The 68,734-nt window shown below is 60.2% G+C and overlaps 2 protein-coding genes across 4 annotated transcripts; one reads left to right on the top strand and one right to left on the bottom strand.

Annotated features, from left to right (window-relative positions):
• Positions 1 to 25,896: 25,896 nt before the first annotated feature.
• On the top strand, positions 25,897 to 32,084 carry LOC136044421 (relaxin receptor 1-like). Its single transcript, XM_065729746.1, has 12 exons — positions 25,897 to 25,901; positions 26,360 to 26,431; positions 27,799 to 27,873; positions 27,980 to 28,051; positions 28,856 to 28,927; positions 29,018 to 29,089; positions 29,219 to 29,290; positions 29,371 to 29,442; positions 30,497 to 30,726; positions 30,810 to 31,220; positions 31,380 to 31,595; positions 31,870 to 32,084. The coding sequence occupies exons 1-12, from the start codon at positions 25,897 to 25,899 to the stop codon at positions 32,037 to 32,039; spliced, it is 1,539 nt and encodes a 512-aa protein (XP_065585818.1). The 3' UTR covers positions 32,040 to 32,084.
• A 1,757-nt stretch (positions 32,085 to 33,841) lies between these two features.
• On the bottom strand, positions 33,842 to 67,213 carry STARD8 (StAR related lipid transfer domain containing 8). 3 transcript variants are annotated; one of them, XM_065729212.1, is made up of 14 exons: positions 67,192 to 67,213; positions 43,152 to 43,223; positions 42,539 to 42,620; positions 40,038 to 40,101; positions 37,650 to 39,004; positions 36,822 to 36,995; positions 36,574 to 36,733; positions 36,160 to 36,358; positions 35,851 to 36,061; positions 35,632 to 35,746; positions 35,148 to 35,363; positions 34,569 to 34,786; positions 34,269 to 34,445; positions 33,842 to 34,081 (listed from the first exon to the last, which is right to left on the bottom strand). In XM_065729212.1, exons 4-14 carry the CDS (start codon positions 40,092 to 40,094, stop codon positions 33,964 to 33,966), a joined length of 3,000 nt encoding a protein of 999 aa, XP_065585284.1. In that variant the 5' UTR covers positions 40,095 to 40,101; positions 42,539 to 42,620; positions 43,152 to 43,223; positions 67,192 to 67,213; the 3' UTR covers positions 33,842 to 33,963. The 3 variants fall into 3 exon arrangements, with proteins under 3 accessions (XP_065585284.1, XP_065585283.1, XP_065585282.1); XM_065729211.1 differs by lacking the exon at positions 67,192 to 67,213 and adding an exon at positions 50,372 to 50,395; XM_065729210.1 differs by lacking the exon at positions 67,192 to 67,213 and adding an exon at positions 45,433 to 45,531.
• Between the last annotated feature and the right edge of the window lie 1,521 nt (positions 67,214 to 68,734).

The raw sequence follows: 68,734 nt of genomic DNA, 5'->3' as shown, positions 1-68,734 counted from the left end.
AGAATCCACCTTTTTTTCTGCAGTCCTTAAGATGCTCCAGTTTGGAGCAGCCAAAGCACATTATGAAACAAAACAGACTGCAATCACAGCCCAGGCAGGGAAGCTGGAAACGAACGGATGCGAGCGTGAAATGTGATGTGCGACGCGATGAGATGAACTCCCCGTCTTATTTTGGCCCATTATGGCAAATTACTCATCAAAACACTTTGTTGAAATCCGCTAGCTCCGCGTTTTGTTAATTTTCTGTTTCAAAATATCAGACTCGGGGGGGAGAAGGAGCCAGAAATAGATGTGGAAGCGGCTGCAGCCGCTCGAGCTCAGCCCCCCACCCCATTGGTGCTCATTGTGTCCCCGCAGCAGTTCGGGGTCGGGGGAGCACAGCACACTGAGCAGCAGCTGGGATGGGTGAGTGGCAGCCCCGGGCCCCCTGCGTGCTGGGGTGCACCCACCCCATGTCCACATGTGGGGGCTGTGCTGGGCACCCTACAGACCCCATTGCTGCGCAGCCGGAGCAGTGAGCGCCGTGCTGGAAGGCGCTGCTGGTTTTCTAGTGTCAGCTGCAGGCTTGTTTTGTGTGACTGAGTTGGGTGCTCTCTCCTGTTCCTTAGCAACCCTCACAGGCTAATGTTTCTCGTTTCTCTGGGAATGCACAAGACAAACTAAGGCCCAGCACTCGTGTCAGCCCATCCTGTGAGCATCTGTCCAGATGGGTGAGGCGCAGCAGCCCCACTCTGAGGGGGCTGGGAACATCTCGAGGGGGCTCAGTGCAGAGCCACGCACCTCCAGCACATCGCCCACCCGCATCCCCCAGCTCTCCAGCTCCATCCCCTCCAGGGCAGGGCGCTGAGCAGGCAGCACTGTGTGCACAGATGGGCTTGGAGTCCCACACTGCAGACACCCCAGGAAGATTCAGAGCCACTGAATCATTCAGGTTGGAAAAGCCCTCTCGGACCTCAACCCCACCCCACCCCCCACCATGCCCATCCCCACGCCCCTCAGCGCCACATCCCTACAGTCCTGGGACACCTCTGTGGACAGTGACCTCGCAGCTCCCCGGGCAGTCTGTGTGTGCATCGCTGCTCTTTGGGAGAAGAAATGTTCCCCAGCTGCTCCTTCCTCACGTGTGCCGGGCTGCGTTCCTGGTGGTCACTGCTCTGAGGTCCCCGTGGAGGCAGTGCCCGGAGCTGGGCCAGAAGTGCTGCTGCCACCACGGAGCTGCGGCCCTGGGCAGCGTGCAGGGCTGCAGGTACCTTTAAATCGCTGCAGCACTGTGACTTCTCAGGGAAAAAACAAGTCTTTAAAGCCGTAAACAGCTGCTTTCCCTCTTTCTATATAAGAGCAATTTTTAAAAACACTAAAAAATTTAACAGCCTTATTTTTTTCTGTAGTTTTTTCGTGGAGCAGGGCCGTTTCAGGGGTCTGTCAAGCATACTCAGTAACAGCATGACATACCCAGTAACTACATCACCAATAAGCATCTTGGCCTTCCTCTCTGCTTGGCTTTATTACAGCCCCTAAACTGCCCCGATAGGGATTTCTGCTCTGTATTTAAATGAACTTGCAGGCAGTAAAGGAGCATGTATGAAGGAAGGGGCGAGTGTTATGTCAGTTCTGTGTATTGTAACCCTTTTACTTACAGTCCCTATATCTTCCAAGTTCTGGCAGGGGCAGAGGCACTAACTTATTCACTCCCACTGTCTCCATCCCGTAAGTGTGCAGTTAATCCTGGAGCCGAGGCTGCAATATCAGCTTTCTGTTCTAACCAGGGCAGAAAAAATCCAGAGCAGGATGGACCAGCTGCGCTTCACGCCCCATCAGCTAAATTTCAATGGAATCATTTTGATGGATTGTTTAGGAAGGGAAAAAAGCCCCATTAACTGTACATTTGCTGTTAATTAATAGTCTGCTTTCTTCCTTCCCTTTGACGCAGCACTTCCGTGCACTCGCACACTCCTCCAACCATTCCCACTGCTCCTTGAGCAGCACCAGTGCTGGGAATGGGGCATCCGTGAGGGCTCCAGCCATGGCAAGGGGAAGGGATGCGGGGTCAGAGCTGGGCAGGATGAAGGCGTGGAGGAGCGGCTGCCGCTGCTGACAGCAGCACGGAGCTGCTCCTGGGCCAGATCCTAATCTTGCTCCTGCTCTCCTGGCTGCCTGCACGGTGTCAGCAGGGCTGCCGAGGCATTCCTCAGCTCCCCGCTTTTATTATTTTTAATAACTTCTCCTTTCTTGTATTTATTTTCTGTGCACATCTTGTAAATACCTCTGGAATGCTGCTCGGAGCGGGCTGGCCGCCATCCCCAGGGAAGGAGGGCCCGGCAGCTCTGCCAAAGCCCAACCTGGGGGCTGCTGGGGGGGCTTGGGTCAGTCACTCCCAATTGGCACAGCAATGTGCCCAGGGCACAGTGCAGACAGAGCCACAGCATCAGTCTGTGCCCTCTGTGCTCCACAAGGAGCGGCCCTGAGATGTGATGTGTGCCCAAGGGAAGGAGCTCACTGAGCAGGGACCTCTGCGGTGTCCACCAATGGAGGCAGTGCATAGACAACATATAAATGGTGCTGCATCCGTGCCCTCGGCCCTGATCTGCCCCAGCAGCACTACTCAGAGCCCCTGCCACAATTCTCTGCCTTCTGTGCATTTGTAGATCAGCACTGGGTAATTAATCCAGAAACATTAATTCAAGTTCAGCTTCACTTTACGGAATGACAGAGGCTGTAAACGTGGGCTTTTCCAACCCGCTCACATCACCTCGATTCTGCCAGGCTGGGAAATGGAGGGAGAACTTCAGCAGTGTGGATCATGGTTGATCTGCTCATCGGAGACCCCAGCGGTGCCCACGCACCCATCGGTTCCTGCATCCCCAGCGTCATTTGTGCTCCCACCAGTAGCTGTCTGCACCCCCAGCAGCCCCTCGCCTCCATCAGTTGGCCCTCAGTGCACTACTGCTCCCTGACCCCACTGAGGGCTCCCCCCAGGCTGGGATGAGGCCGGGGGCTGTGTCTGGGACAGGGACAGGTGCTCTCACAGCCAGCGCTCCACATCTCTCATCCTCCGCTGCACTGGGACCAAAAGGAGGGGGTGCATCAGCAGTGGGGGCTGAAGCAGTTTGCTCACCTTTGGTAGTGCCTTTCCATTCTTTCAAGTGTTTGGGTTTCCTGCAATAAGCTCTGATTTCCTGGGGCTGTTTTATTCTTCTGAAGCAACCGTGGCCTCCAGCTTGTGCTGGCAGATCCCTGCGCCTGCACAAAATACCCCTGATGTCAGCCAGATCTCCGTGCCTGTGCTGGGATCAGTACAGGCGTGGGTCTGAAAGCTTCCCTGGGGGGTTTCTTGCCCTCAATATGTGATGTGCATGCTCCCCAGGTACCCCATCCCAGTGGGGCACCGCCTGTCCTGGGCTCCAACCCCCAGCCCAGGACCGGAGCTGTGTGAGCAGGAGCTCCTCTGCCATGCCACATACTTCATTATCCTGACTAGAAAGAGAAACCCTGGTAACATTTGGTCCAAATTAATGATGGTTTATTTTGAAATGCAAATAGGTTTTAATCAGAGGGGGAAAGGTGGAAATAGGCAGCACTAAGTTTCTACATTCAAATTGTTTTAATGAAGCCGTGCATCTGCGCCCTTTTTTTTCCTTTTTAATATATATTTCTTTTAATATGGAGAATAACGTTTGTGTGGGCTGAATTAGCTCTAAATGAAAGCAAACAAGGCGTAATTAGAAACCGGTCTGCATTTTTTCTTCTGCTTCTTCTCCCCTGTAAGGCAGCATTCTGGTAGATAGGGTGTGCATCTGGGAGGAGGGGGCCATGGGGGAAGCAGCTCACGGCAGCACGGGGCCGGGGGCAATGGGGCTGCAGTTGGGGTGTGCCCTGGGGGCAGGGCATGCTCCCTGTGTGCCCCATCCCACAGCCAATGCTGCGGGACCCGGAGCTGCAAATTGGCCCTGGGAAGGAGAGGGCTTAGCAGAAGTGTGAATCCGGGAAGTTCCCAGTTGGAAACTACAGGAGTTTCTCATTTAATATGGTGCCACGCTGCATTCCTTCTCTATAAAGAGACCTCATTTAACTTGAGGCGTGTTTATTCATCTAATTAAAAATTGGTCATATTTAATTGATCGCATATATCACTGCTGCTGCCGCCCCGCATAAACGAGTGCTGCAGGACGGCTTCAGCCCACAGCGGCTGCCTGGGGCCGAGTGCAGGCTCTGCAGGGCCTCAGCGGCAGGCTCAGCCCTCCCTGCACTGTCCCCCCTCTGCCAGAAGTGGCCATGGGCCGCCCGGTGTCACCTCCTGCCCCAGCCCCCACTGCCTGGTGCAAGTCACTGGTGCTGCCCCGCTCTGCACTGCACTTCGCTCCACGTTGCTTTGGGTATTTGAGCACATCAGCTTTCCCATTCTAAATGCTGCTCTTCCGATCATCTCTTGTCATCCCAGTCCACAGTGGTCCCCTCTCAGCCCACACTGCTGGGAGCACCCGAGCACAGTGGGGAGCTCTGGGTGGGCAGCATCCACGGCTTCCTCCAGCGCAGGATCTCCCGCACATAATTCCACCTTGTGCTGGTGGCTTCCAAATCCCTGGGGCTGAGGAGCTGAGAGCCCACTTCCCCCAGCCCTGCCCCAGTGCAGGGCAACCCCACAGCCATGGGGAGCTGCTCCTCCTCCTCCCCTTCCTCCCTGTCACACCTCTCCTGGGTAATTGAATCAGATTGTCAGCAAAGAAGGGATGATGATTCAGCTCCCGCGAAAGGCCAGACTATTACCTAGCAGCTTAATAATGAAAACTGTCATCATTCCTGCAATAAGGAAAGATAAATAAGTTATTAAATGCAAGAAGCTGCCACCCTCCCCAGGCAGGGCACTGAGCCAGAGGAATATTAACTTCTGGCCCCAGCCTTCCTATTAGGGAACAGAGAGGAGGACCCTGAGTGCTCAGAGTGCTCTTTCTCCTCCAGCCAGCTTTCAGAGGTGTGCAGCTCGCTGCGTGCTGCTGCTGCGTGCTCAGCAAAGAGCAGAGCCTTCCCAGCTCATCCCCAGTGGCGAGAGAGAAATGTGGTCCCAGTGAGTGCAGTAAGCAAAGCTTTGCTGAGCAGCTCCAGCGTGCAGCTCCACCAGCTCCACCAAGCAGGAACGGTGTGGTGTCACCACCCAGGGACCCGCGTGGTGCCAGTGTGGTGTGGAGGGAAAGGCACAGCACGTGTGGAGAGCGAGAGCTGAGAAACAGGAAGGAAAGAAGGAAGGATGAGGCGACCTCTCTTGCCCAGCTGCGTTTTGCTGGGAGGAAATCCGTGAGCTGTTACACAGCCCTCCAGGAATGAGTCGGAGCGGGCCCTGGTACTGCTTCGGCAGCAGCTGTGCGCCGTGGAGACCCATAGGTGCGATTATGAACCGCCAGCCATAACAAATGACCTTCATAACACCTTCCCTCTAAAACTCCCCAGCTTTCCCACTAATAAGCAATGTGGTTGTCGAGGCAGTCCTATCGTTTCATCTAAAATTGCTCCTTCCTTCCCTGCGGAGCAGCGCGGTGCCTTCCCAACGCCCACAGCCACGAGCTCCGCTCCCAGCCCTCCCCCAGGGTCACTTCTGCCCCCATCTTCTCCCACCTCCCAGGCTCTGCCCCCTTCCCATAGCTGTTAGCTCCTCGGGGATTAGAATGAGTATCATTTGCAGGCGTGGAACCTCACCTCCCTCTCTCTGAACCATCTCAGTGCCATTTCTGGGCTCGGCACAGCCCCCGGGACCACCTTTGTTAATCACTGTGTTTACATGCACCTTGTGGAGGCTGCAGAAGTGCCCCGGCAAGTCTGAAATCAAAGGCTCGGAGCTGCCCCAGGACAGGGACCGAAGCGGAGCCGTTACCCGCAGCACGGCCGAGCTGCAGGAACACGCTCTGGGGCCGTGCCCATCCCCCGGCACCGCGCAGCCCCCACCGCCCCTCCCCACCACCCACGGGGCCGCAGGTCCCTGCACGCCGCGCTCCATCACCCGCAGCCCCGAGACGCCGTCAGAGACCACAGGCAAGTTTCCATGCGTGGCCATAAAAGAATCCATAAAGTTAGCGAGCATCTTAAAATTAAGCATCTAATGAGCCCCACGCGGAAGCCAAGGGCTCGGCTCCAGCTTGGCACCAGCTCTGCCCCGTGCCCTTCCCATTACGGTAGGTGTGTCTGCTCAGCTCGCCGCAGCGGGGCTGGGAGCACCGAGCACAGGAACGTGGGGACAGCGAGAGGGGGCTGAGGCCTTGTGATGGGTACCTCTGCTCAGTGGATCCCTGCGTACCCATCCCAGACCCCGTGCAGAGCCGTGGCTGTGTGCTCCTGCCCGCAGCACCTGCGGGAGTTCACCTCCAGGTGAGTTCACCCCGCGCAGAGTGCTCTGTGCTGCACTGCCCCGTGCCACGGATCATTGCTGCTGCTGAGCCCCCCCAGAGCGGTGGTGGTGAGACCTGCAGGCAGCAGGGAGGGGACCCAGGGCCGCACGAGAGCATCGGGTTGCAACACACGGTGTACCCCCACTTCTCTCACTATTCATAATGCAGCATTCAGCGAGCACAGATGGACCTCTGCAGTGCTGGGTGCCACACACGGCCCCAGGAACCCACCCGTGCTGCCCCGCTGCAGGTCCCTGCCCCCAGCCCCATTCCTGCTGGCCAGCCTCCTCTGCTCGCTGCCCTCCGCTGCTCTCCTGCCTGCCATGAAAGTATATAGAATATAGAACATTGTTTTATGGCATACTATTAAAAAAAAAAAGACCCTGGAACTACAAGACATGTGCCAAACCTCAGCAGCACACGCAGGAATGCCTTTGTTCCAGTTGTTGCTGGATTGCCTGAGCTCTTCCCAGCACAATTTGAAGGCTCTTAGGGAACCTAAGGAATAGGAACCCTGTTTTCTTTATTTTGCTTCGGGCATGGGGCAGCAGCGTTGTGCCCGTACACAGCGGGTAATGCTGTCTGTGCTTTACATGCAGACCATCCATCTTCGATGTGGGACTGCCCACATCAGATTACAGGCACAGCATGCACGGTGTACATACTCAGTACATACACTGAGCTTGAAAGTGTGAGCAGGGATGTGCAAAATGGGCAGAGGCCTCCACTTTCTCACAGAGGATGCTCTCCACACGCATTACTCCCGTGTCCCTCCTCTAGCAGCCCCCTCCTTCCTTGCCCAGCATCCAGAGCAGGCAGCACAGGGCAGTGCCGTGCATCCTCCCGGCACCACAATGCAATCTCCTGGCAGTGCAGTGCAGCGCAAACTCTTCCTTGGGTGTCACTGCAGCTCTGGCTCCTGTTTGGCTGCTCTGCAGGATCCGGTGCACAGAACACTGTCTGCATTTTTGATCAGGGCTGAAGGCTGCAGGGACAGGACTGCCACCCCATAGGGCTGCAGGGCTCACTGCCCCACTCAGACCCAGGTTGACCTGGGGAAAGCAGAGAGGAAAACCTTAAGATGAATGGCACAGATCCTTCCTGGCTGTTTGGCAGAGCTTTTCTGGCCCTTAGGGCACTGCACCTCCTCTTTCTTTCTTCTTCTCCCATGAGCTCCTCAAAACAGACGAAGGTTTCATTTCCACTGTATGGGATACTTTGAACTGAAATGAAAGGCCTCTGGTTCCCACCACCACCCATGGCACAGCCCTTCCACCCCACAGCAGGACTCCCTGCCCCAGTCCCAGCCCCTGGTGCCAGCCCCTGCTCCTCCCTCCCTTTCCCTCCTGGGCTGGTGAAACTTTCATATAAAACCTGCACACCGAGCTCCATAAAACCCTCGATTCATTCTGCAGATATTTCCTGCACTGGGGCTTTCAGCAGCATCTGCTGGTTTGAAGTACACATTTTATTCGTCCTGGGGGCACCATTACTTTCAGCTTTAGCAGTTTTGCCTGCTCTGTAGTCCCTGCCAGGCTCCATCCACGGAAGAGAAAATTGGTGAAAGAATAATAATTATGATTGTTATAAGTATATATTTCATAGCGGTGGCCCTTTGTGCATGTGTTCATTGCTGATGAGGAGGGCGGAGGTGGGGGTGCCGTGCCCCCGCCTTCCTCGCCACCCTCCTCCTCCTCCTGGGCACTGCCATGGGGCGCACAGCCGTCCTGCGGGGACCCGCCGGGTCCTGGGCCAGCAGAGGAGGGAGCTGCTGAGCTCGGGAAGCACAGTGCGCAGCGCAGGCTCTCTTAGAGTCGAGGAAATGCGTTCCTCTCCTCCCCCAGCTGAGCACGAGCACCCCCTCTCCCCGCTGAGCTGCGCAGCCCTGCGGGCTGGGGATGCTCCCAGGGACCTCGCAGCCACTCAGCCCTCTCCGCTTTCATTTCCTGCCGCAGAAATTCACGGAGTGTTTTCCTGGATCCGCTTCAAATGCCCGCGAGGGCATTCCTTGTCACTCCCCCCATGGGACAGCCTGGGAGCAGGGCAGTGGGAGCCGGGCAGGATGGGTTCATGGGAACACTTGGCACTGCTCAGCCCACCCGGAGCCCACCCCTCCTCGCAGCTCAGACCATTATATGTGGTTCCTCCTGGCCCTGAAGGTCCACGTGTGCAATTCCATCCACGAGTGAGTGATGTCACTGCCCTCAGCTCCCCACGCCCACCCACAGTTCCCACCACGTTACACGGTGATGTCACCTCAGCGCAGGGAGGGAACAGTCCCACGGGGGCTCCCAGGAGAGGAAACCCCCCCGAGCTGCCTGCTCTGCTGCAAACCCTTTGGCCACAGCTCCTGCAGAGGACTCAGAGCAGGTCCCCAGGGTTTGTCTGCCACAAAAGCAGAGAAGAGGTGGGAGAAAAATCCCCCTACGTACTTTACCCCAACACTGCCCCTGCCCCACTGGAGTGCAGCAGCCCAGGCAGCCACGAACACACAGAGCAAGAGATGGGGGAGCACCCAGGGAGTCACAGAACAGAGCTCCGGGGACATTTTCTGTTGGAAACCAGTGTGAGCCAGAAACGTTGGTGCACACAAAGGCAGAGACCCAGCGCTGGGCCCCTTGCTGACACTGCTGCTCAGTGCTGTGCTCCTCCAGCACCTCCACCCAGCGCTTTGCTGGGTCACTCCTTGCCCCGTGTGCCCGGGGCCATCAGCTCCCTGCTGCCTGCTGCAGCCTCAGCTCTGCGCCTGGCCTAGCAGCCCTCCTGAGCACCCTGATACCCATCTCCCAAAGCACACGTGCATTTCCACAGACAGCCCACAGCTTGGCTCGAGCAGCAGTGAGGGATGTTTGCTAACGCCCCGTGTCTGCACCCAGGGAGGACTGGCACAGCCCAAAGGGGCTCCGTTTCGTGTTTGCACACAAGGAAGCTGTTTCTTGTGTTAATCTGTGCATCAATAAATGTGAAACAAAGTTCATTCTGCCCTCTCCCAGCTGGCATCCCCACCGTTTCCTTCTGTTTAGCACATCCCAACCATCACCTCGGCAACCGTGGCACATCCCAGGCGGGATGCATGCTGCAAGCAGGAGCCACACAAAGGTCCCAGTGTCACCAACTGTCTGTAGTGGTGCAGCTGGGAGAGAGGGACCTGGACAGACACACGTGGGCTGGGACGCAGCACTTCTGGAGGGGGATGCTCCGAAGGGGCTGCTCTGCTGGGGCCTCACCCTGGTGGCCCCAGAGCTCCCAGCTGAAGCCCCATCCCTCGAAGGTGTCTCCCCACAACCTGCAGACAGGGACAGCCCCACCGCCTGGCTGCAGACAGGGAGGGATCCAGACAGAAACCCCACCCGGAGCAATGCACCATGTGTGCCCCTCGAAGTGCTGCTGCTCCTCTCCGCGCATCCCTGCAGCCCTCTGCCCCGCGAGGTGCCCGGCTCAGCCGCGTGAAACCGCAGCCAGCCCTTCATCTTCACTTGTCGGTTTGTTTTCTGTTTCTTTTTCCCTTTTTAGCCTCGTATCGATTTGATTTCAGAACTCACTTTGCAATGAGGTCACCGCTCTGCTCTGAGCCCCAGACGCTCCCGCTCGGCGGAGCAGCGCAGCGCACAGCCCCGGGCGGACCCCGCGTCTCAGCCGACCCACGGTCCGTGTGTGCCCCCGCGTGGCAGCGCCCGGCCCCGCACCGACACCCCCCCCCCCCCACGGCCCCGCAGCGGTGGGGACCTGGCGACCACCGCAGCAGCGTGGAGCAGAGACCAGCCCCTTCGCCACTGGGGCCTCTTTACCCTTTCCCTATCCGTAACGCATCAGTCCACGGGTGTCCCCGGCAGGATCCCGGCTCCCCTGGAGGTGAGGGGTTAAGGGGTTCGGGATGCAGGAACTGCCCCCCAAGTGGGGCTGCACGAGGCAGCTCGGCTCGCAGGGCTGGGAAGTACCCCCAACTAATTGTAAAAGCAGCTTGCTGTGAGCAGTGGGGTGATAAGAAGGCAATCACAACCAGCACACATCTCTCAAGAGCAGATCATGTCAGAGCAACCGGCATTTCTCTGTGACAGAGCAGCAGCCCCATGGATAGAGAGAAGCAGGAGCTGTCCTATATTTTGTCTTTAGTGCCTTTTGATGCCGTCTCTCCTGACACACTCGTAAGCAGAAGTGAAGTGCTGCTGAGCAGGGTGCTCCCCGCCTGCATGCTGCGTGGGGACGGCTGTGGGCTGCAGACTGAGCACATGGAGCTGTGTTTGAGGGCTGGATCTGTGTGTGGGCCTCCATCAATGCCTCGGATGGTCGGCAGCACGAGAGCCTGCCTGTTTGCTTCGCATGTAATACCGAGCAAGGAGGACACGGATGTAGGATTAGAATTTGAAATGATCCTGAGGAATTGGAGGAATGATGTCAGGAGGAAAGCAAAGCACAGCCCGGCAGGAATGGATGCCATGTTCTGCCCTTCGGAACAGTCACGTGAGGAAGAGCAGGAGGGGAAGGACACGGTGGTGGGGTGGGAATCGCAGTGACCTCGGGCTGGACAAGTCAAACATTGCCTGGAGGGCCTGGCAGCAGCAGCAGCAGTCCTGGGGCAGGCAGGGGACAGGCTGCAAAGCCCCGAGGGCATGGCAGGGGGAGCAGTTTGGGGCACAGTAATTCAAGGAAGGTACGGGAAAAGGCCAGAGAAGAACGGTGAGGCTGGAGAGGGAACGCGGCTCATACAGGCTGGTTTTCAGATGACACAGCCATCTTCAGAGGCATAACCCCAGGGCCCATACCAACCTGGTTTCAGATCAGCTCCATCAACTGCAGCTCCTCGTGGCTCTATGGGTGACATGGGACTGGTCTGTGCTGGGAGCTGGACCTTCAGGAGCCCTCCGCCCATCCCTCACTCTCAAAGCTCCTCAGCCCCCACCCCATCCCCAGCACGATGCACACCCCTGCCCCGTGCCTGAGGTGAGGTCTGCGTGCCGGGGTGCCCAGGGGACCCCTGTGCAAGGCTCTAGGCTGGCACAGCTCACGGATGAAGATTAAATAGCAGTGTGAAACTGCTTTGCCTCTTATCAAAGAGCTGCTGCTCTCCCCTCCGCAGTGACTCATGCTCTACTCACTTTCCCTGGCCTCATCTGGGATGTATTACCACTTGGACCCCACTCCGTCTCCATACAGATGTGGAGGCTCCTGGAATGTCTGCCTCCTCCTCCTCTTCCTCCTCCTCCTCCTCTCCCAGTGTTTCTGCTTCCCAGGTGTCCCCTCCCCATTGAACACAGTGCAGTGTCCACCCCGCCCCCCACATTCCCATCTCCCCAGAACTGCCCACTGCCCAAAGGTCGGACCGTGGGCCCCCATCCCCTCCCTACCCGCTGTCTCCCACCAGTCCCACCTGGGATTCCCCCATTTTTGAATCCACCACCCTCCCCTGGGCCAGTTTGATTCTGACCCACAAAAGGGAGGGAGGGGGACATTCAAACTCAGAGTAGTGAGCAAAATTTGTTGGGTCTTCGTTACGGGCTGGCAGCTGGCATGGGGGAAGGGGTGCACACCTCTCTGCTCAGTGCTGTTTGACTTCACTGTCTCCAAAGCCCACACATCCCTGGGACAGCAGCGACTCGAGGAGGCAGCACAGCTAAATCAGATGCCAAATACTGATTCCTCTGCACATCCCCAGGGACTGACAAGCACAGTTACTCTCACCATCTGTCTTCCCACATGCGGCCCCCGGAGGAGACGCGCGCTCCTTCGGCCAACCGTGAAGACAGCGGAAGGACAAACGCATTCATTTCCAAAGCCATGGATTTTCTGCTCAGGTATTTCTGGAATGTGCTTCGTTAAGAGATGTGTTTTGTTGTCTCTGTAATGAGGCAGATGTGCCGTGCCTTGCTGCTGTAACAGCTGCCCGTGGCATCTCCAAAGGATGTTTGTGCCTTGAGATCCTCGGAGGAAAAATGTGCAGAAGATCGTATTTATTGCTCCCCGTGCTCCTGCACTTCTGGTGGGCAGGCGTGGGGATGGATGGGCCGCTCAGAAACCTGGGATGTGTGATTAAAGCATTTTATTTCTGGGTCGGACACATCTTCGTGGGAATGAGTTCGGTATAAACCCATCGACCACAGGCAAGTCTGTGGAGTCCGCTCCAAAGCCACGAGGCCGTGAATCACTGCGGGTCTGTGGCTCGGGGGTAGAAACCAGCCTGCAAAAACACTGGGTACGGCCAAAACCTGGAAATGAACCCTTCTTTCATTCATTATGGTTGAAAATGTGTACCAGTTTATATTCCTCGCATTCTCTTTTCGCTTCACACTTCCCAGCACGCAGGAGGGGAAACCCCGACACCGTGGAGCACATCGGGGCAGCAGAAATCTCGTGGCTGTGGGGTGGGCTGATGGGACCCCCACGCAGGGCTGGGGCTGTAGGGCTCGGGGCTGCCCCAGCCCCACCAGTGCCACCATCCATCCGCTCAGTGCCGGTGAAGAAAAGTTCCCACGGGCAGAGCGAGCTGCGGTGGGAAAGCTGTTCTCTCCCACTTTGCATATTCATTTATGATGATGAAGCAGCTAATCCAGTGCCCCTCCCTCCACCTCAACACCTCAGTTCCCATCTGCACTGTGCGTGGCCTTTCCCCCTCAGTCTGGCTGGCGGACCACCCACAGCATCACCCACCCCACCCTCCCATCCCATCCCATCCCATCCCATCCCATCCCATCCCATCCCCTCCCACCTCCCCACTCCCCCCCTCAATGTCCGGGTCCCGGGGGCAGAACCTCAGCCCCAGGACTCGTTGCTGTGGGAGCTCAGGCCTCGATCCCCCTGAGCCGCTCCCTGCCTCGTCCCTGCGTGCTTCTCCCCCTGCCCACCCTGCAGCTGCTCTCCCCAGGCTCCATCACCCCCCCTTATCCTCCTCCCAGTCCGTGAGACGCGCGGCGAACCCACTGAGTCCAGCTTTTAAGCGTCCCATTCTGACAGTGTTTATTCAGTGCTAATTTGCAGCTCTCTGCGTTCAAGAGGATATTGAAGCGACTTCAATTTCCAGCAGCAGTAAAGCCAGGGTTTGTCCAGACCTGGAAGGAGCTCATCTGCTTCCTGCCAGCTTGGCTCCCACGGCATTTTGCAAAGAGCAGAGGACAATTGCACAAGGATGAGCTGCGAAGAGGGCTATTCCTTCCTTTGTTTTCACTTCCATGGGTTGAAATCTCCCTCTTCCCCCATTCCTGCGGGGCTGCCATCATAATTCACTTTGCAGGGATGGGCACCGGGGCTCCTGGGGGCACAGGGGACTGGTGGTGGCTGGGCACGGCATGCCCTGCTCCCCTGTACTGCAGGTGCTGCTCATCGGGGACGCTTCGTGTTGGGCTTTGTTCAATTAAACCTATGATCCCCTATTAGCTGACCCACACTCCGGAGCCTCCCGGGCACCGCTGCTGTCTCAGCTTTTCATTTACATGTTTATTTACTGCCGTTCAGATCACCCGGTCTGCACTGTGCGGCCTCTGATGAATAAATAACCAGTGCCCTTGTAGGCCAGATTGATTAAATGTATTTAATTAATGAGCTCGGCTCCCCCTGAGGACTCTCCCAACTAAAATACCGAAACCAGCCCTTTGTATATGACGCCGCCAGGACCCATTGATTTGAAACAATCTGAAAGAGGACTAATTTAGGAAGTTCATTGACAATGGAACAAGGACAGCGGGGAGGATGGGGATGGGCTCCGCCTGCCCGCGGTGGCTCAGCCCTGCACAGCTCCTGCACGCAGCAGGGAGTGGGGAGCACCCCCAGGGGCAGAAACAATCTGATGGAGGTCCAGAGCTCTTTGCTCAGGCCACAGGTAGATAAATAGTGGGAAGAGGCAACGTGGGATTCTTCATGAAAGAAGTGCAGAGAAAGGCAGGGGTCGTTTGGGGCAGGGTGCACCATCCTCTGGGCACTGTGACTGGGGAGGGGGACTCCCACCGGGTAAAGCCCATCCCGCTGTGGCTGGCACTGCTCCCTGCGCTCTCCCCAAAGCTCAGAGCCGTGTTGCTGTTGATGGATGCTGGGCTGACGGGCTGTCCATCGGCAGGCGCCGAGATGGGCAGATCCCAGGAGCTCCCCGGGGCCACTGCTCACCACACAGGTCACTGAGACACCACAGACCAGGGCTCTGAGCCGCCCTGAGCACGGACCCAGGGGATTTGCTCCTGGCTCAACACGTAGAGCTCACCCCCAGAGCCCCCACAGAGCAGGGACAGCCCAAGCATCTCAGTGCTGAGGGCGAGAGAGCCAGAGGGGACATTCCACCACCACCACACCACGCAGCATCCGAGAGAAGCTGCTGCATGGCTTTGTTCATTAATCCATTGCATTATTGCCTGAGCTAATTGAGACCCATGCCGTTCCCCCAGCTCCCTCCCCACGCCAGCAGCCCGCTGTGGGGGGCTCAGCTGTGCAGTGCCCCAGGAGCAGCCGTCACATGGCCACGTGCCCCACGCGAGCCCCACGCGAGCCCCACGCTGGCTGCCAGGCTTTTAATTAGGCTCCGACACCATTCCCGTCACAAACACTCTGCTGGGGGTTGTTTGTTTTAATCAGGGCCAGGCAAAGATTGGGGGAAGAAGGAAGGTAATTAAATGTGAAGTCTCGACGCGCCATCAAAGCAAATGTCCCTGTGTGCACAGCCCAGCTCTCAGTGCCAGGAGCAGAGGACAGCCCCACGGACCCGAGGGGACGGAGCATGGCCAGGAGCACTCGGAGCCGTGGGGCACCAGGGTGGGATCGGGGAGGGGGCAGCAATGGATCCCATTGCTGCTCCTCAGGAGCTGTGCTGCAGGGATGGGACTCTGCCTGGAGGAGGGGGGCTCTGGTGATGCCTCAGAGCAGCATCACTCAAAAAGGGTGAAACCCCACTGGTTTGGAGCAGGCTGGGGCCAGGTGAGGGGGATGAAGGATCACTGTGTGGGTCGACTTCTCCTCTTCCTCCCCTACCCGTGGCTTGCAGAGAGCTGCTGCAGTGCCTCTACTGGGGCCAGTGTGGATGTGGAGTCCCAGCTGAGAGCTGAGCACATGTGGAGCAGCTCATGGGGCAGCGGGAGCAGCGGGGCCACGAGGTGCTCTGCTGCAGCTGGCTGTGAATCCACATCCTCAGCCTCAGGGAAGGCTGAGTCCCCTGGAACTGGGATCTCAACCCCCTGCACAAGGAGCAGCAGCTTGGCACGGGGTCCAGCATCATGTCAGCCCTCCCTCTGAGGGCCCCCGATGAGCCCCTTTGTCTCCGGGTGCTCCTGTTTCCCTGCGTGTGTTTCCCTGCTTAGCATGGAGAATACACCATTCCTAATTTCCCTGCTTGGTTGTCCATAAAGCAATTATCTGATAATTATTTCTGTTCACCGGCAAGTTAGTTCTAATGATGTTTGCTGAGCGTTTGATTATTACTGCAAACACCGCTTTCGGGTGCGGAGTTGGGGCTGCGATGGCTGCAGGCAGTTTCTGGAAGAGGTAATTCTTACAGGCAAGTTTTTATAGAGATATCACCCTGAGAGCTGGAATCTGTGATGCTCCCGGCTCTTTTGGTTCTGAAGATAACGTAATGAAGGCGATAAGCTTGCACACAGTGATAAGCAGTGGTTTGGGGTCTGATAGCATTAGACAGCAAAACTCCGGGATGGTTTGGGAAGGAGCTCTGGGAAGGAGAGGGGCAGCAGTGCCAGCAGGACCAGTGGGAACCAACTGAGTCCCCTCCCAACACAGAGATCCTTTTAAGCCCTGGTTTTGCCTGGAGACCTTTGGCAGCTCTTGAGGAATTCTATTGCAGCTCCTTCTGGCTGATGCTCTGTGCTCAGCACCTCACACCAGGAGTCACGGGCAGCACGGAGGGCTCATCCCTGTGCAGGGCTTCCCGTGGGGCTGGCTGCTGCCAGCAGCTCTCAGAAGGAACGGGAGCTTTTCTCACGTTGCTCCCTCCTAGGGCAGCAAAAGAGCCCTGGAGGAACTGCTCAATGGTTGGGGTGTGAAACTACAGAGAAACATGGCAGAGCTGTCTGTGCTGGGGGAGCCGGGGTGGCAGAGCCCGCTCCTGCAGCACACACAGGGCAGGACAGGAGGGGGGCGGGCAGGGCGAGAGCTGGGGCTGTTCCTGGGGCAGTGGAGGGAAAGAAAGTGGTGTCAGTGACATGCAGGAGGATTTTATCCACGGAGGAGGGTGTGAATGGAGGGGCAGTGCCAAAGGGCGCTCTGTGAGCACCTACAGCACCGGGCAGTGGCAAGGGGAGATAGCCTCCAAAAAGCCAGGAGCGTTACCTGGTAATGCCCAGGCTGCCTAACTCTCATCCAGTCCTGTGGTGTCAAGGAGAAAATTCTTCTCCTGGAACTGAAAGTCTGCATTTCTACTGCAGTGGCTCCCAGACTCCGTCCTGCAAAGCTCTGGCGAGCTGCGTCCCTCAGAAGTGTGAAGAAATAAAGGCTGTGAACCCTAAAAAGCAGCGCTGCTCAGTATTTGTGTCTACAATCCACCACAACACGGTGCTCTGATCAAACCTGGCTGCTTTAAGGCTGGCAATTTCACACCATTTCAGCATGACAGCTACAAAGCAAAGACCTCCATGGCCCAAATATTTTCCTGAGCTTTATTCTTCAGGGCTCTGCAGAAGGGGGAGCGGCTGTGCCAGCTGCAGCAGCTTTAGCGATTTGTTCCCCCCCCATCCCCAGGTGCCCGGTTCTCTTTCTGCTGACCCACTCCCCGCAGGTGAGACAGGAGGGCCCTTCTTTCCCTAAAGGCAGATCTGTGCGGGGCTGAGATGCTGCTCTCCGGGCTGTGAAGCACACAAGGCTGAATGCTCGAGGCAAAGCCCCCAGGGCAGAGTGCCGGGCTGGGGCTGCGGGGGGAACCAGGTGGGCAGGGCAGGCTGCAGATCCCTACGGATTTCAGCTCCTCACTCCTCTGGAGCTGAGCACTGCCCGTGTCTGGCCCTGGACGGGGAGGAGTCGGTGGGAGAGGGGTGGAGAGATGCTGCACCCACAGCGACGGCTGTGACGCCCATCACTCCCATTCGCAGCAGCACGGTGAGGCCGCAGGAGCTGCCCGGCTGCGGGGGCTGGTGTCCCAGTGGGGTTCTGGCACTGCTGAGAGAGCAGCGGTGATGGAAAACGGTGCAGCCTCTCCTGCAGAGCTGTGAGCTGGCTCACGTGGGTGAGAGGCAGGCTTGGGCCAGGGGTGTTTCAGAGGGCCTGAGTTCAGTTCTGAAGATGCAGAGCTGGCTCAGCACGTGCTGAGGCTGGGGGGAGGGGACATCTTCTCATCAGCAGGGGATGAGGAAGGGCAGATGGGTGGGGGGGAGGCTTTCTGACTTACAGCAAGGCAGATCAGCTCAGCCACTGCCTCCCCTGCCCTGCAGCTGATGAGCACATTTCCATATAACAGTGCTGAACTGTGGCTGCTCTGCTGAGATCAGCATGCAGCTCCCCAGGCTGGGAGCGTGGCAGCAGGCTGTGCCATCGTTAGATGGATGGAGGAACGCAGTGATGGTCCCAGACCAACAATTACCTGTGATCAATCAGACCCTGCTGCAGCCAAACCAGGTACCCTGCACAAAGACAGGCACTGCCCGGTGAAGGAGGGAGAGCACCCTTAGGAGAAGCAGCAGCTGCTGCCCCACACCTCACGTGTGTCAGCCTCACATAGAGCAGCACTGCGGCACTGGAGGTTTCAGTTGGGGCTCAGTGCTGTGCTGCATGTCCTCTTCATTACATAGCAATAAATGGTGGCAAGAACCAAGCACCATAGCAGCACAGGTATAAATAACACACACTGCAATACGACCGAGCCTTGTCCAGAGCCCCTGGCCTGGGTGCTGGTGAGCTGCAGAGCCCATCTGCAGGCTGTGTGCTCCTGAGGGGTGCTGGGGGAGGTGGGGGTGGAGGGGACCTGAAAGAGGATGAGGACAACGGAGGACCTCTGCCTGCTCAGTGCCACTGTGCTGCCCCAAAGAGCCTGCCGTGCACCCAGCCACGACCAGCTTTGCTGTCCAGCTGTCTCTGAGCAGTCAGGAAGGCCCCAGAGCTCACAGCTCTGCTGCAGCTGAAGTGTTACCTCCCGTCCCAGCCCTGTAATAAAGGTATTATACCCCATTTTATCTTTGTTTTTCACTCGTAAGACTCAGGACGCATCATTTCTTTCCCCAGCTGTTCTGACGAGCTGTTGGGCTCTGGACGTCCCTTCAAAATGAAGTAGATGAAATTTGGGAACCCACATCCCCAGCTGTGTCCCCTCAAGCTCTCATGACCTTTAGGGTCTGTGGGATTCTCCCTTGGCCCTCAGCTGCTCCAGTCCCACCTCTGACACGGGGTCCATGTTTGTGCTGCCACTGTCCATCCCTTGGCACCCGACCACACAGTGACTCAGTTCCTCAGCAATTTCAAACACTGAAACATCTGCTCCAGCACAGAGTAATTAATGACTTTCTGGTTTATCTGCCAAGCAGAAACACTTGGGCTTGCAGCTCCGGTGTAGACTTATTTAAAAGGCTTCCCATCAAGAGTGCTTGGGTTCCCCTGATTGCTGTGTGCCTGACAGTGAGCTCAGGGCACACTGCAGCCCTGGGAGCGCCGTGCAGGAGCTGCAGGCAATGTGCTCCAGGAAATTCGAGGCACAGCATCACCTCCCACGAGTGCTCATCACACACGGAGGGGTTGGGGCAGCACATCCCCAGCGCAGTGCAGGGCTGCAGACCCAGCAGGGCAGAGCCCTGGCCCATCTCCTGCAGCATCGGCTGTGGCTGCCACAGCCCCCGATCTCTGCCTCCACCACAAGGACTGGAGTGCAGACACCCTTTGCTCACCCCCCAGTAGCGCTTTGCAGTTTGAGATCATTGCTGCACAGAGCCATATTCTCTTTAGGAGAGGGGGAACTCCGCATGGGATGAGTTTGGCATCTCCTTTGCTGTGCCTCCTTTTGGCACTTCTGCCAGCAGTGCCTTTCTGGGTACCCAGGATGCAGCATCCCCAGTTCCCTGCTGGTTATGGGGCAGCAGTGGGGCACCAGTGCTGCTGCCACTGTGGCTGCGGGCACAGCAGAGGTGCATCTCCAGCAAATCAAGGAAAGAGGTGCAAATCAAGGAATTCTGGCCGGAGCAAGAGGCAAGGGATTTGGCCTGAGAGTCATCTCAGTGGAAAACAAAGTGAAAGGAAAGATTGGCTCGCTTTGCTCAGAAGTAACATTATCTGGGGAGATGACCGAGCTGCTGTCGGGCCGGGCTCGCTGCGGGGCTGGGCTGGAGCAGGCGCAGCACTGCGGGGTCACGCTTCTAACCCCCGCTGTAAATCCACGCCGTGCCATTGCACAAGTCCCCTCTGGGCCGCCTGGGACTCTGCTGTAATGTATTTCTGGGCTTTACAGAGATTCAACGCATGCACCAAAGCCTCCAGCGCCCATACATCACTCGGTGGTTAGTGGGAGGCACAGGCAAGAGCCGGACAAAGACTGCTGCCAAAGGGTGTGAGGAGAAATGCTTTGGCCCATTAACAAAGCTCCTGCAAAGGAATGCAGACATGGTGTGAGGATGCTGACAGCCCAGAGAGCCGCAGGAGAAGCAAGCTGGGGGCTGGGGGGAGCAGAGGGACTGCAGGAACAGCCGGCAGGAGCGGCGAGAGGAGGCACCACTCCTTGGCTGGGAAGAGGGAATTGGCCGCCTCAGTTTGCAGATGCCTTTCTGCCTTTGCTCAGCTTCTCCAGTTGTTTGCTCTCAGGGTTTCTGTCCTGCACCGCCCATGGGGACGGCCCCCTGTGCTGCTGGGCAGCCCGTGCTGTCACTACAGCCAAGTTAAAGCACAGGGGAATTTTGCCAGACCCCAAAACACGCCTCTCTCCATCCAACTGCCGGCTTCAATGTGCCCTTCGCTCCGAAATAACTCCGACTTAGAACCACAAATGCTCCGTGTCATCTCCGTTCACAGGCTGCTCCCCCCATCCTGGCACAGCGGCCACGGTCCCCCGGGCCCCTCCTGGGATGTGGTGCCAGCGAGAGGGAGCGGGCAGGTGTGGGGTCAGGTGTGGGGCCAGGCAGCCCCAGTGCAGCAGCTCAGTACGTGGGGCCGTGGGGCTCTGGAGGTGGAGGTGATGTGTTTCACTCTGCTCACTGCTGATTGGAACGGTTGTTGGGCTGTTTTAAAAGCACCAGCGAGGATTTTGACGTTTATTGATAAGTTTTAAAGGTGTTAATAAGCATACTCAAATAAAGGGGGGGATATATTCATTGTTTAATTTCACACACCTATGTCACGCGGCCGAGGAGAGGAGGGAGGGCTGCTCCAGCATCCTGAGCAGATTTGCCTTCCAGCAGCAAGGGTTGTGTTTGTTTTTCCAGATTGTCTGGGCTCATAAGGAGCACTTGGAAGTGCCGGGAATGGAGATTGCAGGGAGAGCAGCGTGCACCATGCTGATGGCAGAGGAGCAGCCGCGGTGAGGCCGCCCGGCCCCCTCCCGGTGGCCCAACTGTGTCACCTCAGGGCCCATCCTTCCTCCCGGGGGTGAACCCGGCAGGTGGAGCAGCTCAGCCTTGCTGCTTCCTGGGAGCTGTGACCTGACGGGTGTGGGTCCGAGCAGACTCCCCCAGCCCCATCACGTGCAGGGATGGGGGCTGCCCTGCCCCACACTGGGGCATCCATCGTGTGAGCAGGAGCTGCAATGCCAACTCCCTGCGGGGAGAAAGCAACCCTCTGCCTCCTCCTCTTCCTTCTCCTCCTCCTCCTCCTCTCCTTCCTCCTCCTCCCCAGCTCCCAGCCTCCCGGGCCGGGCGATGCACAGTGCGGCACATGGCTCTCGGAGCGCGCTGTCAGCACCGCGGTGCCGGTGGCAGGAGGGGACCGGCAGCATCCCCGCGCTCCGTTCCTCGCCCCCCTCCTCTGCCTCCCACGGCTGCACATTCTCGGCCCCGGATCCCCACGATGCGGCTGCTCCTGCTCGCGCTGCCCTCGCTGCTCTGCGCTGCCGCAGGTACGTGGGTGCGGCGCGGCCACTGCTGGCAGTGGGGAGGGCCACGGACCGTCTGCTGGGGGGGACGAGGGGGGCCCACGGACAGCTGTGTGCCAGGGTTTGGGCGCAGAGCCCGGCACACGCCCGGCGATGCCTGCAAACAGCCGCGCCGCGTGGGGTCGAGGAGCGCTTTCTGTGCGACCGCTCCTCCCCCGACGGCCGTGTACCCCACAGATGGGTAGCCCCACAGACGGGTAGCCCCACAGACGGGTAGCCCCACAGATGGGAAACCCCACAGACAAATGCAGGTTGTGCCTCCGCCCCTCGGTCGGGAGAGAAAGCGAGAGCGGAGCGGAGCCGGGGAGGGGAGAGCAGCGCTACCGCTGCGGTGCGACGGAGGGGACGGAGCGGTGGACAAACCCACCCGAAAACCGCGAGCTTTTGTCGGGAGAAGGGACGGGGTACAGCGCGATCCCATGTGCCCTGTGCTATTTCCGCTGGGGCTGATTTGTTGTGCTTTGCTTTTGATGGTAACGCAAACCGCTCCTTCCCCGACGGCCCTTGGGAGGGGGTGGGGGGGCCGGGTCGGCTGGGTCTCAGCCCCCTCGGGATGCTCAGCGTGGGACGGCCACGTCCTGTGCAGAGCCGGCAGCACCGTGCTGGCTGCAGCCGTGGGCTTTCCTTGCAGGTAGAGGTGATGCAGGAGTACGTCACACTGCTTTGCTGCCTGGGTTGGCTCCTAGAGTATTTACTTTCTGGAAATGAATGTACTGAAGTGACCTGGGAAACTGTTTCGAGTGCAGGGGATGCAGAGCAGGGCTCTGCTCTGCTTTGGAAACCATTCTGCCAATCCCACTGCCCTTGCCCCGTCCCTTTGGCACCCACACTGTGGCCCCACAGAGCTGTGTGAGGACTGCAGGGTGCAGCTGCACGATGAGGACGAATGTGGTTTGTGTGGACTGGGGCTGAGCAATTGGCCCCAGCTGTGGGGCTGCCCCCCCCCCCCAGCAGCACTGTTTGACTCTGTGCTCTATTTTGGTTGCAGCCGTTTTATGGGGCTGCGTGGGCTGCGTTTATAGGTCTGGGTGGCCCTACAGGGATGCAGCAAATGCCACGGTCAGCCCCGAACGGCTTCGGCCGCTGCCTCTCATGGCTGGCTTTTCCCTGAGCTGGGCAGGGGGTGCACGAGCAGTGCCCGCTGTTCTTTGTCCGTTTGTTTCACTGCTTCCCCCTCTCACCCCGATTTCTCCCTCACACCGTAACTGGATCCTGCAGCCCTGGGTTGGGCCGGGGAGCACTGGTTCCTTCAGAAGCAGCATCTGCCTCTGTTTATGTGCGTATATATGTACGTGGGTAAACCCTCCTCTCTCGGTATTTACATAGCTCCATATGCAGACACTCTGCAATGGGGACCATGAGGCCCTGGAAAGGTTCCCATCACCTTTTGTGGGTCCCAATTGAGAAACGTACAGACCAAGGAAACAGATGGTGACTGAGATGGGGCAGCGGGCAGCACAGAGCCCCTGGGTGTCCAGAGGTGGAATCGGGATGGGAAATGTCCCCGCAGAGCGGTGCCCACAGCTCTGAGCACCTCCTTCACAGCCGCAGCTCACGCGCTCTGTGCACTGCAGAGGGTTGTGGTGCACGTCTGTGTGCAGCAGCACAGAGAGAGGTGCTCTGGGAAGAGGTGCTGTGCTGATGGTGAGCGTGTCGCCGCGGGGGGACAGGCGGCCCTGCCCCAGCCGTGCCCGTGTGAGCACTGCTTGTGGCAGGGGGAGGCACGGTGCTGTGAGCCGGGTAGCACAGGAGCAGCTCCTGCAGCTCACAACCAACCCTGGGACGCTGCTGTCCCTCTCTTGCTTAGGGCTGGCAGTAAAGGCAGTGCTTGCTGATGAGTGTGTGCGCGTGCAAGTGACACAAAGCGCTTTTAATTACAGCACGCCCCATTAGGCATTAATAGGCTGACAGCTGAAGGAAATGCTGAGCGACAGGCTGGGCCCTGCGCACAGCCCTGCTCCCTCCTGGTGCCTTCCTGCTGCCACTTCCCAGCGCCTGATCAAAGCAGGTGTGGAAACGTTTAGCTGGAGCTGAGGCATGCCTCTGCCAGGGACAATTGCAGGGTGCCATTGAACGGGGCCCTGGAGCTGGGTACCTAAACGGCTCTGACAGAAAAGACTCAGAAGGGGATCCCGAGGCAGCCAGGCATCGTGGTGGGACAGGGCAGGCTAGAGTTGTGTCTGTGGGAGAGCTGCCCACCCTGGGCATCAGGGAGACCCACAGGGAGCAGAGCCCTTTGCTGAAGGTTGGTGGGTGGCGTGGGGACAGGTGGGCACACAGCAGGACGCAGCCCCCAGAGCACTCAGCACCTCCTCTTCCTCCTGCAGAGCCTCTTCCAACTCTCTCCAGGGACGGGTACGTGTGTCCCCTGGGGCAGTTTCCCTGCGGTAACCTCTCGGTCTGCCTGCCCCAGGCCCTGCACTGCAACGGGGTGCACAACTGCGACAACGGCGCTGACGAGGAGGACTGCGGTAATTGGCAAGACCCTGGGGAGGAGGGGTGTCCTTGGGCCAGAAACACCAGGAGCTGGGACCGTGAGGGCGTTAGGGCAGAGCTGGAGCCTCCCCTAGGAGCAGCAGCAGCAGAAGGATTCGTGGATCCACCACGGTGTCCTGGTTCTGGCAGTGTAATGCGTGCCCACGCAGCAGATCCCATCTGTGAGCCCTCGGGGTTGTGTGGGCTGCGTGCGGAGGGATGGGGGGCTTTGTTCTGTTTGTTGGGGCACACGGCTGCAGCAGATGTAAGGAAACCGAGCTAACTCCCTTCTTTGCACAATGTGCTGTGCTGCTGGAAGGCTCAGGGTTCCTGGAAAGCAAAGAGTAAAAGAGATAGAGACCGAGCAAATGCTGCTGGAAGCATTTTCAGGGCAGGCTTGGTGGGATGGGAGGAAGAGCGGAAGGACAGATTTATTGGGGCTGCATTTGGACGCACACAACACATTCGGATGGAGCTCGCTCTGCCCCACACAGCCATGGGGCTGGAGCTGCCCCACTGCCTCCTTCCTCCCCCACACCTGCCCGAGGCTGCTCCCAGCAGCAGGCAGCACACAGAGCTGTGGGACAGAGCCACGCGTGACACTGCTCCTACCCACAGTGGACACCACGGGCTGGCTGGGGGTGCTGGGCGACATGCTGGCTGGGAACAGCGGCACGGCGGCCGAGGATGAGGAGGACAGCTGCTGTAAGACACCCGCGGGGCTGTCAGCCCCCTCCCCCCCACGCGGGGTCCCCACTGCCCCCTCAGCGCACCCCCTCCGGTCCCGCAGCGCTGGAGCTGTTCCCGGAGCGGTGCCGCTGCTGGGGAAGGGCCGTGGACTGCACCGCGCGGGACCTGAGCGCTGTGCCACGCGTGTCCCCCAACGTGACACAGCTGTGAGTGCCGCGGGGATCCCCCACCCCAGCACCAACCACAGCCCTGGAGCTGCTGGTATCCATGACGTGAGAGCGGGGGAGGGAGGAGAACGTGAAAATCCTCACCTGGAGAGCAATTAGCAGGGTCGTGTTAATGAGCAGCAGCTGCCTTGCAGCTCATTTCAGGGGAAAGGGAGGGAGGGGCCGGGCTCTCTTGTCCTCCTGTGACTGAGGTCTCTCTGGCTGTGAATTGGATTTATTTGGTGTTAGGGACCTAAAGATGAACGCGATCCGCTCCCTGCTGGACAAGCAGCTCTCCGGGTACCGCAGCCTGCAGAAGCTGTGAGTGCTCCTCGCCCGCACCGCCCCTCCCCTCCCCATGCTGTGGGTCACTGTCACACGTGGGGCACATCCCCGTTTCCCGGGGACCCCCAGACCCTGAGGATCCCTTGGAAAGCAGTTCTCTTTCAGTCTGCTTTCTGCTCCGTTTTGCTTTGTGTTTGTTTTTAATAGATTCTTGCAAAACAACAAGATCCGTGTCATCTCAGCCAAGGCGTTTGCTGGGCTTTCTCAGCTTCGGATGCTGTAAGTAAGAGCTGCCCCGGGCAGTGGGGCCGTGGGATGCAGTGCTCCCCACGCACAGCACAGCTGCTCTTCATTTTGATTGGCCCCTCAGCCTCCCCCAGCTCCGGCTGTGCCCTCCCCAGCACGTTTCCCTCTGACCCTGTGCTGGTGATGACCAGGGGGTGTCCCAGGCGTTGGCAGTGGGGGCCCACGAGCACCTCAGGGGGAGCGTCCCCACAAAGGTGGGAGAAGCAGCAGCTCCTGCTCTGTCCGCAGGTTCCTCAGCCACAACAGGATCACCCAGCTGCTGCCCTGCACGTTTGAGGACCTGCACCGCCTCGAGTGGCTGTGAGCTCCCCTGCTCCTGGCTTCCTTGCACGCATCGTGGCCTCGTTTCCATGGGGGCGGCACTGACCAGAGCAGGGGATGCCCAAACCCCAGCAGGGATCTGGGGTGGAACGGGGATGCTGAGCTCGTGGCTCTGTGGTGGGAGCCAGGCAATTCTCTCATGTGGGGAACAAGCTGCAGAGGGTGGTGGGCACCCTCAGCACCACAGCTCTGTGTGGCACCTTCCCTGTTTGCAGCTCCATCCCCTCAAAAACGTGCCTAAACAAAAAGGACAGCCATGCCGTTCCTTCCTGTTTGTCCTCTAAGGCTGCATTAGGTCAGAGCCGGGGTCCCCAGCCCCCCTGGCTGCTCCCGGCTTCCCCCCTGATGTGCCGCAGGACCAGCTCAGCCATCCCCTAGGTCAGAGGGAAGCAGAACCACGAGCAGCTCGTGCAGGGTGGTCTGAGGAGCACACAAACCAGAGGACTTCAGAGGAGTCAGGCACAGCCCTGAATTCCCCAAACGGTGTTTAATTTATCATTGTTTCACAGCAGAGGAGAGGAAAAATCCAGCAGAGCCTGACTGTGAGGGAATCCAGGCTCTGCAGCTGGATCTAACACTTCAGCTGGGCCGGGAGCTAAGGGGAGGGGGTGGGACGTGGGGCAGCCCTCAGCCTGGGGATGGGGCCATGGGGCAGAGTGCTGCCAGAGCCCCCGCTGCCATCCTCTCCCCACTTTCACTCCTCTTTCCCCACCCCCCAGGATATTGGACAACAACAGGATTGCCCGGATCGCCCCCGCCACGTTCTCAGGGCTGAGGTCGCTGTATTTCCTGTGAGTTCTGGGGTCCCCCTATGGGTCACCTCGGTACCACCCGCACCCCTCGGCCGTGCTCCGGCTCTGGGATGCTGTGCCCCTCTCCTCCCCCAGGGATGCCCATCCTCAGCAGCTGTTGGGGCGGTGCAGTGTGGGAAGGGACCCCGGCCCTGCCCGGCCGCTGCCTCCTGTGCCACGTTTATAGAGCAGGCAGCCTCGAGCCGAGCATTGCTTATAAGGCCCATTTCCAAGAGGGAGAAGCAGGATAACTCTCGTGTTGTGGCTGCCATAAAAGTAATCTTGCAGTCACTTATATATGACTGTAACGCCTTCTCCACCTCCACAGTCCGCTGTGCAGATCAGGAACTCTGGCAGCAGCCTGGAGTCAGTGCTGGGGGGGAGTTTTGGCTGTCAGAGTGGGAAAGAAATGTGTGCGTGAGCACGTATGTATGCTCACATAGAGCTGGCTGCTCTAAGCTGTAATCCCTGAGCACACAGCTGCAAGGGAAGAGCCTCAGCTACGGCTGCTGCTGTGGGTTTGCACCATCTCTGCTGGAGATGGATGGGAATGGAAGGGCTGGAGGTGGCTGTAGAAGACCCAAAATGGGGCATGGGTGTGGAGTTACCGGGGTCCTGGGGGTCCGGTGCAGGACGGCTGGGGCAGGGAGCACCAAAGAGCCGGGGATGGTCGGGGTGATGGGGAAGGGGCTGGTGCAGAGCCCTGGGCAGGAGGTGCTGTGCCCCCAGTGCTCTGCAGAGCCCGGCTGGCAGCCAGCATCCCAGACCTGTCCCAGCTCTGTTCCCAAGGCCGTGTGTTCCCACACCGTGGGCAGTGGAGCAGCTCCGTGACGCAGCGTGTTTATCCTTCTGCCTTTTTTTAACAAATGAAACAAACTAATAAACCGCGGTCACAAAAAGTGCACTCAGAAACACTGCACGCAGGCATGTGCAAAGGGGCTGAGAAAAATGCCAGAGGGATTCCAGGCTATAAATCTGCTTTTACTGCCCGTCGCCCTGGGGCTGCTCACTGCTGGCTTCCCGCACCCTTCCCCTGGGCTGCACCCATTCGCTCACTGACTGTGACCTGTACCCTTATATCCCAAGGAAGGTGAGCAAAGCTCTGCACCACGTTGTGCTGCACGCACCAGGTGTTTGCCTGAGCTGCTTCATGCTTTGACGTGGGAACTGGGGTGCGAGGATCCATCAGTCAGGGAGGTGCCACCAGCCCTGAGCTCATCTGGGTACCGCTGTGAGCCGCCCTGCAGTGAGGCAGGTACCGGCAGGAAGCCTTCATGAAGAGCCACGTGGTCCAGTGTTAGCAGCAGGCGGCATCCCATGTGGGTCAGCTGCACCAGGACCCCACTTGTCCCTTCTGCCTCCCCCAGGTACATGCTGAACAACTCCCTGGCGAAGATACCCGATGGTTCCCTCTGTGAGGATGCACCAAAGCTGAGCTGGCTGTGAGTAGCTGACTGGGGACAGCCAGGGTCTGGGTACTGCTCCTGAGGGCATTAGGGTGTGGGGCATTGGGATGGGGAAGTAGCAGTGCGATTGCCTTCCCTGCAGGGAGCTGGAAGGAAACAGGATCCGGGTGGTGCGTGGGGCCATCTTCCAGCAGTGCCGTGAGCTCACTGTGCTGTGAGTACTGTAGGGAGACCCCTTCCCACTGTGGGGGATGGGCAGCGCTCAGCTGGGACCCCCTCCGCTCTGGGCTGTGAATGCTTCCACTCTGTTTTTGTCATCTGCATCAGCAGTGCTGTCAGCTTTGTGGGCATGGCCAGCAGTGCTCCCCAGAGCTGTCTGCAGGGCTGGGTACCCAGCAGGGCAGGGCGCTGCAGGCAGGGGATGCCGGGATCCGTGGGGTCAGAGGCAGGGCACTGCATGGAAAATGTTGCTTGTGGTGCATGAGCAGCAGGGCCCGCAGCCAGCCCCGAGCCTGCTGCTGGCATCCAGAGCCCCTAAAAATATCCCCGAGGAGCACATAAAGCTCACACGCTGGCTCCGGATGTCAGACAGAGACGAGCTCTGTTTAGTCCCCTCCTGCCCAGGGCTGAGCAGTGCTCCAGGCTCTCACGCAGGTGCCACCCTGCAGCTGATGAAGGCAAAGAATTCACCTTCCTCCCTCCTCTGCCCACCCCCTCCTCACAGGCAGAGCTTTGCAGAGCACTCTCTGTTCCCTCTGGGCTCCTTCATGCTGCTCGCTTTCTGGTCCTATCGCCACCGTCCTCAAAAGAGGGGAAGAGCAGCTGTGCCACGGGCAGGAGGAGATGTGGGTGCGATGGAAACCCCGGTGTGTTTTGCTCAGTCCTCGGGGGCACGCCTGGGTGCCCCCTGAGCACCACTCCCACGTCCGTGTGGGAGGTGATGGTGATAGGATGAGGGGCAGGGGGATGCTCACAGAGCTCCCTGCTGCATCCATGCTGTCCCTCCCTCCCGGCCCAGGGTCCTGCGCAGGAACAGGCTGCGGTGGATCCAGAGCGGGGCGTTCTCGGGGCTGAGCAGACTGGTGGAGCTGTGAGTGTGTGGCCGCTGTCCCCCTGGGCTGGGGCTCTCGGTCGTGTCAGTGCCCCTCTGCGTCCCTAAGCACGGCTCTGCTCCACGCAGTGACCTGTCCCTCAACGGGTTGGACGAGCTCCCGCCATCGCTGTTCCATGGCCTGGCCGCCCTGCAGCAGCTGTGAGTATGGCACACGGCTCGTCTGCATCAGGGCTGCGTGCTGCCCTGGGATGGGCAGCTCCGAGGAGGAGCCAGGGCCACTGCCCCTTGCCCTCGCTGCCAGCTCCTGAGCGCTTTGTTTCTTTCCAGGAACATCTCCTACAACCCCCTGAAAGAGATCTGCCCCAGCCTGTTTGAGAGCCTGCCCCAGCTGCTGTCCCTGTGAGTCCCAGGATGCCCTGACCCCATTGCAGCCCCGCACCCAGCGGCAGCCCCCAGCCCTGCCCACCTTCATCCTGCAGGAGCCTGGAGGGGCTGGAGATCCCCAACATCCACAACGTGACCTTCCGCGGGCTGCCCAACCTCTCGCACATGTGAGTGTGGAGGGAGGGGGTGCTCAGCACCAAGGAGCCCCCCCGGAGGAAATGGGGGGGCACGCAGAGCTGTGGCTGTCCCGCAGAGTGCACGCAGTGTGGGGGTGACGTGCAGCCCTGGGCCCGGGGGGGTGTGAAGGGCGGGCTCTGCAAGCTGGGGTTAAGCAATCCCATTGCAGTCCCTTTGCTTGGGCCTGAGCTGATGGTGTGAGAGCAGCAGGGACGTGAGGGCAGGGTGGGCATGGGGAGGAGCCAGCTGTGAGCTCTGTGCTGGGAGAGAACATCGTTAATTTTCTGCAGATGCACATTTTAGAGTACCTGTAATGAAAGACAACTGTATGTCTTCCTTTCTGTAATTGGGCTGTTTGGACTGCACGTATGGTACATTTTCTACCTGACTTGCTAATAAGCAATCATTTTCTTCCCTTTTATCTATAATTAAGCAGAAATGAGCCTTGCATGGCTGTTTTGTAGTCATTTTCTAATGTAGAGTTTTGCTAAGCTTAGCTGGAATTGCTTTTGTACGGCTTGAAAAGATTAATCTGAAATAACATGCAGGGGAAACATTTGAATCCCTGCTAATGGAAGCTGAGAGACTCAAATAAGGGGTTGGTTTTTGGATTGTTTGCACGAGTGATGGACCAAAGGCAAGCACTCCTTATTTATTAGCTGGTGGTGCAGCACAGGCACACACTGTGTGGTTGTGAGCAGCACTTGATCCAGGAAAGCACTGGGGTGCCCCCAGGCTGCGTGGTGAAGGACTCAGGCTGGTGCTTCGTTAGTGTCCAAAGCAAATTGCGATCACTGTCCAAAGCAAATCACTGTGCAAAGCACACACCCTCTTGTCCTCTGCAAAGTGCTCTCCTGCACCGTCTGCAGCTGCAGAAAAACGTTCCCAGGTGCTCCTGTCCTCCAGTGGAGGCTCTGAGGCTTTTGGCTGCGGTGTGAGGGTCTGGCTGGTTCTTCTCCACCCGCATGGGGAAGAGCATCCCTGGGGGATGGGCAGGGCCGGGAGCAGCAGGGCTGTGCAGCAGCCAGCACCCTCCCCCTGCAGCTACTTCAAGAAGTTCCAGTACTGCAGCTCCGCGCCCCACGTGCGCAGCTGCAAACCCAACACCGACGGCATCTCCTCCTTCGAGCACCTCCTGGCCAACGTCGTCCTGCGCGTCTTCGTCTGGGTCATGGCCTGCGTCACCTGCCTGGGCAACCTCTGCGTCATCGGCATGCGGTCCTGCGTGGTCACGGAGAGCAGCGCGCACACCATGGCCATCAAATCGCTGTGCTGTGAGCCGGGGGGGGCACGGGGGGCAGCCGTGCGATGGGTGATGCTGAGCACAGTGCTCCTCCTCACGGCGCTCCTCCCCCAGGTGCAGATGGGCTGATGGGCGTTTATCTGTTCGTCATCGGCGCCTTTGACCTGAAGTACTCGGGGGAATACAACAGGCACGCGCAGGGCTGGATGGCCAGTGTGCCGTGCCAGCTGGTGGGCAGCCTGGCCATGCTGTCCTCCGAGGTGTCCGTGCTGCTGCTCACCTACATGACCCTGGAGAAATACTTCTCCATCGTGTTCCCCTTCAGCCACCGCAGAGCTGGCAGGAGGCAGACCGCCTCGGTGCTGGCCGCCATCTGGCTGCTGGGCCTCTCGCTCAGCGTCGTGCCGCTGTGCTGCAAGGAGTCCTTTGGCAACTACTACGGGAGGAACGGGGTGTGCTTCCCGCTGCAGTCCGAGCTGGGCGAGCGGCCCAGCGCCAGGGGCTTCTCCACCACCATCTACCTGGGTGAGGCCCTGGGCAGGGCTGGGGATGGTGGAGCACCACGGGGTCGGGGCAAGATGTGGCCGCAGCAGCGTCTCTGCCCTTTGCACGGCTGGAGGTGCACAGCCCTGCTCTGCCTCTGCTCCATCACTTGTGCTCAGAGCAGTCTCTCCCTCTCTCCAGGCTTGAACCTTGCAGCTTTCATCACCATTGTCTTTGCCTACACCGGCATGTTCTACTCTATCCGCATCACCGCCTGCAGAACAGCGCAGAGCAGCGTCTGTCCCCGGGACGTGGCCATCGCCAAGCGCTTCTTCTTCATCGTCTTCACCGACGCTCTCTGCTGGATCCCCATCTTCCTGCTCAAGCTGCTCTCCCTGCTGCAGGTGGAAATCCCAGGTGAGGTGTTGGAGCGAGCCCGCTGCTGCCCCCCCATCCCTGCTATGGGCCCTCTGGGGTGGGTGCTGCCAAGTCCACGTGTCCCCCCACCCACCCATGGGCTGTGAGGGGAAGGGTAGAGCGTCACTCCTCCCTGGGTGGGCCCTGGCAGAGGGCAGCAGTCATGACCCCCCCATGGCTGTGCCCCTGCAGATGGCATCGCCCCACTGTGCTGCACGGGGCGGTCCCCCCTGGGGGAGGCTGGCTCCCTGATGGCATTTCCTGGTTGGAGCAGGCACCGTCGCCTCCTGGGTGGTCATCTTCATCCTGCCCATCAACAGCGCGCTCAACCCCATCCTCTACACCATCACCACGGCTCCCTTCCAGGAGAAGGTGAAGGGCCGGCTGCACGCCCGGCGCTCGGAGCTGAGCTCACGGCAGAGCTTCATGCTGGTGCTGCCGTAGGCACTGCCACGGGGCCCCAGCACAGCGGGCACTCCCACGGGCACCTCCGGGGCTGCTCTCAGGTTTGGCCGCACTCCGTGACCCAGAGATGTGACCCAGATGGCTCCGGTCACCGCTCACACCGCACTGCTCAGCGCTGGGCCATCAGCCCCCGCTCCCCCCCAGGGCTCCCGCATCAGCCAGCAGCTATCGTTAGTACTTTATTAATTACACGGATAGGAAGAGCAGCCCCAATCCACGTCACGCGCTCTGTTGCACTGCATATGCTACAAAACAAGAAACAGCCCCTTAAATACAAAATACACATTGCTGAAGTGAGCACTGCCCGGCGCTGAGCTCCACCGCCGCACTTATATATTAATATTCCAACTGTACAAGTATTTATATAGAAAAAGAGAAACGTTTAAAAAAATAGTAAAAGCAAAATCACTCCCTCAGAAGTTATATTTTATATATATATGTATAAAATATATATATAAAACCAGAATACAGGCTGGGTCATTTTGACTTTTTTGAACCAAATGAGGGACAGACGTGATCAGTTGCAGAACCGGTGCTGGGAATTGCTCCCAGCCGTGGGTCACATTGCCTTCCAGTTGGAACGATGTCAAGTAACTTGGGTCCCTGCCTGAAGGAGAGACCAGGTCAGCTCGGGGTGCTGCTGGCAGAGGGAGAGGGAGCCAAGCAGCTCTGCACGCCAGTGGGGCACAGCTCTGCTGCCTGGAGGGGCTGAATCCCACCTCCACCATCCCTCCTCGCTGCAGCACACAGAAGGTGCAATAAGCCTGGCCCAAGCGGTTGGGTTATCACCGCTTGCTTTAGTAGCAGCAGATGCTGTATGGTCAGCCTAGATGAGCACAGTCCTGCTGTGAATTCGCACTGGTGGGGATGCTGTGCCCCTCGCCCCTCTCTGGTGGTGCATGGAGACCCTCCAGCAAGGAGCTATGGGCTGCAGCTCATCCCTCTTCCCTGCTTCCACCCTCCTTGCACCCCTACCCCAGTCCCCCTTGTATCGCTGCTCCCTTCGTTAGTTTCTCTGCGGCTGCTCTGGGTTTCCAGCCTTGTCCTGCCCCCCTCCAACTGTCTGACACTGGTTTGGAAGGATGGACCCTCGTTTGGAAGCACATCTATCCAGCCCCCACTGAAATGCAGTGCACAGGAGTGCCTTTCAGCTGGGTAAGACTGAGGCAGTGGATCAGACAGATTTTTCCTTGGTCTCCTATGAAATTTAGCACCAAAGGTAATAGCAATAGATTCCTTCTGCCACTTGACCATGGCTGTCAGTAAATGGGTTTATAGATACCTGTTAGTCTCTCCTCCAATAAGAGCATCCTTCAGCGAACAGTTCCCAGCCCAACTCCCTGCCTGGGTGACGCTGCACACACACGCTCCTCCCTTCACCACCCAGTCCTCACCTCCTGACACAGCACTGCGACCTATGGCCTCAGCCCCACACTGCCCCCTCAGCTCCCACACCTCTGCTGCCTCCTGCTTCGCTCTGCACACCCTCACCTGGAGCTGCTCCTGGTCCAGCTCACCCTGGACCACTGGGTGTCACCCCCAAAGCCCTCTCTCCTTCCCACAGGCCAGGTAAGGTGCTGCTCATCCATGTGTCCTGCAGAGCCCCTGGAGGCACAGCTCCCCTGCCCACCCTGCATGGGTGGGACAGGACAGCGGAGCAGCAGCAGGTATGGGGGGGCCTGGCTGCCCCTGCCCCCGCAAGGGCTGGTGGTAAGTGGCTCTGCAGTGGGAGCAGAGAGGGGCCATGTGCAGCTGGGGCAGCCCACGGCTCTCTGGGTTAAAAGGAAGCATATAAATATGTGCCCGTCCTAGCGGCGTGCCGGCTTCTCACTTCCCTCTGAGTGTCCCAGCCCCACTGGCTGCAAGTCCGCGGTCCGGCAGGATGCAGCATCTTCCCAGCTCCTCAGATCTTGGTCTCAGGGCCATTTGGACTCAGTGCTGGGAAGGAATCTCGGATCCTCACCAGCTCCATGGCACAGAGGTGCCCGAAGACTTTGTTGTACCACTCTGGCGATCGGCCCCTGGGGAAGGGAGCAAGGCAGGGCAACGTGTAAGCAGGCAGGGCAGGCCCCGAGCAGCACCTTGTTTCCTGCCTATGCTGAACAAGGACCACACGGCAGCAAAAGGAGCGCGTCCTCCCCCCTCCTCACACACGGCAAAACGCAGGAGCGGCTCCCACACCTCCACGAGCCCGAGGGATTCTCGTACCTGAGGTCAGCCCTGCAGATGTGCGTCACTTTGGAGCGCCCCATGCCGCTGGGCTCGATGAGGTACTGCGAGCTCAGCACCACGGCCTTCACTCCTCCCTCCACCTGCAGCTTGTCGTGCTCCACCGAGATGGAGATGAGCAGGCAGGCTCCGCGGGGCAGGTCCGTGCGCCAGCACCTGCACACACAGCAGCACTCAGCACCCGCACACGGGGACGGCCCCACGGGGCTGGGAGAGCCCACCCAGCAGCCACACCGAGCCCGACAAAAGCCCTCCGGCTCAGGTCCCGGCTGCCCTCACCTGAGCACCACGCAGTCCCTGCGCGGGTGGGGTGCCATGCTGTCTGTCACGTAGTGATACACCTCCATGTCCTTGTCCACAGCCTCCACCACTCTGCTCTGAAGCAGGTCCTCGTCCCAGAGGTGACGCTCCCGCAGCACCCGCTGCAGCACAGTGGAGGGAGGGGCCTCGACCTCCGTGGAGACCTTCCACAAGCGCAGGGGGTGCCCGTCCCCAACCTGCTGGGGCCGGGGGAAGGGTCAGGCAGGATGTCCTGGGAGCCCTCCCACCAGCCCCCAGCAGCTTCACTGCCACCAAGCAGCACCATCACGTCTGATGATGGGGTGGGGTGGGGTGGGGTGGGAGAGCTGCTGGGGGCGATGGAGATGGGTTAGTGGTGATGTGGTGTGCTCTGAGCACACAGAACCCTCCACCTCAGAGCTGTCCCCCTCAGCCAGGGCAGGGACCACTGATTCCCTCCCTGCAGAAGGGAATGGGCACCAAGAGCAGCTCAGTGCCCGCAGGACCCGTAGCTCACAGCGGTCTCTCCGCAACCGTTCACCTTGTAACCCCAAAGATCCCATCTGCAGTAGCATTCACCTTTTTGCAGGAGAGCTCTGTGTTGAGGGGCCCCGGGGTGTTCAGCCATCCCTTGAATTTCTCTGATGACTCTTTGAGCAGATTCTGGATACTCTGCTCAAAGTAGGAGTGTAAATCCTTGCCTTCCCCTTGACACACAAACTCAGTCAGAGGATGGGGGTAAGCATCTGCTGCCATATAAGAGCTGCTCAGCTGGAGCAAGATGTCGTGGGAGACCTACAAAGCAAGAGAGCACAGCTCGTCAGGCTGGGAGTGATCCCAGGCAGCCAGAAAACTGCAGCTCCTCGTTGAAGGAGGAGGGAAGGACAGATTTCAGCCTCCCCAGGCACACTTGCTGCAGCCTGTGACTGGCTCCATCATGAACAAGGCCCTGCTGGCCCCGTGATGCCCCAGGCTGACCCAGTGGGTGCCCTCCCCTCACCCCGTGCTGATCCCACAGACCCCAGGAGGGCAGCACCAAGCTGAGCACACCGCAGCCACCCACCTGGAAGAGCTTCTTGCAGTCAGCGATCATGTGGGAGAGCCCCTGTGTCGCAGCCATGTTCTCATTCAGGTCTTTCTGGTCAGGCTTCCCCATGGTGCCCCTCCTGTGCATGACCCTGCGGGACGGCACGAGCTGAGAGCAGGCACCAAACCCTGCCCCTAACTCGCACTGCCCCCAGCCCCGTGACGCAAAGCAGATGAGCAGGAGCACAGCCCTCACCTCGGCGAGGTGCTCTCCTTCTTGGACACGTTGAGGTGGAACAGGGAGGGGGCCAGGCACACGGCCAGGTTTCCAGCAGTCATCTGGTTCTCCTCGGCAGAGGCGATGTCACTCAGGAAGTAGAGCAGGGTCTGCAGCACCTCGCGGTTCTCATCCGGCATCAGGATGACGGCGGCCTGCACTGCCTGCAGCTGCTGCTCCTTCGGCACAACTGAGGGCAGCGTCTGCAGTCACCTTCACGGACCACCCCCCTCCCCAGCCCCGGGAGCAGAGAGCTGTGCCCCCGGGACCCCCCGCTCCCCGCCTTACACTGATAGATCTGCAGGAAGGTGTCGGTCAGCTTGCTGGTGAAGATGGGCTCCGGCAGGTCGCGGAAATATTGCTTCAGCAGATCAGCCACGTCGTACGCCGACTGCCCCTTGTAGTTAACGTTGTCGGGGCTGCTTTCGTTCATGTGCCGGAGCGCCTGGATCCGAGACTTCACCCCTGATTTACGGAAGATGCCAACCTGCAGGAAGGAGCGGGGCCATGCTGGGACACCAGGGCACCCCCACCCAGCAGCAGCCCCCACGCAGCGCAGGTATGGGGACGGCTGCGATGACCCCACGGACACAAATATCCCACAGAGAACCCCTTCCCTACATCCAAGTGCTGCAGGAGGTGAACTGCAGTTCGCTTAGTTTCCCCAGCCCCACACCGCAGCTCAGAGCCCCCAGGACCCACCTGGTCCAAGCACTGGCTGCGGATGTATCGCATCGCCTGCTGGATGCTCTGCGGCAGCGGCTGCCCCGTCCTCTGCACGTTGATGATGGGTGGCACCCCAAAGACCGCCTTGTCCCTGTAGTCGGGGACTTTGCTCCGTTTCATGAACTTGGGCACAGTCCTGCAGGGTGGGAGGGATGGATCGTCAGCACAACCACAGCTGCCTCGGCAGCACTGCCCCAGCGCTGCATCCCCTCCCCCCAGCTCACCACGTCCAGGCTTGCTTGTGGGGCACAGAGTACTTCTCCATGACGGCCGTGAGCCGCAGCAGGGAGCACTTCTGGAGCAGGTTGAGCTGGGCAGAGGACTGGCGGTTGATCTCCAGAGAGGCGGAGTTCAGGCTGGGCCGGTGGGAGTTCTGGAAGCTGTGCCAGCGCAGCTTTCTGCGGGGAAACGTGGCTGTTCACAGCCTTCCCTCCAGCACCTGGCGTTGGTGCGGGCACAGCAGCAGCCAGGCTGAGCCAAGCCAGCCCAGCATCAGCTCCAGTGCCACTAGGGTTGCTTCCTAAGTCCCACAGAATAAGCAGGGACAGTGCCAGAGCACAGAGGCACAAAGAGAGGCATTTTATCTTTCCTTAAAGGATCGCTCCCACCCTGACAGCCTTGCCAAGCAGCATTCTCCCACCTGCACCCTGGCAGAGCTGCAGGGAGTGCTGGGCAGAGGGCTCTGGGAAGTGCACCAGCAGGAACAACTGCTTGCTCGGGGATAAAAGATGCTCCAACAAGCCGGTGCTCTGCCGGGAGCACACCGACCCCCTTCTGTCTGTGCCACTCCAGAAAGACTCCTGCCCAGTTCCTAAGCACAAGGGACATTCCCAACTCACCAGAAAAGCCACCTCCATCTGGAGACCCCTCCGGGAAAGCACGAACCGCACCGCCGGCAGCAGCGCAGTGCGGCCGCCAGGGGGCAGCCGCGAGCCGCGTCCGGACCCCGCCGGGACCCCGCCGGGACCCCGCCCGGACCCCGCCGGGACCCCGCCCGGACCCCGCCCGGACCCCGCCGGGACCCCGCCGGGACCCCGCCCGGACCCCGCTACCTGCAGGGCCGGGTGAGGGACGCTCCCACGCCCGAGTCGCGGCGCTCCCGCATCTCCAGCTCTTCGGCCTCGTTCAGGGAGTTTCCCGTGCTGTCGAAGTCACTGGCAGAGGTGCCGACGTCTGACATGGAGCGCTCCTCGAGGTGCAGGTTGGAGGAGAAGGTGGGCTCCCCTCCCGAGTCTGTCTCCTCTTCCTCCTCCTCCTCCTCCTCCTCACCGCCTTCCTCCCCCACCAGCTCGGGGGAGATGGCTTTGTACCAGAGCTCCACTTTCTGCTGCAGCCCCCACATGTGCTGCAGGATATCGTCCAGGTTCTCGTAGGTCACCTCCTCATCTCCCTTGCACAGATCCTCAGTGCTGCTGAACTCGGGCACGTTGTCGTACACGCTCACCCGGCTGCCCAGGGAGCTGCAGGAGCCGTGGCGGCGGCAGGCGAAGCCCTCCCCACTGCTGCTGCTGCCGCAGCCCCCCAGCAGCCCCCCAGGCTTGGCCCCTGGCTTCCAGCCGGTCAAGGAGCTGCTGCCCAGGGGGCACAAACTCTCGATGGAGAGGGATTTGGGGAAGGTGCCCGGCTTGTGGTCCCTGGGCACATACACCAGGCAGTCCCTGTCCCTGTGGCACGCCTGCTGGTGCTGGCACTGCCCTGCAGCCCAATCACCACTGGGTTCTGGGGCTGCCTGATGGGACCCCACAAACAGCTCGCTGCGTTTTGGGTCAGAGCCCACCTTGCCCCTGCCTGAGCCCACCGTGTGGTTAGTCCTGTACGACACTGAGAAGAAGTGTTTTTTGCCATGGAAAGAGGCAGATACTCCTCTTTTAGGGGAGCTGGCCTTGGCGGCTGCGAGGTCCCCATTATTCTTTGTGCAGTCCCAACCCGGATTGGCCACGACACCGCTTTGTGGGACGTCCTTCTCTTCTGGGCCAGCTTTCTCTTTGTCCTTCCTTCGGAGCGACTCAATCCTCTTGAGGAAGCTGCGAGACCTCCGCTTCTTCGGCTTCTCCTTGGGACCGTCGCTGCGGTTCAAGGGCTGCTGGGCCAAGGAGCAGCTGCTGGGGCTGCAGGCGGGCGGGGGGACGGCAGCGCGGTGGCACGGGGACAGGTCGGGCGGCGTGCTCGTGACCCCGAGCGTGCTGCCCATGCTGGCACTGCTGTGCAGGGACACGGCCTCAGGGTTGGTGCTGAGGTCGGTGAGGACGCTCTCGTGGCTGGACGCCTGCCGCATGCTGGAGGTGGGGACCTCGGAGGTCTGGGAGAGGACGTCGGCGGAGCCCACGCGGGACCACCTCTTGCTGTCCCGCTGGAAAGCCCACCGGTCACTGATGGCACACAGGTCCTCCTCTTCAGAGTCTTCATTCTGTGGGTGGAAGAGCAGAGGGGACAGTCAGACCAGGGCCACTCAGAGCATCCTTCACCCCCACCCTGCAGAGCCGAGCACCCGAACTGAGGGCACAGCGTGCCCCCCACAACACACACAGCGAGCCCACTCCACCCCTTCTGCAACAGCGCTCATGGAGCACAGGGAATCGTTGTGCTCAAGCTCCAGAGCCATGCTACACAGAAGAGGTAACATTCATGGGCCACCTCAGAACAGCTCCCGGGCAGTAACCATGCCTATAACAGCAGGACACCAGCCCACGGCGGCTGGGTGGGCACAACACGGCCCAGCAGCTGTCCATTTCCCTGCTCCTCTTCCATGCTGAGCCCCACCACCCCACTGCTGCTGCAACAGCTGCACTGCAGCCAGCTCCAGCACAGCCCCTTCCCCTTCTGCTTCTTTGTGCTCCAGAGAAGGGGATCCGGACATGGGAACAATGTCCCCGTGTGGTGGCCTTCCTGCCATTCTGTGGGGCAGCTGGGGGTCCTGGGCGCGGGGCCATGGTGTCCCAGCTGCACGGAGCCCACTGGGGATGTGTGGTGGAGATAGGGACAGGAGCTGTCTGGGGGGGACAGCCCCTCTGCAGCAAGGTCCCCTCACTAAACAAGAGAAACAAAAGTGACAGAAGGCGTACCCCAGCCCACAGAGCTGGCAGGAGGGAAATGATGGTGAAGGACATGTGAGAGGGGCCAAGAAGCAATGTGACCCCGGGGATGCACTGCAGGAGTGCTGGCTCCACGCAGCCCCGAGGCTGCTGCCACCACCACAGTCATCCTGCTCAATGAACCCCTTCACCAGGAGCATCAGGAGCTATGGGGCAGAGGCAGCACGGCACACACGAGGGCAATCCCAGGCCACGTCCTTCCTTGCAGCGTGGGCACGGGGAGCGAGCACTGTGTGTGGCTGTGTGCACCTACCCAGGGCAGCACCAGTGCGCACCATTGTTACCAACAAAAGCAGTCTTGCTGCTCCCCCAGCTTGAGCACATTCCCCTTGAGAGTCCTACGCTCACCTGTTTACGCTGAAAGTGGACTTCCAGCTTCATGGAGGCACATGTGTTCAGGGTCATCAGCCTCCTGCAAGAAAACAAGAGACGCTGTACCCCGGCTGCGGCTTCCTGCTCTGCTAGCAGTGCTTTCTTTCTTTTTCCTTTTTCTTCTATTTTTTGTCTCAGAGCCGTTGTTGTGCCCTGTCAGCTGTCACCCCGCAGCTGTGGCTCCAGGGATCAGGAGGACGTGTGGAGCTGGAGCAGCTCCAAGCACAGCACACAGCCACAGGCACGCTCCTGAGCTGCACCCCGCCTGCACACAGATCCGGGGCCCTCTGCTCCTCCTTCGCCCCAGCACAAGAGCCATCATGTGAGCCCTTGGCACGAGAGCAGAGGCATTTAAACCGCTCTGGCACGCTGGTGGCACAGGCACTTGGTCGTGGGCCAGCAGGGGCTCTGCAAGCACGGACATCAGAGCAGCACGCACCGCTCGGCGCAGGCACCAGGACGCCCTGGCTGTGCCTCGGCCCCAGCCCCCCCAGCACTGTGTTTACTCTCACACAGCAGCAGTCCCAGCATCAAAGGGCGCCGGGCTCCCCCGGATCACTGAGCCCTGGGTGCACCGGGGCGAGAAAGGACAAGTGCAGGGACAGGGAGGTCACCGAGATGAAGGCAGCAGAGCAGCCCCAGCCTGAGCCCACCATCCCTGCCCCTCCAGGAATCTCTCAACCATGGACTGAAGTCCTAATTCTTTCCTTTACACAAGTGAACAGGTCTGCAGTGAATTAATTTCATTTAGCACCTTGTAAACTCTCCTGCAAGTGCAGCACAACTTCTGTTCCAGAGTGAAAACTGCACGCGTTGTGCACCATGTCCCTGCACATCCAACAGACAAAATCTCACGTGTGCTTTGCCAAAAAAGTGATTAATGCCCCTCCCGTAATTCTGCTGAGTGCTCCCGAACGCGCTCTGGGACGGGGGCAGCGTCACCATCTCAAGGCTGCTCGTCACATCTGCCTGCCTCCAGGACAGAGCTGCTGGGAGTGAGCCCTCACTCGGGGAACAAAGTAACTCAGCAAAGCAGCGACCACCACGAGAGCTCAGCCTGTGCTCAGCTCGGGGTGAAGGTGACCCTGTGTGCCCGACGGCCACCTGAGGCCTGCTGTGGACATGAGCACCATGGCTTGGAGATAACATTCATTCAGCAGCAGCCTGAGCTGGCAGCAGAGCACTGGCCCTGCCCTGCCCGTGCAGTGTCCTGGAGCCATCCATGCAGGACAGGGACAACCTGCTCCCGGCCCCCAGAGCAAAACGCACTGCGAATGCCTGCAGCCTGCAAGAAGGACAAAGGGACACCAAAGCCCTGGTGGGAATGGCTGCTCAGCCCAGCACTTCACGGCCTCCCCAGCTCACACTGTGCACGGCACCGTCAGTGGAAGATGAGCACTGCAGGCAGTGCTGGCCAGCTAGCAGCCGTCCCACCCTGCACCTTGCTGCTCCCCAGAGCATGTGTGGAAGGCAGCAGCTGTGCCAAGCACTGCTCAGCTCCTCAGTGTGGGGGCACAGATGCGGTGATGTGGCCCCGAAGCAAAGGCAGCACTGAGTCACCCCCCCACCCACATGACGCATGGCCCTACAGACACAGGGACGGGGGTCCCTCCTGTCGGGGTTTGCTCTTGGTCATTCAGAGCTCTTCTCTGAAATGCCACACTGCTTCCTGTGCCAGAAAAAGCCCCGGCAGCATCTCTCAGAGCTATTTTCAGCCCTGCACTGTGAGAGCAGAGCGTCCTTGTGGGAAATGTCCCAGCTCCAGCTGCCAGGCCGGGCTGACTGACACCATGCTCCCTTCCTCGGGGCCACCAGAGCAGTGTTTATTCCAGGAACGAGCAGGAGTCCACAAGCACGAAGCAAACCAGTGGTGCACAACTGACAGCTCCCAAACCTGTGCTGCTGGACACTGCTCACAGCACCTCCATCCCACACGGTGCTCCCACGGCACAGCAGAGCCCTCACCGTGAGCTCACTGTCACAGGTGGCACGTGCCCAGCAACCGAGTGCAAATCTGCCCGCAGACAGAATTTCATCCACGGGCACTTTGACCTGGATCCGCCTCACACCACCAACCACACATAAACCGACATGGAGTTCATGGTTTCCAAATGCCATCCTTGCAAAATCAAGCAACGAGATGTGCCTGCCCCACAGCTCTGCCCCACGGGAGCACGTGAGGCACAGCCCGGAGCAGCCAGGAGGAAGAGGAGGAGCACACGCAGCTGGAGCTGCACGGCCAGGACTCCCTGCACGCTGTTACAGCTCACATCCCACCGCCCCGTGGAGCTCCACAGCCTGGAGTTACCCACATGTAAAATCACAACAAGGACTGAAAGCTGAACAAATTTCTCCCGGCCACCGTCTGCTCTCCTGCAGCTCTGCATGTTCACGGCAGAAAACTGCAGTTTCCCCGGCAGCACTGCGGGGCTCAGCCCGGCGTCCTGCAGGCACAGCTGGCTCTGGGGGAACTTTACCTGCAGAGAGATTTGAGGGAATCCTTGTCCAGGAAACTGTGGTCCTTCTTCACAGCGCCGATGTCAACGGGGAACAACGAGTCTGGGGAGAAAGGCAAGAGGACGGTCAGCCCAGCAAGAAGGGCTCAGCCCCGTCCCCAGCACCACAGCAGGATCCCAGAGAGCCCAGGAGGCAGCAAGAGCAGAGAAAGGCAAGCAGAGGGATGGAGGGGAGAGGGCGATGCTTTGTGCTGTGGCAAGAAAAGCAAAAGGAACATGGAGCGTGGCAGAGAGCGTTGGGAATGGCCCACGGAGCAAAGACCTGCGAGGAGAGCAGCCAGCAGCACTGCTCTGCTCCCATCAGCATGCCAGGACCTCACCACACTGCACACAGCAGCAGGAACGAAATCTGCACCCCACACCCAGGTCCACAAAGTGAGAGAAGAGGGACCTGAGTGGAGATGTTACCGCTGCGTGGAGGAGACCTCAGCCACGGCGGGTTTGGGAGGAAGGCCACCTCCAAACACTGCTCCCTCCCATTGCACCCTCACCCGGAGCCCTGGGGCGCTCCAGGCGGGATGCTGCGTTCCCTCTCACAGTGACTGAGCCCCAGACCACAGCGGGCAGCTCTCACCTTCGTAAAGCTGGGCATACTGCGGGAATCCTGCTGCTCGCAGCCAGTCACAAGCCTTCTTGGCTTCGATTTCTGAAACAAAGCAAAGGGACAGGCTGAGCATCCCAGCATCGGGAGCATCGCTCCCCGCGCCGGGAGCACCACAGCCATGCCACCTGGGCACAGTTTCCTATGCTCACACCAGAAGGAGCATCACAAACACAGCTGGGAAGCACGTGCAGCACAGGATAGAAGCAGCACAGCTCTGCGTGCCCTGCTAACACGGGACAAAGGGAACAGCATGGGAGGGACAGACCCACGGACACCATTTTCATTTTAACCTCCCGATGAAACGCTCCTCTTCTAAACCCACCAAACCAAACACAGCACTGTGCCAGGACAGGGAGAGGAACACCTCTATTTTTAATAACTAATGCAGAGCCCATCAAAGCTGAGGGCTGGTCACTTTGTGGGACTTCTGCAAACATCCTCCAGAGAACTCTGCCAAAGGAACCTTTTCTTTTCCCTCCCACTTCCCCCATCTCTGACCACCCCCTCTTTTCTTTGCAGCTCGCTTTCATCCTGGCACGCAGCACAGCCTGCCCTAAGCACAGGCTCTCCACAACAGAGGGGAATTGTAGCCGGATCGGACCTCAGGATGCAGAGATGCTCTCCCAGCCCCCAGAGCCCCCGTGTTCCTACAGCCCCTGCTTCCTCATCCACGGCTCAGCTGTTCCTGGGGTGCCCCATCCAAAGGCCACTGCTGAGTTCAGGGAAATTTCTCACATTTACAGAACTCGAGGGATCACAGCTCGAAGCCAACGCTGCCTGGAGTCCACGGTGCATCTGACTGCTGACTGTTACCTTCTCACAACAAACAGTTGACTTCAATTGTAGAAAATGTGACTGCAGCTCCAGATTTCTGCCCATCCCTCCCACAGAGGCTCAACCCAGAACACAGTGGGGCTGAGCCTGATCCACCCAGAGTGCACGGCAGTGAAACTCTCCCATTTCATCGCCATCTACTGACAGCCACAGCTGAGAGCCCCACTCACGTTTACAATCAGAGATACAGCACTAAAGAAAAATTAAAAAGGACAATCCACAAGCAGTTCAATTAAGGACAGAACCAAGGCAGAACCCCTGACCCGAATGCCTGAGGCGCTCTGGGGAGGAGGTTTGGAACAAGCACCCAAATGTGGACCCAAACAGCGCAGCTGCCTTAGCTGAGTGCTGAGTGCCAGCAGGGCTCAGAGCCAGGGGTCTCAGCCCCCATCCAATGCCATGGGGCGGGTAACATTGTGCCCCCACAGTGGGGAGTGCTCCTCCTGTAAGCAGGAGCGCTCTCAGACCATTTTCATAACCTATGTCCCTCCTTCATCCCACACAGCTCCCCAGCACAGCAGGCTCAGCTCAACCCGCTTCCCCCCCACCCCTCCTTCCCCCGGAGCTGAGCCATTGCCCATAGCACACAAAGGTTCAGGTGTCCCTGGTCAAGGTGAGGAGCACAACCCTCCCAACCTGCTACTGCCCCACAGGAACCCCCCTGCCCACAGGAGGGGTTGGGTCTGGCACTTCCAGCCCCTGAACGAGGCAGCAGAGGGAAGGGAAGGCAGCAGCAGACCGCCCAGCACGCCGCAGTGCCCAGCTTACCCATGGCAGCAGCAGCACCGAGCTGGCAGAAGAGCATGGCACAGGGGGGTCTGCTCGGTCACGCAGGCGGTGCAGGGACACCACAGCCCCACGCACCAACCCCGAGTGTCAGCAGGCACAGCCACAAATGCTGGGGGCTCCGCACCTGCCCCTCCACAGCCACGTCCCAGCTTCGCCCGCCGCCTTCCCAATGCCTGCAGAGCCCAGAGCCCGTCCCGCAGGCTGACACAGAGGTTTCCAAGTGTCCCCGTCCCGGACAGAGCTGCCGCCAGCTTCCTCCCCCCGCCGCCCTTTCCACAGAAGTACTTTCCCAAGGAAGTGCAGGAAAGGATTTTTCCGAGCCTTGATAAGAATGGGCAGAAAACCGCTTATATGAATGTCACGGGCGGCTTGTGAATGTCCCGCAGGGGATGTGGCAGCAGCAGGACCGTAACCAGACCCCGCGACACGGTCACCCACCACAAACCACGTCCCCAGCCTTCCCCACCACCTTCATCCCGGGCACAGCAGGCTGCGAGCCCCGAGCCAGCGGCGGCTGACCGCCTTCCTGCAGCCCCACAGAAACCCCAGCCCCGACCCCCGGGACGCACGCCTGCCTGGGCAGGAACGCGCTGCTGGACGGGAGCAGCGATGGGGACAGCTTCCCTACCGAGCTGCGTGCCCGCGAGGGCTCTCTGGTGTCTGATACAGATCATCCCCACCGCAGTCCGTGCAGAGGGTCTTCTCCTTCCCTCCTCTTCCCTGCAAAGGGCTCCCACCAGCTTGTAGCAGCTTAATATCTTTGAGATCTGTCTTTCAAACGTGACGGAAATGATCGCATTTGAATTGTATTACGGGAGGAGCAGGCACACAGACAGCAAACAGCACACAAACACCGCGCTCACTTCCTTCGGGGCAAGGTAAGGAGCTGCGCGGAGCCACGTCCCCACCAGCAGCAAACCCGGCTGGGAGGGGGCACACGGCACGAGCAGGGATCCTGCACGGAAAGGGCACGACACACCGCAGAGCAGAGAAAGACAGCAGCACTTCCATCTTGGATGCCACAGATATCTGGGGAGGGGGAAAAGGGTTGCCTTGTTCCTGTTATTTTTAGATGGGTTTCCTAACAAGACTTGTGCAACCTTCCCCTCTCGCGGGGCTTGCTGTCAGTACCAGCAGAGCTCCATCCCGCTGCCCATCTTCATGCAGATTTCACAGGGAAAGACACACACAGAGCTGCTGGTGAGCTCCACCAGGCAAACAGCCCCATCATGGCTCCCACCCCAGGGACAGCAATCTGTGCGAGAGGAGCACTCAGCAAAACCCGGACACCTCCACCGGGCACAGCTTCTGCCCTTCTCCAGCAGCCACTGGGGAGTACTTCCCAAGGAAACGGCCCGCAGCCACGACCATCCCCACCCCACTGACCTCATCCTCAGTAATGGGGCCACAGTGTGTCCCTGGGGACCGGGCTCCGGTGGCACAGGGGCTGTGCTCACTGCTGTGCTGTGGCACAGGGGACAGAGGGCACCGCGTGGCAGAACCGGGAGCAAGTTGGCAACTGGGACCTGGCTGCACTCCCCAGTACCCTGCAGGGAGGATGGGGAAGCAGAAATGAGGAGAGGCTCTCACTTTGTTGGTGGAAAAACCTCTCACATTCCCAGCTCCTGCCATTGTGCTGACTGTGGGGATGGTTTGGGAGCAGAAAGGGGTGTTTGGAGCTGGCCCCTCTGCCTCGAGTGCCCCGAGGACACAGGGCCCTGCTGCGGACGTGGATGGGAGGGAAGAAGACCAAAGAAGCAACAAAGGGACAGAAGGCCTAAAACAAGGAAGCTGGAACACTGGAGGAGAACATAACGACTGATAAGGAAACCACTTCCCAGGACCCTGGCTCAGCACTTTCGATTTAACATAATGATAAAAAAGAAGAAGTAATGCCTCGGGATCTGAATTCCCCATAAAAAGCCCCACACAGCCAATTAGTGTGTGAAAAGAAAACCACAACATAACATCGCCCATACGACATAACAGAGAGCCATGAAATCTGCTGCCAGGCGGATGGGAGTGCAGCACTGCGTGGGGAACCCCTTCTGGCTGTGTTTGCATGTTTTCCTTGCACCCGAGTTTAAAACAAACTGTTGCCTTCAACACTGAGTACACAGAAGCTCAGCTCTGTTCCCAGCCCCTACGCTGAAGTCCCTGCTGAATTTTAAAGGAATATCAGAAAATTCCAGCACTGCACCTAAGCTGTGGTCATGTACTGACCGCTTACACGCAAGGATCTGAAATAACCATTTCACATGGGGAAACTCACACCCCGCACCACAGAAGGTGTTGTGACCAAGGGCAGCACAGTGTCTCTGAAGTCAGAGGTGTCCACCCATCCATCCACCCATCCTGCCCACCATGCCCAGCTCAGCCCTGCAGGACCCAGCCTGGCACTGCCCACACCATTCTGTGTGCATGGAGCTGGGGAGGGCTGCAGAGCTGTGGGCATCCCCCATCCCACACAGCTCAGCACACTGTGCCAATGCATACAATCAGCTGCTCCCCATCGAGCCCAGCAAACCACAGAGATTTCAAAGCTGTGAGCATGGAGAGGGCACAGAGGAATGAGAAACCTGGCTGGACACTCTCCCAGAGGCAGTGGGTTTCCACAACTGGCCTTCGCTCTGTGAAGAGGTCTCAAGTTTTGGGAGCTGCTCCTCCAGTGAGGGACTGTTCGGATGCCTCCACTGGGTGCCAAAATACCCTGTGTGCTCCAAGAGGCACCCAGCACTGCGGGGCTGCAGGGAGGGCACAGCACGGTGCCCCACTGGCCTCACAGCCCATCACTGCCCCAGTATGCCATGGACAAACAGTGCGGGGTACCAGATGAGCAGGGGGGATCCTGGGGAAAAAGTGCAGAGGGAGGCAATATAGAAATCATTGTCCAGTCTGCTGCACCCACATAGTGCTGTGCCCTAAGCCTTGTCCGTGCACCAGGACAAGAGGAGAGCTGCAGGAGGGAAGAACACAGCTGGTGTGCAGGCTGCAGTACAGCACATGGGCACAGACACAGGACAGGGCTGCCCAGCAGCTGGGGGCTTCTCACTGCTCTTTGGGGCTACAGACCCACAGTAGGCTGGGCAAAGATAGATGTGTGTGAGCTGAAGCGGTCGCTGTGGGAGCGACACGTTAGTGCACCCACTTTCCCTCCACGGGTAACCAAAGCTGTGCTCCCCACGAGCATTTCCACCCCTCGCTGTGCTCCAACCCCAGCCTTGGACCTGCTCCGAACACCAAACTGCTCCAGCACAACTCCAAACAGAGTGCTGGGGGAAGGCACGGCACCGAGCTGGGCAGAGCGGAACGCAGAGCTCTGCATGCTGCCTCCGTGCCCCTCTCTCACATACCACCCAGCCCCTGCACCCGCGGATCACACCCACCCCGGGGCCAACAGACACCTGCAAGTGTGCAAACACAACTGCTGCGCTCACGAGGACCCGGCACGGCTTCAGCAGCTCCACCAGAGGATGACGGTTGAATCACACACTGTGGTTTCTGCTCAGAAATAGATAAGAGCACACAACCATTCTCTGCAGCCTGTGCTCGGTGCTGGGAAGGCAGCAGAGCTGCGCCTCCATCCCGAGGACATCCCGGCCACGGACTCTCTGAGCGTGCACTGTCACACACCTCGGTCCCATCTGAGCGCCGGTGGCTGCTGGGTGCTCTCATACCCAGCACTGGAACTGCAGAGCAGAGGCAAGAAGCAAACAGCGACGGAGATGCTCAGCAGCCTCCTGGCCCATCCTGCACCCCACCCTCTCTAAGAGTGCACCGTGCCTTCCTGCCCGCGCTCTCACGCGCTGTTTGGACAGACAGGCGCCGTCCCGAAGCGGAGCCCACGCAGCGTGTGCCTTCACCTTGACAAAAACAGGATTCTGCTTTTCCATTGCTCAGAACCACTTGAGGCTCAGCCCAGCACAGAGATGCGCTGGCAGCCTCCCCCCACCCCCAGCACGCTGTGCAGCTGCACTGCAGCCACCACGAAGGCCAGCAGCAAGGGCGGCTGCTAAAGGTCCAGCTCGGGCAGCTCTCAGCTCTGCAGGCAGACCACAGCTCCGTACCACTGCATCTCCAGCCACTGCAACCTGCTGCAACTCCTCTCCGCACTGCACGCTTTGGAGCCACCCTCAGCTCCTTCTGCTTTTAAATCCCCGATGAATAAAGCCTTTACTTGCCTAAGACAGGAGGGAGCTCCCTCCTATTTTTGTGCGTTAGTGGAGGAGAAGCACCTGGATCTGCTACAAACTGCATGAGGAAGCTTTCCTTCCCTTGTGAGCTTTCTGCTCCTGTTTTGTGCAGCACAGAACAGGAACACAGCACCTCATGACCAGGGCACCCAAGGACCCTGTGTGTGCACTGAGGATCCCGCATCCCTGGGGACACCCCCTGGAGCACGGTGGGTGCTGCAGTGGCTGTGTCCCACTGCCACCCTCCTGTCCCAGACCAGAGGTCTCCCTGCAGCTCTTCAGGAAAAAGACTGCAAATCGTGGCATAAAACCCCGATATAAAATCCCAGCCTCAAAAAGCAGCCAAACAATGCTTCTCACGCAAACATAGGGCTGCATGAAGCAGGGCAGGGCTTTCCCCATGCCCAAAGGGTTCCTCTCACTGGGAGCACGAGGGGATTGACCCGAAATCGTGGATCCCTTTTGCTGCCCAGAGCACGCAGGGCTCTCTGCTGGGAACCCCAGCATTGCTGAGGCGTTGGTCACTGGCACAGCTGCACAGCAGTTCCCAGGGAGGAATTTCCATTTGCTGCAAACACGCATCCGCCCCCTGCCCCGCAGCTCACCCTGCTCAGCAGCACAGCCCTTTCCCCCTCCCACCCCCCCCCACACTTCCTGCCCTCCTTTCCTCCATCTGAACATGACATTTCCACGGCAGGCGGTGTGGGGTGGGCTGTGGCAGTATGGCATGGGTGCACCAGTGCTCCTGGGACTCCCGGCCAAAGCACACCCTCATCCCCACTGCCGGGCAGCACCCACAGGGCACTCTGCCACAGGCTCAGGAAACAGGCAGAGGTCCCGAGGAGCCGGCACCAGCCTGGCCAGCTCACTGAGAAATGACCCCGAATGTTAAAGGAGCCGCAGCTCTCCTATGTCTGCAGCATCTTAAGCAGAGTGCACTGGGGCTGAGGGAAAGCCATGCACTGCACCCACGCTGAAGCCAACCCGTGCTCGGTCACATCACTTCCCCTCCGCTCCCACGTGCACAGCCACACCCTGAGCCCCATGCCCCGCTCATGGTGGGGCCCGTGGGAGCAACCCCACGGGAGCCACGGATCCATTCAGGGGGAAAGAAGAAGGTAAAGGCAAACCTGCTCTTCTTTTCAAGAAGAGAAAGCAGAACAACAAAATAAACCGCACCTCCTAACCCTTCCTTCAGCCCACAGCACAAAAGCCAAAGCAAATTGTCTGGCTGCAAAGGAAACGTGGCCTTCAAGAAATCTCCGACGAGGAGGAAGGTCACCTCGCAGACTTTTCCATCTCCCCCCAGACGTGTATTTCTTGGCTGCAGCCTGCGCCAGGATGGAAAGGCAGAGCCGGGGCACGGGTACTCACCACGGCAGCAGCTGTCAGTCCTGGCTTTGTCCATCGGGAGCAGCGGCCGAGGCGCAGCGAGGAGCAGCAGCAGCAGCATGGCCGGCAGCCCCGGGCGCCGTCAGGGGGCAGCGAGGGGGCTCCGGGCCACAGCCCCCCGCACGCAGCCAGCCGCAGCTCTCACCCCATCCATGCAGAGCCGCTGAAACCGAGCCCTGGCACATCCAGCCCAGAGAGCCATCCCAGCTCTCCTTGGGAACAAACGGGGCACCGACAGCGGAGCCAAGGGCGCAGCTCCAGCAACAGCGGTGGGAGCTGGAGGGGGACAGCCAAGGAGGGGCAAAAGCAATAGTGCACACGCACACACACACACACACGCACACACGGATGCTGCTGCACTGCGTGGAGCCCGGCACAGCCCTCCCTCGCTGTGACTCACCGGCAGCGGCTCAGGGGCGGTTCTGTCCCCGCGCAGTGTGAGATGCTGACAGCAGTGCCGCCGCTCCTGGCACAGCGCACAGCGGCTGCGGAGTGCCACTGCATCGCGCTCAGTGCTCTGGGTCGAGCAGGGGGCTCGTGTGCGCTGCCCCTGCACGCAGCGGGCGGGAGAGGGGTGGTGGAGGCAGTGCCACCACGTTCCCACCCGGCACTGCTCAGACACATCACTCCTGGAGCTGCTGTAGATCTCCTCGGCCTCGCGTGTGCACACAGCCCGGCATGAGAGTGGGGGGTTCAGCCCTCTCCTGTGAGAGCCACGTGCCACTGCAGAGCCGGTAGAACTGTTAGCAAGGGCTGATGCCATCGAGACATCAAAGAGGACCAAAAGCTTTGGATAAAGGCTGGTTCAGGGTCAAGAAGAGGCGTGCCAGACGCAGTTAGGTACACAGACCTAACTGCTGAATATGTTCCAAAGCCCTGGCTGTGCTCACCCAGCCCACAGTGCTCAGCTTTGTCCCATGTCCCCCTCCATCCCTGCACACAGCACTCACACAGCCACAGCCCAGGGCACAGCACGCTCAGGGTAAGCAGCTTTGGCTGACATGGCATCAGGCTCTGCAATGACAAACACACTGTCACTGTGCTCTCCTCATTCAGTGCCTCTGGCACAAATGGGGAACGAGCTGTGAGACCCCTTCACCTGAGCAGCACCAAAGCACGGCTGAGATCCACATGGAGCACAGCTCTGGGAGCAGGACACAGGCACCCACACACATCACAGCCTGGCACAGGCACCCACACACATCACAGCGGGGACACGAGGCTGCCACTGGCAAGAGGCCCCACGGACACAGAGGCATCTCCGTGGCCATCCGAGTTACCAGCGACCACGTGCAAATCTTCCACCGACACGGGAGGAGTCCAAAACCACTTCCAAATGTGATCTCACATCCAAACGATGCAAGGAAGCACCAGGCCCCACAGGCAGCAATGCCTCTGCCCCTCCGTGCTCTAAAGGAAGGGACCGGGGCTGCCCAGGGCCGGCTCACAGCGTGCTGCACCAGCGCTGCTCAAGGCTCAAAAGAAAGCTGCCACGAAGCTGCACCGATGCAGGAGGTCAGTGAAATCCCTGAACTGAGAAGTCGTGGGCTAAAAGCAGAGAGTGCCACTAAAAGCAAGGCAGCAGCACGCAGCAATAAGCAACGGCCCTGTTCACAGTGTCGGGGGCCATCTGGGCACACCCAGCAGGAGCACGCTGTAGGTGAGGTGGGCTGTGAGTGCTCTGTGCTCAGCACGGGGACTTTGCTCCAGTTCTCCTCAGGAAAAGCCTCTGTGCCCGTCCCTGCCGGACCTTCCTGACACTGCGGCGCCGTGGAAGGAAACCAGACAGCAATTTCCAGGCACGGGCAGGAGCTGCCCCCCAGCTCTGCAGCCAGGCAGCGACTGGAGGTGGGAGAGGGAACGCTGGGCCCAGGGAGAGGCAGGCAGCCGGTCCTGGGGGTGTCTGTGGGGTCGTGCCCCCCAGCCTGGTGCTCTCCTGGTCCACGTGAGGTGCAGCCGTACTGTCATGGCTGTTTCATCGTGCCCAGCCCAGCTCGGCTGGTAACCAGCACTGCTGGTTCAGGACAAACCACCCACCCACTGCCTCTCACTGCAGCTCAGTTACTCCCCACCTCGCTCCTGGTATACGCAGAGGAGCACAACAGCTCTCATCCCCACTGCATATAGCACTGCAAAGCCTCCCCCCAGTGCCCCCCAGCACCGCTGGCAGGGCAGAGCCCAGTGCTGGGCAGGGCACCTATGGACCTTTGCAGTGATTGCACTCTGCAGACAAAATTGTCCCAAAGCAGAACCCCCACATCATGGTGCTGAGATGAGCACTGCAAGCACGGAGTCACCACAAACACGTGGAGGTCAGAATTAAACCCCACAGCAAAGGTGGAACCGGGCAGCACAGAGCTGAGCTTCGAGGAGCTGCACTGAGCCCCACGGAGCATCACCTCCCCCCATCACAACGAGACAGCCCAAGCTCAACTCCATCTCCTTGGGAAGCGAACAGAGAGCAGCCAACAGAACTGCTGAGGAGCAGTATTAAAAGATGTCACAGTTCTGCAAACAGACAAAGGAATATATTTTTTTTAAATACAGATGCCTTGCCAGGAATGTGGGGAATGTCAGGGAACATAAAACAGGATGCAAAGGCTGGCCTGAAGCGACGCTGCGGGCTCGTGCTGGCCTGACAGCCAAGGGGTTGGATCCCAGTGGAAGATGAACCTTGTGCCTGCAGTGGGAATCGCAGACCCGCTCACCCAGCTGCTCCTGTCCTCCCCCATCGGGGCAGCTCTGCCGGGCCGGCCCCGCTCCCCTTGCACGCACATCCCACAAGGTGCAGTCCCACCCCTTCATGCACAGCGTGCCATTTCCCGAGGAGCTGAAGCAGGCTGTGGGGCACGGCCAACGAGGCAGTTCACATTATGGCCATTCCTGCGGGAACTGGTGCTACTGGGAGCCACAGGACCAGGCCTGAACCCCACACCTGCTGTAAGCAATGGGAAACAATTCCCAGTGATAGCAAAAGTGACCCTCTCCTGCAGGCAAGCTCGCGTTCCTGCCCAGTGATCCCAGTGGTGCTCTGCCTGCAGCAGCTGTGGGATCAGGAGCAGGAAAACCTCCCCGGAGGCAGCAGGAACACCCAAACTCAACACGCCGACCGTTTGCAGCAGCAGCATTAGGAAACAGAGGCCACTTACTTCTGGCAGGAACAGACACGTTTTTTCCAGCTTCCCAGCCCTGCAAAAGCCCCCACTGAAGGAGCTCCGTCACAGCAGGAGCTGCTCGGGGCTCTGGTGCCTGGCTGAGGGCTGACCCACAGCCAATGCCCGCGTGCTCGAGGTGAGAGGGCACAAGGGGAGCAGGGAGCAGCCTGCAGAGCACGGGGATGAGCTGTGCTCCTCATGGAAGGCATCCATCCCCACAGCCTGAATACACTGATATCTCCTGACCCCGGCAGCACTGAGACCCAGCAGCGTGCTGCTGCTCCCCTGCACACTTCTAAGGAACCCTCGGCCTCAGAAAACATCACCCCAGCACTGCAGGACGACGGCACTCGTGGTAAACCACGCAGCTCTCACCTTCCTAGAAATCAGCTGCATCTATTTTTATGAGCCGTTGATTTCTGAGTGGTGCACGTCCACCAAAGGGACTCAGAGCCCAATGCACAGGAGGGCACAGACCCACGTGCACGTGCCCACACACCCCTCGTGCTGCCAGGAGCCTGCACAGCTCCTGCATGGCCGGGAAGGGACACGTGGGGCAGGTGTGGGGCAGCTGCTGCAGCCAGAGAGCGGCCTGGGGATGGTGCAGCTCAGCACCATCAGCCCAACGCGGGGCTGGGACTGCAGCCTCCCCTCTCCCTGTGCCGGGAGGGCTCTCTGATGAGGAAGACTTTCTCAGTTCCCCGTGTTTCCCCCTCTCCACAGACACGGGATGAATTACCCACAAACCTTACCAAACACCAACCATTCCACCTCCTGACCCCGCTGCCCTCCACCCTCTGACGCACTGCAACCAAAGCACAGAGATGCGGATGAGGGCTCCTCTGCAGCCCCACTGTACACCTCAGCACACCCAGAGCAAGCGGGGCCCCCCAGCACAGCTCGGGGCAGTGGGAGGGGGCCGGCGCGGGGCAGAGCAGGAAGGAAAAGCATCGACGTGCAGATCCCTGCCAGCGATTGGCGCTGCATCCGGCAGCAGCCTCGCAGGGCGTAGTTAATGAGCAAACATCTGTGGCTTCACATCCCGTAAAGGACATTCACAAAAACCCCCTCCATTCATGCGGAGAAAAGGAACAGTTTTTAAAAGGACAACGGAGCGCTCCCGCGGATGGGACTGAGAGCAGAGAGGGGCAGCAGTGGCACGGCCCCACCAGCGCTCAGCACTCAGACGCAGCCCGGCTGCTTTGCTGGGGGGAGGGGGCTGCTCCCGTCACCAACGTGGGATTTCCAGTCCTTGCCAGCTCAGCACACATCACCCGGCGCTCGGCCTTGCAGGCAGTGTGGGCAGGCTGCCCCCCCACCCCACTGAGACACACGTGTCATCTCTGTGGCAGCTGTTGGAGGAGCATATCGCTCCTCTCCTTATTTCCTCCTGGACAACCAGTCGGTCCTCTTCAGTCAGACAACGGTCGGACGGCGGTTTGGCAGTTACCCATCGGGGCACCCACAAAGCACAGAGAGCTCTGCGGTTTTTAGGCAGGGGAACAACAGACACGGGGCATAAAGGGGAGAGGAGCGGGCAGCGGGAGCCCAGCCCTAGCACCAGCCCCAGCCCTGGCACCAGCGGGCACTCACCTCCACACCTGAAAAGGACGTGGCTGCTGTGGGGCTGGGAGCAACCCCTGCCCCCCGGACAGCGTCACCGGGCCGCTCTCACCCTGTCCCGTGGTTCCTTCCCCTTTCTCAGCTTGAAGGAGGACCTCAGAGCAGCAGCTGTCCTTGCACACAGCCCCGGAGCACAGCTGGAATGGGGAGGAGCGGAGCGGGTGATGGTGCGGTGCTCGTGAGTGCTTTGCACGGCTTCCTGCCTCCGTTCCAGCAGCTGGCACTGATCACGGCCCTACGGTCTGATCCCACTCAAACACATGGGACCCCGCGGGCCATCCTGCACGTGCACAGCATATGGAGCTGTGTGAGCACCAGCTGAAAAACAGCACCGAGTCCCATCTTCCAGACGGGAGAACGGACACGAACAGGAAAAGCTGACCACCTCCATCCGAAGGCACTGAGCTGGTACCCCGCAGCCCCAGGGCAGCTCGTGCCCTCCCAACCCACGCACGGGGCAGCCCCCCACGAGCCCCCAGACATCCCAGTGCCGCCCCCAGCAGCAGAGCACACAGCTCAGCTCCATGGCAGTGCCCCAGGGCCAGGGCACCCAGCGGGGGCTGCCCACCCCCCGCACCACCACGGCCCCAACAGCCGTAGGCCGACAGCCAAAGAGGAACAATGAGAACCATTTACGGGGCAGGAAGCCGCATCTGCTGCATGAAACGCTATCTTCAAACAAGACGTGTTTGGATAACTCCAGTTTCATAACTCGCCTCTTCCGATGTTAGGAAATCACAGTAATAAAAAGAAAACAAAATGGGGGAGAAGAAACTTGGCATGGGGAACAATGGGAGAACTGCCCGACCCCGACCTGCTGCACCTCACCCCGGGCAGCTGCAGAGAGCTGCGATTGTGCACGGGAAGAAACGTCTGATCAAATATCAGCGGGAAGAGAGTTCAGTCTGTTCCGCAAACACCGGGAGCACAGCACGCCCCGATGCTCCTACCTGTTAATCACCTGCCCGTGTTAATCACCTGCCCGTGTTAATCACCTGCCCGCTCCGTGTTTGTTCCCACGTGGGGGCAGTGGGAACACAGCCTGACAGGGGCAGGCAGTGAGCCCTGGGATTTGGGCTCTGGTGGGGATGTGCCATCACCCGAGCTGTGGCAGCAGGGCTGGCAGCTCCTCTGCCCAGCATGGGCCCTCCTCGGGCAGGGCAGGACAGCTCCTGCCGGGTTAACAGGTGAAGGTAAACCTCACTGCCTCATTACTGCCCAATGCTAACCAGAAACCCTTGCAGGTACCAGAGAGAATAGTGCTTAACTGTACCTTAGCAGGTCCTGAGGCAGCCATGGGGCAGTCAGCTACAGCAACTAGGAGGGAATCCCAAAGAGCTACAGAGGCACTGTGTGCTGAGGGATGTGGTACCCAGACGGACCACAGAGGGTCCGACGCAGCGCAGGCTCCACTGCCCCACTGTGCAATGTGCCCTGGGCACCCCAGCGAGCAGGGTGGCCACTGTAGAGCCCAGCAGCACAGGGACAGGCAGGTCCCCCCTCCTCCCCCCCCTCAAACAATCTGGGAGAAGTGGCCAAAAGCTGAGGTTACCCCACCGGGTGCTGACTCCCTCCCCTCCCGCCTGCTCTCCACCCCCTCCCCAGTCCAAATATAAACTTGCTTACAGGAAATGCCTTAAAGAAAAGGCACCTCCCCAAGTCCCGAAGAATGCCCAGAAAATAAACTGTCTCTGGACATGAAGGAAATGGCTTTTTCTTTTTAAATAACACTGCAAAGCGGATTTAACCCCTGCAGTCCCTGCAGGAGCTCAGCCACCACCACCCCAGGCCCATGGGCAGGGCCCAGGAGCTGCGCTCTGGATGGCAGCACAAGTGCATCCTCAGCAGAGGTGTCCGTGCACCACCAGCACTGCTTGGGCAAAACCAGACCCACATCCTCAGCCCAGGTGCAAACCGTCCATCCCCTGAGCACCCAGCGAGCCCTGACCCGGTACATCCCCTACAGCCTCCCCAAGAGCCGAGGGTGGGCTTCCCACATGGAGCATGGGCTGAGAGCACAGCAACACAGAAGGGCCGCACAGTGCCACCATTGTTCTGGTGAGGGGCACAGCCCCACGTGGGGGCTCTGGACACACAAACACCGCTTTCACACCAATGCCCCTCCACGTGGAATGAGAGAGATGCGGAGACCCCGCAGCCAGCTGCCTCAGAACAGCCATCCCAGCTCGCCCAGAGAGATGAGCACGGGCACCCGACCGCAGTGCTGTGCGGGCGGGGAGGGGACACGAGGACTGACACAGCTCAGTGTGCCATGCGGTGGTGCCCCCGAGCAATCACAGCCCACGCACAGAGGGACACCCCCTACTGCCCCTCCTCTAGGGAGGAATGTGAGGCAAAGGCTCCTCCAGCAGCAGAGGCAGCCCAGGCACACGGCCCCCACGCCCCATGGGCACTGCCCCCCACTCTGCCCCCCTGACCCGCACCTCCCCGACGTGCACAGCAGCCTGATGCAATTCAGCTGCTGCAGCAAAATGCCTGAAATATTTGTTGCTTTTCTGGAGCAGCAGTAGCACTGGGGATGCCCAGTGCAGAAGTGTGAGCAGGCAGAGGGTGTGGGGAAGGAGAGCAGCAGCTCAGCTTCACTTGGCTGCAAAGCAGCGCGTGCCTGGAGCGCCGGGCAGAGGGTCAGCAGCAGATCCAGCCCACGGCACAGCTGATGTGTGCACCACGGAACAACGGGGCCATATAACTGCAGCAAGAAGTGCTCCCTGCCACAGCACACTGCCCTGCTCCCACCACGCAGAGCCGTGCCGAGGGCTGACCCCCACCAGGGCCGGGGCACACACGGCTGCACGGCGCAACGGGAAGGGAGATCACGCGGAGGAGCGATGGGCAGTGATCTGTCCGGGAGGAGGAGGCCGAAGCTGCCCCGAGGTTCTGCTCTTACCCAACGACACCGATGAAATGAGGTCATGAGCTCTGAGTCACCCCAAGCATCACCATCCCTGCAGCCTTGTGACACGGCCGTGCCACAGCCCCCATTTTCTCCCAGGACAATGGAGGTGCTGCCCCGTGGTAGCCCCCCCCCACACACAGTGCCCACCAGCAGCACTGTGCAGGGTGCTGGGAAGCACTGCTGCCTTTCCTCGAAGCCATGGCACGAGCTCGCCTCCTCTGCACCGCGTCAGACAAAGGGGCATTCAGAAGCTGAACTTGTGCCCTGGATGGCAGTTAAATCATTCATCTGAAACTCAGAGGGCCAAAAAAAGGGGGTGGGAGAGGGAGAACAGAAACCCCTCCATCAACCACTGCAAACAAATTGCACTCGGACAGGAACACACCTACAGGCCGGCAGCGTCCTCCCTTGATGCCACTTGTCCATGTTTGCAGGAGCACTGCTGGGAGCACCGAGGCACTCAGGCGTCCCCTGGGCGGTGTGAGGAGCGGTGGGTGAGTGCTGAACCGCGAGCACCGCACACAGCACCGCGCACAGCACCGCACACAGCACCGAGCGGCGCGAGCAGAGCCCCACGTGCTGCTGTCACACACTGCCCCGAGATAAGGGCAGGAAATCCCCGCGGTCCGGGCAGCGCTGAGCTCCGCATCCAGCCCCGAGCAGGAGCTGACACCCCCAGCCAGCTGCTCCCCGCTCATCCCCCCGGGGGTCGGCCCCCCCCCTGGTGGGCAGGGAGGACCTCCCGCTGCTGTTTGCTCCCCGGGCAGCCGTTAACGTTTGCTCAGCCCGTGACTGGCACTGGTGACGAGTGCCCTTTTCTGATAAGGAGCCCTGCAGCGACTCACGAACAGCCCCGCGTGCCACGGGCAGACAATCATTAACCGGGACAGGTCGGGCAGTGCCTGGAAACAGAACCGGGGAGGAAGAGCGGGCAGGGCCGGGTGCAACTGGAGACCGGCAGCACAGAGAGGGCAGCGTGGGGTGCGGCAGCAGCACGCGGCTCAGGAGCACAGCCAGCATCATCCCGCTGCCCTCCCCAGGTCGGCATGATGCAGCCCTGAGCAGCCGAGGGGGACAGCAGGGGTGGGAGCCCTCACCCTGCAGGGAATGAGTGTGGGGCTCAGACAGCATGGCACAAACAGCTCCGTGCTGCCCGGGCACGGAGTGGGAGCCCCAGGACGAGCGGCAGTGGGAGGAGAGTGCACCTAGAGCATTTCCTGCTGGAAATGGGAAAAGAAGCCTGGTCCTTTAAATCCCTGTGCCCAGCCCCGGCAGCCGGGCAGAGTCAGTGCTGCCACTGGGGGTGACTTTCAGAAAGGCTCTCACACAGGAGAATTATTGCAGGAGGTTATTGCAGCTCAATCATTAACTGAGCAGCAGACCCCTGGCTCTGCTGGAATGCGGCTGTGCCACCGCTGCTGCCCGGAGCGCACAGTGAGCGTGGGGCAGCTCTGTCCCCACTGCCCACGTCACACAGAGCCACGTGCAGAGGCACTGCCATCAGCCTCCGTGTGCCACCCCGCTCCCAAAGGCCCAGGGATGGCTTCAGCTGCTTCTCCATCACAGCCCCTTCTCCATCAGATGAGAGGAGGAGACACTGCAGGCTCAGTTTTGCATTCACCCTTCTGCAACTTCCCAGCAGCCTCACCAGGAGCACTCCCAGCCCTGCAGCCCAGCTCTGCCCGGTGGTGCCTCACCTCGTCCCTCTGCTCGAGCAAAGGGCAGCCTGCTCTTCCCTGCTCCACTGCAACGGACCTGGGGAGCTCTGAAAGCTCTCAGAAATTTGCACAGAGCCCATGGGGAGGTAGTGCAGTGCCCTCAGCAACCACACGTTGCCCAGTTATGACAGCACGCTGCTGGCAGCCTGTCCTGTGCTCAGCAGTGGACGTGTGAGGCAGTGCAGACCGGGAATGCTTAACAGAAGCACAACTGCATTTATTCCGTTGGTCTTTTATTAGAAAACTATTTCTCAAAGGACATGTGAGTACGTAAAGGCACGCGCTCAGAAAAGGAGCCTGCTCAGGAGCTGCATTTCACACCTGCGCTGCTCTGGAACGGGATGCACTGTCACACATGGGAATCACCCGGGAGCTTTTAGCAGAGGGATGGGATCGGTTTTCCCTCAGATGTGGGGGAGCACAGGGGCCGCCCCGGGCCCCACTCCCCACACAGCTCGCAGGAGAGGGGCAGACCCAGACACACCCACTCCAGAAATGCTTCAGAACCACTTTCACTTAAAAGGTAAACGGAAAAAAAATACACTCGTTGATAAGAATTCACGTGTACAAGAACGAGAGCTGCCGCCAGCGGCACCTCCAGCCGTACCGGGACCTCCACGACAAAGGGCTTCTGCCCCGAGCACGGAACCGAACTCGGGAGGGCCGATGTCTGAGCAGCTCGGCAGCGCCGTCACACCGCGTCCAGCCCCGCACCGCCCCGCACCGCCCCGCACCGCGGGACAGCCCCGGGCACCGCTCCCCCGGCACCAACCTGAGGGATCCGTGGGGTTCTGGTTTCCTTCGGGCTCTGCTGAGCCTCCGTCGGAGCCGCGCTCCCTGCGGGCAGAACCGCCGAGGGGAGAACGGGCGGGTGCAGCCCCGCGGGCTGACGTGCGCCGGAGCTGCGGCCCGACGGGGCGGGCGGCCGAGGGCCGGGGCCGGGCTCCAGGTGTCGGCTGCGGAGCCGCGGCCCCCTCGGCCCCTCCCGGCCTCGGGGCCAATAGCGGCGCGGCACGGCCCCCCCCGCGCGGCCCCGCCCGCTCTCCGCTCTCCGCTCTCCGCCGCTGCCCTCCGCGGGGCGGCAGCGCGGGGCTCGGCTCACCGCTTTGGGTTCCCCGCGTGCCGAGAGCGGTCTGCGGGAGGCAGGAGGGTAACGCGGGGATAGAGCGCGGGGGCTGCGAGGAAGAAAGCTGCGTTTACCGCATATCGCCCGACGGAGAGATCTGTTCGTGGCAAAGGGAAGGGAGAAAGGTCGGGAGGAGGCAGAGCTCAGATCGGTACGAGGCAGAGAGCACGGACACGGCGCGAGGGATGACGGACGGGGCGGACGGGAGGGGACGGGCGGACCGTCCCGGGAAGGGGGCAGGGACGGCCCGGGGCGCGGGTGGGAGTTGGCAGCGCGGGGGCACGGACGGGTGCGGGGTGGGCAGAGATCCGTGGGTCGCAGTCGGACAGCGGCGCCCGGGCGGCCCCAGCGGAGCGGTGACGGTCAGTGGAAAAAGCAGCTTGGCTCCGAGGAGGATTTCAAGCATTTTCCACTCATTTCCTCATGCAAACCGGGAAGGGGAGAGGCGGGGGCGGTGGAAAATCAGCGAGGCAGGAACTCTCCCAGAGACATCGAGTTCCGAGCGGCGGGGATAGCACTCGGCACCGAGCCGCTCACAGCCGCGACCCGGGCAGCCCTGGGAGGAGCGGGAGATGCGCACCGCACCCCGCGGCGCGGAGCGATGAATGGGCCGCATTCACACCCGGCGCTATTTATAGCTCCCAGCGCACGGCCGAGGGATGGCGGAGAGCCCGTCCGCACAACGAGCCCACTGTGCGCGTGCACGCGTGCGCTCACACCCGGCAAAGGGTCCACGCTGCGCCCGTGCAAGGGGGGAGGGAGCGCGGCGTAACACCGACTGGGATCTCGGGGAGGGGGCCTGCCTGGGTTTGCTCCTAGGGCCCGCAGGGGAGGGACGGGAAGACCCACGAGGGCCCTTTTGGGCCGCCCGGGTCGGATCCCGCCCCCAGCCCTGAGCAGCGGTGCGTGCAGCCCGAGCCGCGCTGCTGACCCGGGGCACCGCCGGGTAACAGCCGCTGCTGCCCGCGCTGCAGCGCTGCTCCTCTGCCCCCCCCAGGTCCCCCCCGGGCTGCAGGACAGCCCGGCCGCACCGTGGCTGATGCCGCAGCCGAAGGTAAATCCACGTTTTGAAGGACGGATCGCACAGAGGAACAGCCCAAAGAAGTCCAACTGCTGGCACCCTCGGGGACCTGCTGCACTATTCCACAGTACCCGAGCACGTCGCAGGCCTGCAAACCGTGCCAGGAATCTGCCCAGCAGGCAAACAGCAACGCGCGGGTATGGTGCTGGCAAGCAGCAGCTTAAAATAAAGCCCTGAAGAGCCCCACACTGGGATATCCCTTACAACGGGAAAATGACACTCCCGTGGCCCAGGGAACAGAGCAGCACTGCTCCCTGTGCAGCACAGCCCGGCCGGGTGACAAGGCAGAACAGCAAATGAATGGGGAGGGAGAAAGCAGAAAAAAGCAGAAAGTCCATGGGAAACACCCCCCCCCCTCTGACCACCCACCACGAGGGGAACACTGCGCCCACAACAAACTCATCCTGAGCACTGCCCCTGTCCGCTCCTCTTTTTCCAACAGCCAAAGTAAACAGCACAGAGAAAAAAAAGTCGAAATTCTCCTTCAGGTGTACAAACAAAAAGTGACCACAGAGACGGACAGAGCAGGAGTGGGTCCTGGGGTGAGCTCACAAGCGTTCACTCAGGGACTCTCACTCTGCCAATGTGAGCACTATCCGTGCTTCATTTCCCACCGCTGCAGACAGAGGAGAGCCCCGTGATGCTGTCACATCAACCAGATCCACCAGATACCTGCGGGTCTGTGCCGAGCACAGCTGTACTGCCACCCGCTCCCTCCTGCCCGGGGCAGCCCCACAGAGCTCTGTGCACAGCCCCACACCGGCACAGCCCCACACCGGCACAGCCCCACACCGGCACAGCCCTGCACACCCAGCACAGCCCTGCACAGCAGAAGTGTCCCTGGGCACAGCACTGCCACCCGAGGCCCCGTGCTGGGATTTGTGCCAGCACACACAGACGTGTTTGCTCTCCTGGAGAACAGCAGACGGGGCAGGTGGCAGTACGGACAGCTCAGTGGGTGTCACTGCTCAGAGATGGTGGCACCATTGGGCCCCGCACGGTGTCGGGGCACAGATCACTGCTCATGGAGATGGAGTCGGCATTGCACAGCGGGCAGTGCTTCACCAGAGCCAAATTCCCCAGCTTCCAGGGAAGGAGGGCGAGAGGGAGGAAAAGAGGAACTCAGAGACGTGCACAACAGCATCATTCATAGGAGCTGATCCCGCGTAACAAGGGTCCTGTGTCTGGCCTGGAGCTCAAGGCAATTAAAACAGCAGCCACAGATCTCAGAGAAACAGCAGGAATTTATCTGAGGAATCCAGATTATGTGGCCACTGCCGAACCGGAGCAGAGAGCCCCCAGCTCCCACCAGATAAACAAGCTGCCAGCGAGGAGTGCCCAGCTCCGGCCCCCAGCTGCTCCTGCTGCAGCCACCCACCCCCAGGGCCGCCCCCAGGAGCTGCACTCAGCTGGGGGGGTTGAGCGGTGGGTGGGGGGCTGTGTGAGCAGGCGGCACCGCCTTTGTTCCGGGGCAGGATGCTGATGGGGAAGAAAGCTGAGAATGGTTTATTGTTCCAGAGGTAACGCTGGTGGGTTGCAGAGCTCAGGAAGTGGTTTTCATTCTGGCCCGGCCTCAGGATGCACACACCGGGCTTACCACAATAAGTGAAAACAGACACGATGCTGATGAGCCCGACAAAGCCCTCCTGGCTCTGGCACAAGTGCAGCCCGGGGCAGTGTGCAGGCTGCGGGTCCCAGGGCAGCAGCACACGTGGCTGCCTGCATCATGTGCCCACACGGGGCCGCGGTGCCACCAGTGCCCCCAGCACAGTTCATGAACTCTCCTCCACTAAGTTCCTGACAGTTTAACTCCTCGGAAAACTCCATTTCCTCCCTCACCTGTGACAACCGAAGCCGAACTCGCCACCTCTGCAGAGAAACTCCTACCCTCGTGGCATGCTGCGGGCCATCCCCAAACATCGTTAGCAGACAAGGAACGAGCCTCCATCAGAGGTTGGCAGGAACGAGGTCCAGTTCTGCACTTCAGGGCCACGAGAAAAACGACAGCTGTTCCCCTTTCATGTAGCTCAGAGCAAACTGCTTTCAAGATTGCTACCCACAGGCCATCATCGCCATCGTCTTTAAAACCACATCAAACCACTTTTAGCAGTGAACTTTGAAATGAAGGGAAAACCCATCAAGCATTTCTAACAGTCTCAATGAAAAGGTCAATGAAAGTATCACTGTGACATTATCAAACGCGAAATAATCCCCTTTTCTACGAGAAGTACGGCGGGATTTTTCATTAGAGGGACGGTTTTTTAAAGCCAGTTTTTAAATGGAGAGCGGGACAAGCTCTGAGCATCCCATTACGGAGCCGTAATGCCCACGGTGGGAGGGACCGCCCCCCCGGGTCCCACTGCGGCCGCTCCCCCCGGGCGACGCACAGCTCAGCCGCTCCGGAAGGAGACGCGGGCACAGAGAAGCAGCAGCTTTGCTTCCCACGGGATGCCGTGCATCCAAACACCCCTACGACCGTCGCAAACCGCTAAACCTCACCAGCACTGCGGGCGGCCGGAGGAAGTCCCCTCGCCGTACCCGCACCGCACGTTACCTGCCCTCACACCGGCGGACACCGGACGGAGTCCCCGAATTGGCACCGGGGGGAGGGCGGCCCGCAGCCCCTCCGCACGCCTCCAGACCGCGCTCTGCCCCCCACATCCCCTCCTCACCCCCTCCCGGCTGTCCCCGCTCAGCTCACAGCGGCCGCTACGGCCGCGAGAGCTCCGCCGCCCCTCGGGGGACTGAGCCGAGACCCCGCAGAGCCCGGACCGCCCGGTCCCCTCCGCCGTTATCCGCCGCGGGGCTCTCAGCACCCACCCGAGGTCCCCGTGGACGCGGCAGCGCCGGGGGCTCTCCCGGAGCGCCCCACCCGTGCTCCCCCCGCGTGACGGCGGCCCCGTCCCGCACTCACCCGCCCGCCCGCTCCTCCCGCAGCCGCACCGCATCCGCAGCCCCGCGGAGCGCACGGGGCCCGAGCACGTCCCGGCCCCGTCCCGGCTGCCGCCCGTGGGGCCGCGCTCGGAGGAACGCAGCTCCTCCCGCCGGGGATGCCCGGGGCCGGGCGGGGCGCGACGACCGCGGCCGCTCCCACCGCCCCTCGGTGCGGCCCGGGGCCCCTCGTCCCCCCCGGGGGAGAACCGCCGGCCGCGCGCGGCTCCCACGTTCAACCGGCGCCGCCGCAGGGAATGCCCCCGGCCCCCCCCCCGACCCCCCCTCCCGTTCCTGCGGCCGCTTTTCCTGCCCCGCGCTGCCGGGTGCGGGCACCGGGAGCAGCTCCCCGCCCCCTCTGGGCCACCGCTCCCGGGGATGGGCGTGCGGGGCACCGGGAACACCGCAGCGGAGTTCAGAGCGTCACTGGGAAGAGAAGGAGTCATCCCGCGTGGGCTGGCGGTGATTTCACGCCGGCAGTGCAGCCCTCCAGCAGCGCACCCCTTCAGGCACTGGGGCCATTACCTTCCTCTGCGTTTGTAAAAGCTCTTTCCAAATTAAAAACACCGCGCAGCCAAACCTTCCTTCCAGCTTTCTATGTTCTCAACTTCAGGGAAGTAACCGCACTCAGAAGTTCCCTCTCGATCCCTTTGGTCTCAGAGGACACAAACCCGCGGCTCTCCTTGCCTGCAGCATCCTTCCAGCCCGGCCCAGGGGCTGCAGGCTGCCACGGGAGCTGCTCAGCGCTGCGGGCACAGCTCTGCCGCCCGCGCGGGGACAACCCTCCTCCTCCTCCTCCTCCTCCTCCTCCTCCTCCGCAGCAGCAGCAGCAGCAGCAGCTCTTCCCTCCGTCCTTCAGAGAAAGCCCCCCCATCCCTGATAGGATCCTGCTGCTCCGAGGGGGAATGTGCATTTTGTTAGCTACAGGAAACAGAAAACTTCCAGACCCTGAAAGCAGAGCCCCAGAAGGGCCGGGGGAGGCAGTGGGGGATGGGGGCTGCTTCCTGCAGCAGCCGCTGCATTTCAGTTCCAGAACATTTTATGGCAGGAGGGGACAGGGACAAGGAAACCCGGCCGGACCCCTGCTCAGGAACCAAACCCTCGTGGGGGTGGCTGGCATCAGGAGCATCACTTTAACATGGCACAGCAGAGCAGCAGGCAGCTGCTGCTGAGCATCCCGGGGCCAGGGAACAAGCACAGCATGAGCAAACCATGGCCGTGCCCAGCAGCCCCATCACAGAGCCCTCAGCACCCGCTGCCACCGGGGGAAATGAAAGCAATAGGGAGAAATACACGCAGAGAGCTCAGCGGTGCAGACATAGCCCCCAGGTTCACATGGGGCCGGGCAGGCGATGCCGCCCCGTGTCCCACACACGTGTGGGAGCAGCCCCCCTGCTCAGCACCCACCCGCCCGACCTGCTCAGACAGGGTTTGTGTGCAGCAAGGCTGGGGGAGGAAGAATAGCTCAGCTGTGACAACACATCAACAAGAGCTAAAATTAGCAGGTTATTCCTGGAGATCCAGATGCTGCACAAATTCATCCTTACTATTTCACAGAGGGGCAAAAGTTCAGCAGAACCCCTCATACTTTTCCATATGATTTCAAGACGCCCAGAAGAGAAGCCCACTTCAGAAATAGCTCAGCATCCCCGCTGCCCAGTACAGCCCTACAGCACGTGGGGGTGCTGCCAGCTCCCTGCTCAGCTCCCAGCAACCAAACGGAGGTCACTGCCTGATGACATTAGCAGGGACCTGCTCTGGGAGACGTCTGCCGCTGCCACCAATGGGATTTCTTGCTCGGAGGGCGGAATTTTAGCGTGCACAGGTTGTGTGCAAGCCTTTCCTTTCTGCTGGGAGCAGAACAATACGTGGGAAGTTAGCTGATGTCAGGCAGGAAGCGGGGAGCCAACGAGGAGCCGCGCGCGGGGTCGGGAACGCGCATAACCGCAGCACAGCGGCTGCCCACACCGCGGAGCACCGCCGGGAGACGGGCTGCTCCGGGCTCCCACCGCAAAGACACCGAAAGCCATCTGTGATGGCTCTGTGACTCCTCCCATCCCCTCCCGAGGGCACGGAGACCCCCAGGGCCGCCCCGGAGCTCTGCAGAGCTCGGCCCGGTGCTGCCCCTCGCTGGCGGCCTCTGCCGCTCTGAACGCGGCTGCGTGGGGCACACGGCGGTCCCGTCCCGTCCTTCCCAGCTCTGCCCCAACCACAGAGCGCCGGTGCCCGGAGGAACACCGTCCCAGCTCACCTGCATCCTTTTTGTCTTCTAGCCGTGCGAAGCACTGTGAAAAGAAAGAAGAAAGAGCGTGCATCATTTTGTTGTCTTCTTAATTTTCACGTTCGTGGATTCCTATGTCCTATGATTCGTGTTCCTCGTGCAGTTGGGCTCAGGGACACGGGCAGCAGCATGGGGGTGGGGGGGGGCAGGAGGTGACATGGGGCTCCATGTCTGATCTGTGCTACAGAGGGCAACAAGTGCTCGTGAGCTCCAAGTGCTGCGGCCGTGAGCAGGAGGTGAGCACGGGGTTCCCTGCGGGCACAGCACGGCCACACAAAGGCAGCAGCAGCTCCAGCACGGGCACGCAGTGAGATGGGGCCGTGGGCTCAGCCTCTTCCACACACACTGTAGGGTTTAGGTGGAAAGCATCACCGTGGTGTGCACAGCACTCTCTGAGACAAATCCCAGAAGAATGCCTCAGCCCCGAGGGCAGAAGCACAGCTGCTGCAGTGACCTGCTGCCCTAAGGGCCTCCTCCAGGAGCAGAACAGCACGAAGGGGCTGCGGTCCCGAGCAGCAGCACCCCCTGGGATGATCTGCTGGGGCACGAGGAACAGCTGGAGCAGAGGGAGCGACCCCAGGACATTCAGACCTGCCTGGGGGATGATTGCAGGGTGTGGGTGGTGAGAGATCACCAGAACTTCTCTCCTTTGCCCACAGCCCCCAGGAAGCGATGCCCACAGAGGCAGTGAGAGTTGCAGAAGGTTAAGGGAGGGAGGGGAGTAAGGCCCTGTCCTTAGGAGACTCCGGGCATGCCCTCCCATCCCCTCCATGCTGCCCTCAGCACCTTCTGCTCCCCAACGAACCTCCTGCCTGGCAGCAGCTCCACCTCACATGACCCCAAAGCCTTAATCCCACTGACAGCCCCACACCTTTCTGCCTCTTCCAGAAATCCCTCTGCACTCCATAGTGTGCAGCTGAGCATCACAGACACAGGGAGAGAAAAAGGAAAAGAGAAGAAGAGAAGGCTGAAGCAGAGCCCTCGGCCTGCACGAGGCCATCAGCAATGTTCTTACCGCAATGGGAACAAGGAGCGGCCACATCCTCCATCACATCCTCCCAGCCCTGCTGAGCCCAGCACTGCAGGGCAGCACTGCTCTGCTTAACCCTATTTTGGCACCCTTCCTCTCTCCCCACGGCCAGGAGCTGGGAGGGAACCCCATCCCCATCCCCCAGGGCTCATCCTCATGGGGCAGTGCACAGCCCTCCAGCACAGAGTGTCACCACCACACACCACACAGCTCCTGAGCCTCATCTGCCATGTGCCCCTGCATGGAGATGGGGGTGAAGCAGGGACACGGGGACATGAGCAGCTGGGGCAGTGAGGACAGCCCTGCACAGGGCCCTGCGGGCAGCTCTGCTGCTCTCAGCTCCCAGCACAGAGCCCTCAGCGCTGAGCTCGCAGGGATGCAGAGGGTTAAGAGCACTGCTGAGCTCTCTGGAGACAGCAGAGACAAGATAGCTAGTAATGCTATTAATGAATTTCACAAATGTCATTCTTAGACCCAACAGAC

Source organism: Cyrtonyx montezumae, unplaced genomic scaffold (genome assembly GCF_038088225.1).
Source record: "Cyrtonyx montezumae isolate F1298 unplaced genomic scaffold, pur_monq_1.0 scaffold_11, whole genome shotgun sequence".
Lineage (NCBI taxonomy): Eukaryota > Metazoa > Chordata > Aves > Galliformes > Odontophoridae > Cyrtonyx > Cyrtonyx montezumae.
Note: the sequence above shows the minus strand (reverse complement) of the source record. Positions and strands in the feature narration are given on the sequence as shown.

What these genes read in the sequence shown, in the direction of transcription:
- LOC136044421 (XM_065729746.1), top strand. An exon ending in GCACCAAAGCTGAGCTGGCT is followed by an intron (nt 27,874 to 27,979) that starts GTGAGTAGCTGA and finishes CCTTCCCTGCAG; the next exon opens with GGAGCTGGAAGGAAACAGGA. An exon ending in CTCCACCACCATCTACCTGG is followed by an intron (nt 31,221 to 31,379) that starts GTGAGGCCCTGG and finishes CCCTCTCTCCAG; the next exon opens with GCTTGAACCTTGCAGCTTTC.
- STARD8 (XM_065729210.1), bottom strand. Translation starts at nt 45,478, where the DNA reads ATGATCTGTATCAGACACCAGAGAGCCCTCGCGGGCACGCAGCTCG. An exon ending in TCCCTCAAATCTCTCTGCAG is followed by an intron (nt 40,102 to 42,538) that starts GTAAAGTTCCCC and finishes GTTTTCTTGCAG; the next exon opens with GAGGCTGATGACCCTGAACA. An exon ending in ACTGCAAGAAGCTCTTCCAG is followed by an intron (nt 35,364 to 35,631) that starts GTGGGTGGCTGC and finishes CTTGCTTTGTAG; the next exon opens with GTCTCCCACGACATCTTGCT.